Source organism: Prenolepis imparis, unplaced genomic scaffold, assembly GCF_030444845.1.
Source record: "Prenolepis imparis isolate NDT839.2.m4 unplaced genomic scaffold, iyPreImpa1.0 SCAF_18, whole genome shotgun sequence".
NCBI classification, from domain to species: Eukaryota; Metazoa; Arthropoda; class Insecta; order Hymenoptera; family Formicidae; genus Prenolepis; species Prenolepis imparis.
The window spans coordinates 186,263-258,351 of NW_028141176.1; the positions used below are offsets into that span (position 1 = coordinate 186,263).

Genomic DNA, 72,089 nt, shown 5'->3' on the forward strand with positions numbered 1-72,089 from the left:
GACGGAGTCCCTGGATCCTCAGGTCCTCGAGGAAATAGTATCAACGCTGTTCCCGAGGGCTCCCGAAGAATTCCAGTATTCAAGGGGGCCCATCGGGTGGAGCGAGGACCTCGAGGTGACAGGGGACGAGATTGCCGGGATCACCAAAAGGCTGAGGGCAAGAGGAAACAAAGCACCCGGCCCAGACGGCGTTCCCGGCAGGGTCTGGGTGATTGCTCTGGACATCCTATCCGGGTTCATGCGGCACCTGTACACAAGGTGCCTCAGAGAGGGTTATTTCCCCCCAGTCTGGGAGAGGGCCAATCTGGTCTTCATCCCAAAAGGGGGGAGGCCTGCGGGAACTCCCTCGGCATACAGGCCCATATGTTTGCTGGACGAGGCGGGAAAACTATTGGAGAGTATAGTGACCAACCGCCTCGTCCGACATCTTAGGGAAGTGGGGCCCGACCTCCACGAGGACCAGTTCGGATTCCGCGAAGGACGATCGACGACGGATGCTATCCTGAAAGTTCGGTCCTTCGTGGAATCCGTAACTGAAGAGGGGAGGGTGTTGGTGGCTGTGTCGCTGGACATAGTCAACGCTTTCAACAGCCTCCCCTGGGGAATGAACATGGACGCTATGGAATATCATCGCGTCCCTGAATATCTCGTGGGGGTCATAGGGTCCTACTTCCAAAGTAGGGGCCTGGGGTACCGTAACAAAGACGGTACCATTGCCAGAGGGAGGTGTACTGCGGGGTCCCGCAGGGGTCAGTATTGGGCCCCCTACTATGGGACCTCGCGTACGACCGCGTGCTAAGGTCTGCCCTCCCCCCCGGCAGTAAGGTCGTCTGCTATGCAGACGACACATTAATACTGGCCGGGGGAGGAGACTGGGGGAAGCAAAAGCATTAGCTGAGATGGCAGTGGCATGTGCCGTGCGTGCCATAAAGGGCATGGGTCTCGGAGTGGCCCCTCGGAAAACCGAGGCGGCCTTCTTCCACGACGGAACCCGTGGAAGACCTCCGACGGCCCATGTCCAAGTGGATGGTGTCCCCGTCCAGCTGGGTCCTAACATTAAATACCTGGGACTCCTGCTGGACGGAACCTGGAGCTTCAGAGATCACTTCGATCATCTGGCGGTGAAGATAGACAAGGTGGCGACGGCGTTGAGACGTCTGCTACCAAATCTGGGAGGGCCAGATGATCGGGTGCGCCGCCTCTACGCGAACACGGTTAACTCCGTGGCGCTGTACGCAGCGCCAGTCTGGGCGGACGCCGCGATGGCCACCAGGCACATCAAGGACACGCTAAGGCGTGTCCAGCGAAGGGTGGCCATTCGCGTCGTCCGCGGGTATAGAACCGTCTCGCACGCGGCGGCCATAGCCCTGGCCGGCATGCCACCCATGGAGCTCGTCGCTGACATGTACGCCGGAGTTTACCGGCGGCAGCGCGAGCTCCGTGGGTGGGGAGTGCATATGACGGCTGGGGTTGAGGGCACTTTAAGGCTCCGGGCCCGACGACTGATGACAGGGAAATTCAACGAGTACCTGTCAACTGTGCCCCACACAAACTCGGGGCACAGGGTCGTCGGGGCCGTGAGACCGAAATTGGAAGAGTGGATGAATAGGTCTCACGGGACATCGTTCCCCATGACACAGGTTTTCACCGGGCACGGATGCTTCGGTGAATACCTGTGTAAAATAGGAAGGGAACGCACGACACAATGCCACCATTGCGATGAGGACCAGGACTCCGCGCAACACACTTTGGAATTCTGCCCAGGCTTGGGCAGAAGAGCGCGGAATCCTGGTCCAATGTATAGGGAATGACCTGCATCTGCCCAACCACGTTGGGCAGATGCTAGAAAATGAAGGGAAGTGGAAGGCGGTCTCCTCCTTCTGCTTCAAGGTTATGACGCAGAAGGAGGAGGCAGAGAGGAAGCGGGAGAGACGGGGGTGACGGGGTAGGCAGACGCTTACCCCCGAATCCCGCGGAGAAAGGGACGACCCCACCTGGGTGCCCCGGCGAGGAAGGGCCGAGAGGGCGCGAGAGAGAGACGGTGCCCGAGGTAGAGGGGGCGGCGGCGGGGGCGCCCTGCCGAGGCGGGGCCGCGGAGGCGGACCCCCTCGTCGCCGGACAAGAAGACGCCCACTCGATGGGGCGGATTAGGAGGGAGGTCGGGCGGGGGGCGCTGCACCCCCCTCGCTCGAAAGAGGAGGAGGAGGCCCGTAAGGGCGGAGTAGTTGAGCGAGGGGCGCTGTAACCCCCCTCGCCCAACGAGTGAGGGAGGCCCGTGAAGGCGGAACAGTTCTGGGGGGTGGGCGGGGGCGGGTGTCGCCCGGCTGGCGGCCGCACGGCGAAAGCCCTGCGGCCGGGAGTCGGGGGGCATCCGTCCCCGCCCCTGCCGAGTTCCTCTCCTAGAGGAGGGCCTCGGCGATGCCCCCGGGCCGATTGTCGAATCCCGTAAAGGGAGTGAACCGCGGCCCGGGGGCACGGGGGGATCACAGAGACTCAGATACACCTAGTCCCATTGCACGTGATCCCCCCGGGAAGGGACGCGGCAGTGGCGGCCCTCTCACCGGTGCTCTAGAGCGCCGGTGGGAGAGCAACACTGCCTGCGGCGAGGGTTCCCCCCCTTCTGATGGGAGCTCTCGGGAGAAGAGCCCGGAGCGTCGGCCGAATCTCTCGTCCCTTTGGGAGGGAGAGGGAGCCCCGTTCCGGGAGCGGGTGGTGACGGCTCGTGCGAGAAGACTCGAGCCGTGACCCCACCCCACAAACTTTCTGGGAGGGCGTGACGTGAAGGCGGTGCCCCTCTGCGTTACAACCGGAAGGGACCGCACGAACAATACGCGGGGGAGAGCATCCTCTTCTCGGGGAGGATGCTCTCCTTTGAAGGTAGGGCCAGGGGATGGCAAGAAGTAATGCTTCGGCAGTTCCTTGCCATCCCCGTAAGCGCCAGCGAAGGCACCCGCTGTGGTTTTAGTGAGGTAGGTCTTGGACCCCATCTCCGATCCATACGTGGATCGGTGATGGGGGACAAGGAGTCCCACATAATCCTCATCCCCTACCCGGGGGGTTAGTGATACCATGAGGTTTCCACAGCGTAAAAAAAAAAAAAAAAAGGCATTCAAGTAATTAGGTATTCAGAATTCTAATGACACGAATAATTCATTTATACTAAAGTGACGATCATTAACCAATTATCGACCATTAAAATAATAAAAGCATATTTCAGATTTATATATATTATCGTGTAATGATAACATACAATGAAAAACAAGATGTAATGAAGGAGAATAATAAATTGTTCAAATTATAGTGATAAACTTCATATATTGTTTGTTGTATTTTGTTTTTTCTGCTGAATAGAAAGAAGCAAATGTCGCGATAAAGAATAATAAAACTAATAATAATAATAAAAGGATAATAAAATAAAAGTAGTAATAAGTATATATATATATATATACAGGGTGTCCGGTAATAGTCGCATCAACCGTCGTGTGCAGGTAGAGCTAGTTAAACCGAGTAGAAAAGTCCTCTACCATTTTGCGATATTCTCAATAATAAGAGAGATATTAATTAATAAAGATCGGCCAATTCGCTTGACGACGGCGAGAAGAGACAGCCCAGTTTTATGTCGTTACTAAGCATGCGGCGAAAAGAAACAGTATAATGTTACACGGTTGCTAAGCGCGCGATGAAGCGGGGAGGAGCGCTTTACAAAAGATAGTAACTCCATACGAGTAGCGCTAACTCTGGACCCCCGAGTGGGCTGTCTCTTCTCGCCGCACGCTTATCGTCGCGCGAATTGGCTGATTTTCTTTAATTTATTTCTCTCTTATTATTGAGAATATCGCAAAATGGTAGAGGACTTTTCCACTCGGTTTAACTAGCTCTACCTGCACACGACGGTTGATGCGACTATTACCGGACACCCTGTATATATAATTTTTTTGTTTATATATATATATATATATAAATTGTTCGTATAATTTTCTTTAAAATATAGTGACTCTTTTCCAGAATAAATGTTACAAAATTGAAATTAAAATAATTACATTTTATTTTATTTTTGAAAGTTTTATAAAGAATAAATGTTCCTAATTGATTAATTATAAGAGTGTTGATCTTAAATCTTATTAAAATTACGCGTATACGTTGTAATAATATACATGACACAAACGTAATATTGAACAATTATCACACAATTAGTACAGTTTCATTTAACTAAAAAAAAAAAAAAAAAAAAAACCCATAATTATGAAAAAATAGAATTGACTTTAAATGTTCGATTAAATATGATCTCAGGCAATTTGTTACCGATGACTAGTGATGATTCGTCATATTCCACATTCTAGAAAATATACAGCTTTCTAGTATGGCTCGTAGTAATTCAAATATGTATGACAATTCCTGGGTACATTTATTCACTGAAAGAAAAGATTTTAAAAGACGGTTTGATTGGTATTGCTATTACAATGAAAGCGATCTTCCTGGTCTTACAAATTTACGCGCGTAAGTAATTAGTGCGCAAATTGATTCAGAAATTGAATAATATCTTGTGCGTGGATGATGAAATTATGAGAAACATAGTAATGGACATGATAAAACCAATAGAGATTCTCCTTAAATTTTACTGGACAGCTGACATGATGTCTATAATTATATGGATTTGTACACCATTTACGTTAATTTTTCAAAGAAATACCTTTTTCTACGTGGATTATAGAAAAACGTGTTGTCCAAAGAACCATTTTCGACCAGTATTTTCGTGTTGGGAACTTTTATCGTTGTGAACCACCGCATATATATTTATAGAAAAAAAAGTCAGTGTGGATAGCTATATGATAAATCTGATATTGTTAATAACGGCACAATATAAATACATGGCTTTAAAACTCTCTATGATATTTCATGATGAAATTCCGCAAATTAATTATAATAATTCTACTCAAAAGCTGTTTTGAAACAAATTTTATTGCGGAAGTCCAGATAAAATCTTTATGTCGACATCATAACGCTGTTATTCGGTAAATTTATTAGTTAAAATATTAATAAAAACAAATACAATTTTGTTGAAACTTTATTATTTAATACAATTTTTTATGAGATTTCTTAATTAATGAAAAATGCTTATGTAATTAAACAGCATAAACAAACTAATTTTGAAATGTTTTATATACTGCAAAATTGCATATAGGCTTATTATTGTATTATAATTAACTTTTAATATAATATTTTAATTTAATTTTGATATAATATATACATAAATTAATAATATTTTTTGAATTTGTTTTACAAGGAGATGACGCCAATTGGAAAATCGCTTTTCCAACGAGTCATGGTGCGTTCGATAGCTTGTAGCTAGCTAACGAAAACCCTAAAGGCGTTTGCGCCAATGGGCCTTTGTTTAGTAGAAATTACGAGACAAAGTTAGAGTCACGCAGCTACGTTTCTCATAAGCAAGGACACTATGATCCTTTTCGAGTGAGCGGCGTGGCTGCGAAGACTAAGGCTCTCGTTCATTGTTTTTTGCGCCGGCGGCGAAGGTTCGAATCCCGCTGACGACTGCTTCGCTTCCTTTTTTTTTTTTTTCAATATTGGACATTAAAAAAATACTATATTATTATTTATTTATTATTTTTTATTTATTTATTTTTTTTACATAAAAATAAGTACATTTTTAAATGTTTGAACGCAATAAAAAACACAAATCATGTGAGTTGATTATTTTTTTCATGCAACTTATATCAAAATAAAATATGTAAACTTTAATCGTCTATATTATAAAAAATTTCCATTGCTTCGCAATGTCGTGGATGAAAATCAATATAAAAACATTTGAAACATAAAATTTTGTCACACCACGAACATTTTATAAAGGAATTATATTGTCCACATTCGCATTTTTTATTAACAATAATAGGGGGAAAGCATATTTGATTTACATTTAAAAAGATGTTTCTATTGTCAGCTAACTTTGCAGCATACCATGCGTATTGAAGCATATTTTTAAATTTTGGTGCTGATAATAAATAATGAATTATTGATTGTATGCGAATTGCATCAGCACGAGTATTTAATTGTTTGCTTTCGTCGCTTGCAATGACATCTGGACAATTTTGTATTTTTTTAATTATAATTTTTACTTGTCTGTAAAAATATACATCACATGGCTGACAAATCGGAGTACATTTTGGTGGTATAATTTGCAAATTACATGTTGGTTTATTATTTTTGTTGCGGAATATTTCGTTATATGTTTGGATGTTTTTTTGTCCTCCCCAGGAATCAACAATAAATAAAAACAAATTATCCCGGACATACGGTTTAACAACATTTTTCAAATACTGTTCGTATAATGACGTTGTTAATTTGCCCGATTTGGAACATACAACGACAACATTTTTACATAATTTTAATAACTCATCTACATCTTTTTTTACACGTACTCCAAAATAATCAGAATATTCTTGCAAACAAACAAATACTTTATTTAATAACTTCCCGGATTTTGTCAGCGAATATTGGGCGGTGTACGAATGCGAAACTTTATTTAAATCGCCGATATACAATTGGACTAATTTTTCTCCAGTATGCGTGTAAGTTCGCGACACATTAACTCTATACTCACATCCTGTTTGATCTGTATTAATTACAAAATCGGGGTCGTAATCCGGTGAAATTGCTTGAATTAATTTTTGAAACTGTTCCGCTGATTTTATCACAGCTTCTGGTTCAATTGCCTCTTTTTTAGAAATATACCGGACAACGCGACGATTCGATATCTTGTGATCGTGTAAAAAGTTGGTCAACCATGTGCTGGATGCTACGAAATGGAAAGCACTTATAGGTTCTTCGTTTTCCTTTTGTGCATTGTTATATTGTGCGGCTACAGCTATCGCCCATTGTTGCAGCAAACGTCGTGTAACTAATTGATTATTATTTCTTGCTTCTACAAAGCGATCGTACACATTAACTTTTATTGTATTTAATTTGTCTCTAAAAGTGCCACCTGACAAAACAGCTTTTTTATATTTTGCAACATCAGAGGCATGGTTTAAATACTTTTTAAAATGATGCTTTAATGTTTTAAAAGACCACTGTGGATGTTCTTCAGCTGTCATTACAATCTTCAATTTGACATTATATGGTACTATTTTATGCGCAGCAATTTTTTCCGGAGGTTCATAGTCTTCCAATTCATCGAGTATATTCTCACTCGTACTTGGCATATCTTCGCAGGTAACTACCTCTTGTCCTTCTTCTGTATAATATTCAATTTCGTCCAAAATTTCATGCTCTCCCAACAGTTTAATAAATTTTTCAAAAAGTTTGCCGCCAACTAATTTGGCATTGTTCGAAAATTTGCGTGGGGCGTCAGCAAATATTAAATTAAAGCGTACAACAGTATCTACAAACAATTATTTAACATTATAATTTGAAATATACTGTGATGTTATAAAAGCAGATGTTTTTTTCAATTCTTCATTAATAATATATTTACCTCGAAAATATTCGATTGCATCCGTCAAATCTTCCTTTGAAATATCGCACTTTGCAAGTAGTTGCACATATTTAATAGTATTATCAGTAATATATGTTGTCTCCATTTTTACCGATGTTTCGTGCCACGCTCTCTTTCGAAATGCTGTTACGAAACTGGTGAGACACGTTATAACGTGTGAGAATGCCTTCGTGAAAACCGTTAAAAAGATCGAATAGAGGGGACAACAGTCCCTTCTACCTAACAAAGACTTTTCAAACGCTGGCAGGTATACTTGCCCGTCCTTTTCTCTCATCTCTACATATTTCACACACAATTTTAATACATATATAAAATATTCCACAATAAAGATAATAAACAAACATGTAATTTGCAAATTATACTGCCAAGATGTATATGTTAACCACGCAATGTTTATTTTTACATGGATTTTCATCCACGACATTGCGAAGCAATGGAAATTTTTTATAATATAGACGATTAAAGTTTACATATTTTATTTTGATATAAGTTGCATGAAAAAAATAATCAACTCACATGATTTGTGTTTTTTATTGCGTTTTCAAACATTTAAAAATGTACTTATTTTTATGTAAAAAAAATAAATAAATAAAAAATAATAAATAAATAATAATATAGTATTTTTTTAATGTCCAATATTGAAAAAAAAAAAAAAGGAAGCGAAGCAGTCGTCAGCGGGATTCGAACCTTCGCCGCCGGCGCAAAAAACAATGAACGAGAGCCTTAGTCTTCGCAGCCACGCCGCTCACTCGAAAAGGATCATAGTGTCCTTGCTTATGAGAAACGTAGCTGCGTGACTCTAACTTTGTCTCGTAATTTCTACTAAACAAAGGCCCATTGGCGCAAACGCCTTTAGGGTTTTCGTTAGCTAGCTACAAGCTATCGAACGCACCATGACTCGTTGGAAAAGCGATTTTCCAATTGGCGTCATCTCCTTGTTAGTGTAACATTAATGTTAAAAAACTGCTGTCTTTGAATTTTAGTCTAATATATATTAACTAAATGTGATTCTTAAATTCGGCCAATAGAGCCAAGCACGAAAATCAAATCTAATTTCTCGGAACTGTATCTCTTGGTTTGAGATTACTAAGTTCGATCAATTAATAATCCTCGAACTTACAACGGGAAAATAGGCGAGAAAAATATTGGTTCGAAAAGTCGCTGAAGCGGGAATTGAACCCGCGTCTTTCGCTTTCCGGGCGACTGCTCTTATCACTAAGCTATTCAGACCCTTTCGATCCTATATTTTTCATTTGCCTTATAGTGGATGTTAGTAAATAGCGCCATGAATTAGGCCTAGACGCGAAATATATAAATTAAGAAATATTTTTATCGGCTCTCGGTATTTAATAACTAAATGTGATTCTTAAATTCGGCCAATAGAGCCAAGCACGAAAATCAAATCTAATTTCTCGGAACTGTATCTCTTGGTTTGAGATTATTAAGTTCGATCAATTAATAATCCTCGAACTTACAACGGGAAAATAGGCGAGAAAAATATTGGTTCGAAAAGTCGCTGAAGCGGCAAATGAAAAATATAGGATCAAAAGGGTCTGAATAGCTTAGTGGTAAGAGCAGTCACCCGGAAAGCGAAAGACGCGGGTTCAATTCCCGCTTCAGCGACTTTTCGGACCAATATTTTTCTGGCCTATTTTCCCGTTGTAAGTTCGAGGATTATTAATTGATCGAACTTAGTAATCTCAAACCAAGAGATACAGTTCCGAGAAATTAGATTTGATTTTTGTGCTTGGCTCTATTGGCCGAATTTAAGAATCACATTTAGTTATTAAATACCGAGAGCCGATAAAAATATTTCTTAACTAATATATATTATCAGCGTTTTTCGGTTTTGCGCTATCGCTATCATGTTAATTTCAGTAAGTGTAAAAAACAATTGTTAACATAATAGTTAATAGGTATTAAAAATTTTCGGCATAATAAATATAATATATAGCTGTATATATATATATATATATATATATATATATATTATAGTGTATCTTATTGCAAAATGTATACACACAATTATAGTATATTACTAATAATTATATCATAATTTTTGTGTTTTCTTGAAACTTTAGATACCAGTAAGACTTTTATGGAAGGATTCGTGGTTGTTATGTACGCGTCTGGAGGAATAATGCAACTCTATATAATATGTTCTTCTGTACAACAGCTATTAGATGCGGTAAATTTAATTGTAATACATATTTTAATATGCATATATTAAATACAAAGCAGTATACATCGAAAAATGTAGCAAATCAACAACAATATATTATTTTGGAATAAATTAGATAGAGAAATACACACATAGATTAAAGAGAGAAATACATTATTATACATTACGTAAGATCTAGTTCAGTGATACTGTAAGAACAGTTGCCCGGAAAGCGAAAGATTCAGTTCTCGATTCATCCACTCGCGCTTTACATACATATTTCTCTAGTTTGCAAATATTATTTTTAGCCATTATTTATTAGGATGAAAAATATATAAATGTTTTTGTTGGAGTGTTACGACGATATGGACGATTTAAACGTCGCGCCAAACGGCACAGCATACTAAAGCGAGGTAGCGACACAGTCAAAAGGGGGCGCAATGATTTCTTTTGAGCACATGTCGTGCGATGCATACTGTTCCTTTTGTTATTCTCGATCTGCGCCCTCTATAAACTATCCTTTTCTTTCTATTCTTCTCTCTCTCTTTACTTTTACTTTGGACTGATCGTGTCGCTACAGATAATTAGTTACTTTTGTTCAACTGTAATCCAGCACTATACAAGTACTGAATAAATATTATCTTTTCTGAACAACTTACATATGGTAACGATACTTACTGATATCACGGTCCTTGGTCGCATCACCGTCGTGTGTATTTAACGTGCATAAGTTCAACAGGTTATGGGCCCAGAGAGAACACGTGGCACACCAGAATCATAGCAGAAGCGACGCGTGTGTCTATTACAAAACTGAACAACGACAACTGTCAAATATGGAAATTGAAGATGGAATTGCTTTTAATAAAGGAGGACCTATGGGATATAGTAATCGATGACCCACCAAACGACCCAAATGTCACATGGTTTAAGGACGATAATAAAGCTCGTGCAACGATCGGGCTTTTAGTCGACGACAACCAACTGATCCACGTACGACATGCAACAACCGCAAAGGAGGCATGGGATTCATTAAAGGCCTACCACGAAAAATCAAGCCTCTCAAATAAGGTATTTTTGCTAAAGAGCGTAGTAAACCTGAAATTTCAGGACGGAGGTAACATGGAAGACCACTTGAGCGCTATATTAGAGCTAGTAGACCGACTGACAGCGCTGTGCGAAAAGATAGTCGACAGTTTACTGATTGCTATTATTCTAGGCAGTCTTCCGGAATCGTACAGTCCCCCTCGTAACAGCTCTAGAAAGCAGATCTGAAGATGAGTTAACCCTGCAACTCGTCAAAGGCAAACTTATAGACGAATACAAGCGAAGAAAAAATGCAAAGGACGAGGGAGGAGTTGATATAGCGATGAGAGCTGGTAAAAGTAACGCACCAAAGGAATGCTTTTTCTGTAAGAAGGCTGGTCACTTCAAGAAGGATTGTCTGAAATATAAAAAATGGAAAAATAACAAAGAAAAAGCAAGCGCAACAGGATACAGACAGCGACAGCGATGAGGGCAGCACTGCGTTGCAGTATGTGTGTTTTGGAGCATACAAGTCAACCCTCGGGCACGCATAGTACATTGTTTCGGGTGCTACAAGCCATATGACCAATGACAGGACATTCTTCACTGAATTAAGACAAGAAAGAGTTGGTGAAATGATAAAGGTTGCAGACGACGGCCTAACACGCATTGAAGGTATAGGAACTGGAGAATTAAAATGTATTGACCGCAATGACAACTTGACGCACATTAAGGTAAATGATGTACTCTACGTACCATCACTCAAAGAAGGCTTATTATCTGTATTTAAGCTAACCGAGAAAAGATTAAACGTGAATTTCGATGATGAAGGCTGCGTCATTATTCAGGATAACAAGCAAGTCGGATGCGGAATACCCTCAGGAAATTTATATCGGCTGAAGTTACACGAAATAGCACATGCTGTAATCTCAGGACACACTACGAAGTGCCAACATACTTGGCATCGTCGATTCGGTCATAGACATCCAGATGCACTAAAATTACTTAGCCGAGGACTAGCAACGGGTATGGAGATGAAGGATTGTGGCATACAGACAACCTGTGAGTGCTGTATACAAGAAAAATTGTCAAGGAAGCCTTTTCCGAAGAAATCTAATACGAAAACAAAGGCACCGCTGGAATTACTACATACTGACTTATGCGGTCCACTACAAGTACAACACCAGGAGGAAAAAGGTACGCATTAACCGTAATTGACGATTATAGTCCCTATACGCACATTTACTTGCTCGATAAAAAATCAAGCACTGCAGAAGCACTGAAAAGTTATATTAAAATGGTATCAAACAAATTCAACAGAAAACCCAAGACTATTCGGTCGGACAGAGGGCGTGAATATATAGATAGGAGGCTCGTCGAACAATTCAAGAATGATGGAATCAGCGTTCAACTCACAGCGCCATATTCCCCTCAGCAGAACGGAGTAGCCGAAAGAAAAAATCGGAGTCTGCTCGAGATGGTGAGATGCTTACTTTCCGACGTAAATCTACCATTCAAGTATTGGGGAGAAGCACTGAGTACAGCTAACTACTTCCAAAATCGATTACCGACAAAAGCAACTACCAAAACACCATTCGAGCTTTGGGAAGACAAAAGGCCCAACGTCAACCACATACGCGTGTTCGGATCCGCAGCATACGCACTCATACCAGAGATAAAGCGGAGAAAACTCGACGCCAAGGCCAAAAAATTGATCTTTATCGGATATGAACCCGGGTCGAAGGCATACCGCTTATTGGATCGAAATACCGGAAAGGTCATCGTAAGCCGAAACGTGAAATTTGTTGATGAAGATAAGCGATACGAGCACTGCAATGAAGGGGAAATCATACTGGACTCACCAAGAACTTTCTCAGATAATTCGCCAAGAGTCGTCAAGGATCTAAATAGTCACTATAAAGATGAAAGCGACACAGTGCCCGCCGCCGCTGACGCCAGTGTTAAGCAAGAATACCATGATGAAACTAAGTCTCCGGAAAACAAAATAGAACTACGAAGATCAAATAGAAATCATCTAGGAAAGCAACCTGAGAGATATGGTGATCGCACCGCAGCGGCAAAAGAAACAAGCGAACCAAGGACAATACAAGAGGCACTCACAGGACCCGACAAAGAAAATTGGAAACTTGCCATAAAGGAGGAGCTTAACTCTCTTGAAGCTAACGCAACGTGGGAACTTGTTGATGCACCGAAGGGTAGCAACATAATCGGAAACAAATGGGTATTTAAGCTCAAGCGCAATAAGTCAGGTGAAGTCACGAGGTACAAGGCTAGACTCGTGGCGCAAGGTTTTTCACAAAAATTTGGAGTTGATTACGATGAGGTTTTTGCTCCAGTTTTCAGACAAACTACGGTGAGAGCATTGTTGACCAAAGCAGGACATGAGAAATGGAAAGTAAAGCACTTCGACGCAAAAACGGCGTTCCTCAATAGCGATTTGCAAGAAATTATATATATGAGACAGCCGCAAGGATATCAAGAACGAAAATGATAAAGTTTGCAAGCTCAAAAAGGGTATATACGGGCTCAAATAGTCTGCAAAGTTATGGAACGAAAGGTTGACCGAGATACTCAAGCAACACGGATTTAAACAAGCCACAGCCGACCCGTGCCTTTACGGAAAGCAAGAAAACGGAACACGTCGATTCCTCACGGTATATGTGGACGATATTCTTATCGTTAGCACCTCAGACAAATTGATACATCAAATCGAACAAGCACTCGCCAAATCATTTAAAATCATAGGACTAGGACAGAGCTGTCCACGTTTTGCACTTTTCGGCCAATTTCCGAGGCTCACCGCCTAGCGGCCCCCACTTACGCTCGAGACCTTAGCAACGCGTTACCCGGTTGGCCCGATAACCGTAGTTGCTAAGGTCTCGAGCGTAAGTGGGGGCCGCTAGGCGGTGAGCCTCGGAAATCGGCCGAAAAGTGCAAAACGTGGACAGCTCTGGACTAGGAGAAATAAAACAATATGTCGGATTAACAGTAAGAAAAGACGAAGAAGGGTTCTTCTATATCAATCAAGCAAGATATATACAAAAATTGATAAAAGATGCAAACTTAGAAGACGCAAAGGAATCAACTATGCCTTTGGATCCAGGATATTTTAGACTAGCTAAAGGAGAGTCGCTTGATAACAATGTATTATATCAAAAATTAATTGGAGAGTTATTATATGTAGCAATCAACTCGAGACCCGACATAACGGCGGCAGTATGTATACTGTCACAACGCACAGCATCACCAACTCGCGTAGATTGGACCGAGGCGAAACGAATTGTGAGATATCTCAAAGGCACCGCAAGTATTGAATTAAAACTTGGACCCAACAAGGAAGGAACGCAACGAAATCTCATTGGATACGCGGACGCAGACTGGGCTCAAGAAAAGGAGCAAAGAAAATCTAACAGCGGTTACATATTTTGTTTCAATGGAGCAACCCATTTCATGGAGCAGTATGAGGCAATCGTGCGTGGCCTTATCAATAACGGAGGCCGAAATTATTGCGCTATCGGAAGCATGCCAGGAAGCACTGTGGCTAAAAACTTTGCTCGCAGATATTCAGGAAATACAACATGGACCAATGAAGATATTCGAAGATAATCAAAGCTGCATAAAATACATTGTCAATGGTAAACACAGTAATCGTCTAAAGCATATTGACATTAAATACTGCTTTGCTAGAGACACGTATAAAAAGGAACAAATAGAATTATGCTATTGTCCTACAGAAGATATGATAGCAGATATGCTAAACCGCTAGGAGGAGTAAGACTCAGAAAACTTAGAGAACTGATCGGACTACGAGACTGGAGGAAGACATAAAGTACGTCTATCACCGTCGAGGAGGAGTGTTGGAGTGTTACGACGATATGGACGATTTAAACGTCGCGCCAAACGGCACAGCATACTAAAGCGAGGTAGCGACACAGTCAAAAGGGGGCGCAATGATTTCTTTTGAGCACATGTCGTGCGATGCATACTGTTCCTTTTGTTACTCTCGGCCTGCGCCCTCTATAAAATATCCTTTTCTTTCTATTCTTCTCTCTCTCTTTACTTTTACTTTGGACTGATCGTTTCGCTACAGATAATTAGTTACTTTTGTTCAACTGTAATTCAGCACTATACAAGTACTGAATAAATATTATCTTTTCTGAACAACTTACATTTGGTAACGATACTTACTGATATCACGGTCCTTGGTCGCATCACCGTCGTGTGTATTTAACGTGCATAAGTTCAACAGTTTAATACATCACAAATATGTCAATGTCTGCCACAGATAAATGATTACTTATAAGTGTGTCTGCGCTTGTGTTATCTTCATACTGCTATATACACTTTTGTACAGTAAATATATACGTTCGTTTGATTATTATTCTATATTGCGCTTGTTAAGTGGCCGCTAAGCTTTGCTATAAAGCGGTCCACAAAGATATGCTAAGAAAGCTAATATCATCTTAGGTCTTATCAAAGAGATTCGATGTAGATAAAACGAAAATGTGTGATTGCGTGTATACGAGTATGTGTGTAATTTTAACATTTTTTTTTAGAGAGAAAAATGCATTGTTTATGCGTAGATATTTTACGTACACTTTGAGCGAATAAATATATCGTATCGTACGATACGTGTATGATACAAAAAACGATAACATAATTAAATGCATTGTAGAGCTCGTGAAATGTAATAATTAAAGAAATAGGAAAGTGACGTAGAAAACTGACCTCACAATTATTCAGGAGCACGCAATAGTGGAAAAAAAGGAAAAGCTGGTAAATAATCGAACAGCTAACACAGTGAGTTTTAACAGAGTACATTTATGGGGATTTTGCAATTAACAGATTTATTTAATATATAATCTATATACTTGGGACTATTTAATCTTCCATAAAATCTCAATTCTCTTCTCTCTCTCTCTCTATTAATGTGTAAAATTTTATTTCTTAAATTGTAAAGTCGCGTTCTCTCTCGACTTTACCGTCCACTCTTCAAATACGATATTTATAATTTTTTAATTATTATTATTTTCAGTAAAAGTAATTTTCTCTTATTTTTATAGTGAGCATGTTGCAGTTATACATATATATACAAATTTATATGCAATCTTTTTCAATTTTCTATACACATATATTTTCCTATGTTTCCTTTATAGGACACTATGTGATAAATGAGCATGATATGTATATATACATATATATATATATATATATATATACATACAGCCATATATTATATTTATTATGCCGAAAATTTGTAATACCTAGTCGCTGAAGTGGCTAATGAAAAATATAGGATCGAAAGGGTCTGAATAGCTTAGTGGTAAGAGCAGTCGCCTGGAAAGCGAAAGACGCGGGTTCAATTCCCGCTTCAGCGACTTTTCGGACCAATATTTTTCACGCCTATTTTCCCGTTGTAAGTTCGAGGATTATTAATTGATCGAACTTAGTAATCTCAAACCAAGAGATACAGTTCCGAGAAATTAGATTTGATTTTCGTGCTTGGCTCTATTGGCCGAATTTAAGAATCACATTTAGTTAATATATATTAGACTAAAATTCAAAGACAGCAGTTTTTTAACATTAATGTTACACTAAAACAAATTCAAAAAATATTATTAATTTATGTATATATTATATCAAAATTAAATTAAAATATTATATTAAAAGTTAATTATAATACAATAATAAGCCTATATGCAATTTTGCAGTATATAAAACATTTCAAAATTAGTTTGTTTATGCTGTTTAATTACATAAGCATTTTTCATTAATTAAGAAATCTTATAAAAAATTGTATTAAATAATAAAGTTTCAACAAAATTGTATTTGTTTTTATTAATATTTTAACTAATAAATTTACCGAATAACAGCGTTATGATGTCGACATAAAGATTTTATCTGCACTTCCGCAATAAAATTTGTTTCAAAACAGCTTTTGAGAAGAATTATTATAATTAATTTGCGGAATTTCATCATGAAATATCATAGAGAGTTTTAAAGCCATGTATTTATATTGTGCAGTTATTAACAATATCAGATTTATCATATAGCTATCCACACTGACTTTTTTTTTCTATAAATATATATGCGGTGGTTCACAACGATAAAAGTTCCCAACACGAAAATACTGGTCGAAAATGGTTCTTTGGACAACACGACCGGTTTTCTATAATCCACGTAGAAAAAGGTATTTCTTTGAAAAATTAACGTAAATGGTGTACAAATCCATATAATTATAGACATCATGTCAGCTGTCCAGTAAAATTTAAGGAGAATCTCTATTGGTTTTATCATGTCCATTACTATGTTTCTCATAATTTCATCATCCACGCACAAGATATTATTCAATTTCTGAATCAATTTGCGCACTAATTACTTACGCGCGTGAATTTGTAAGACCAGGAAGATCGCTTTCATTGTAATAGCAATACCAATCAAACCGTCTTTTAAAATCTTTTCTTTCGGTGAATAAATGTACCCAGGAATTGTCATACATATTTGAATTACTACGAGCCATACTAGAAAGCTGTATATTTTCTAGAATGTGGAATATGACGAATCATCACCAGTCATCGGTAACAAATTGCCTGAGATCATATTTAATCGAACATTTAAAGTCAATTCTATTTTTTCATAATTATGGGTTTTTTTTTTTTTTTTTTTTAGTTAAATGAAACTGTACTAATTGTGTGGTAATTGTTCAACATTACGTTTGTGTCATGTATATTATTACAACGTATACGCGTAATTTTAATAAGATTTAAGATCAACACTCTTATAATTAATCAATTAGGAACATTTATTCTTTATAAAACTTTCAAAAATAAAATAAAAAGTAATTATTTTAATTTCAATTTTGTAACATTTATTCTGGAAAAGTCACTATATTTTAAAGAAAATTATACGAACAATTTATATATATATATATATATATATATATAAACAAAAAAATTATATATATATATATATATATACTTATTACTACATTTATTTTATTATCCTTTTATTATTATTATTAGTTTTATTATTCTTTATCGCGACATTTGCTTCTTTCTATTCAGCAGAAAAAACAAAATACAACAAACAATATATGAAGTTTATCACTATAATTTGAACAATTTATTATTCTCCTTCATTACATCTTGTTTTTCATTGTATGTTATCATTACACGATAAAATATATAAATCTGAAATATGCTTTTATTATTTTAATGGTCGATAATTGGTTAATGATCGTCACTTGAGTGTGAATGAATTATTCGTGTCAATATTAGAATTCTGAATACCTAATTACTTGAATACCTAAGTTAATTTTTGTGCATTAAATGTATGGATATAGAAAAATTTGTGATAAATAATAATTCGCGAACATAGATGTTTATTTATTGCAAAAAAAGTGTACTATATCCATATAAATAAATGCAACTAACCATGATTGTGCAATTATTACTGCTCGATAAAGTAATAATTATTTTTATGGCTCTGCGATGTTCAAAGAATAGCACAATCGAAGAAACGCTGAAAACTTATTATTATCTATCGTGAGTTGTATCGACTTTGCATTAATCTGAATTATACGAAGACAAAATATTTCAGTAGATTAATTCGTTTTTTTCTGTGAGTTAATAATATTAAGATGTCTAATGTCAGGTATAAATTATTTTGATATAAATTATTGACGATTCTTTTTTTATATGTAGCAAGGTTAACTTAATTTTTAATGCAAATTAATACATTTAGTTAATTATTATTCACTTTATAATACACACACACTCTCTCTCTCTCTCTCTCTCTCTCTCTCTCTCTCTCTCTCTCTCTCTCTCTCTCTCTCTCTCTCGAAATGGGAAGATAGAAACGTTCCTTATAGCATGGTTCAGCGTTTGATTACAACAGTTATCGCTGGTGCGATACAAGAAGAAGAAGAGTCATTCTCTTTCGTGTACGTAAAAGAACATGAAAAGCTAGAATGGTTGGCCGATATATTGGTTGATGCAAGAAACGGTTTCATTATTGAGACCTTGGATGCAAACTATGAAGATATTCCTGCCTTAAGCAAATTAGATACCTATAACATACGTTGTGAAAAACATACTAAAAATTGTGCTTTACAAATGTATTTAAAATATTTAATTGGTAGTCGAATTATCGCGATGATTCGCCACACCCTTTTTTGAATAAATTATTACAATAATATTCTCTTTGTTCTCTCTCCTTTTCCTCTACCATGTATGCGAGCGAGTATTATATTTCTGCACGTGCACGTATTAATTTCAGTACGTGACAGCATTTTTATAATTTTTTAAATGTAGTGGATCGAACATAATTTGAACGCGGATCGAACGTGGTTGATCGAGGTTCGAACGTGGCTCGATTATGGTTTGATCATGGATGATCGAGATTTAAATATGATTTGTGAATTATAATTCGTTATATCGGAACATGACAATTTTAATTTTCTCATGGACCATTGCCCGAGAACATGCTAACTTTTGTCTTTTTATCATGGATATGTGCTAGCTAACTTTTGTCTTCTTATCAAATGCTATATTATATGTCATCCCCTACTGTTTCTACGGAGAGCGGGTCTGTCTCCGCGATGTTCATCATAAAGTCTATGATATTTGATGTGTAAAGATTAGAAGTGACAAAAAATGGAGAGAGAAGTTATTATGATTGATAGTGATGATGAAGATGTAATTATAATCGAAATCATTGACAATGAGGTGGAGATGATGCATATTGCGGAAGAATCTGATAATAGTGATATAGAAGGATTAGATGAAGGGTCAAATGTAGAACCCTTCATAGATTCAGACTATAATAGTGAATGTAGTGAAGACTTCGTTGAAACATCCCAGCGAATATTAAGCACATCAGAAATTTTAACAATGAAACTATAAAGATGTGTGCTATATATTATTATTATACCCCTGGACATGATCTCAAACTGTGTACACATTGTTTCGTAAGAATAGCGGAATTGTTTACATCTATTCACGCAGTACGTAAACATTTAACAAATATGTACGGTGTAATGTTAAAAAAATGGTGTTGCGATTGTGGTGGTCTATTGCACCAAATAATGGCATGCAACATGTGTCCGGTGTGTATGCATTGTAAGTATCAGTTTTTATTTATGTTAATTTATTCTAAATTTAAATATTATTAATGTTTTTTCTGTTATGTAGGAATCCCACCCGCCTCGGAGCGAGCCACGCACAGCCGCCTCCGCCACCGACAACTTCTTTAATATAATATTCATTTATATTCATATATTCTTTAATATTTTATATTCTTATATTTTAAATTTTATTATTTATATATTCTTATATTTATATTCTTATATTTTTAATTTTTATATTTATATATTCTCATATTTTATATTCTTATATTTTTAATTTTATATTTTTATATTTTTAATTTCATATACAGGGTGACCCATTTTAACTTAGGCAGCCAAATAACTCGAAAAATAAGCACACTACGAAAAAATGTTTAGAATCAAAATTTTGTCATTTCGAGGGGGACGTACAATGACGTTAAAATGAGCCCCCCCACCCCTCCCCCTGGGCGGTGAGGGGGGGCAAGTTTGAAATCTTAAATGGGAACCCCTATTTTTTATTGCATATTCGGAATCTTTGGCTAAAAACACATACAATTTGTCTGAAACATTTTTCTCGATTCATGATAGATGGCGCTGTAATCGACGAAATTCAATTTCTTCGATTTCTCTTACTGAGAACCCATGCTTACGATTCTGCAATAAATTAACAATAAAAATACCACGTTTTCATTGTTAATACTCGAAATTAGTCTTAAAACAAACTTCTCATTATTTTTTATTACTCATTAATTACTTCTCAAGAAACTGCTTTTAGCGTAACCTGCCCTTTAGGCAACTTGAATGGTCCAAAGTACCGAGACATTTTGGACTTTCCATCTGATGGAGTTCCTCTAAGTATCCCTCCAAAATTTTGTCCATTTAGTGCCAAAGTCACAAGTGTTTATGTATTTTTTTAACATTTGTACTCTGATAAAATTCTGGTAAAATGGCAAATTATACGCCTACAGAAGTAGTCGATATTCTTATAACCTTTGGCGAATGTGGTAGAAATTACAGACTTACTGCCCGTACTTATGCGGAGCGATTCCCAAATCGCCGCCATCCTACTGATCAACAAATTATAAACATTGAAAGGAGATCTCGTAATAATCCACTTCATCGCGAAAGGCGAAGGAATAGACTTCATAATAATAATGACCCTAGATTGCTCGCAGTTTTGGCTATGGTTCATCAAAATCCCCATATTAGTACCCGTCAAATAGAACGAGAACTGGGAATCCCTCAAACTGCGGCACATAGATTGTTACGATCAGTCAATTACCATCCGTATCATATTACTCTGGTACAGGAATTAAGTGAGGCCGACTACGTACTCAGAGTACAATTTTGTAGATGGGCTCTTGAGATGTTAGATCAGAATCCAGATTTTTTTAGTAATGTTTGTTTCAGTGATGAAGCAACATTCATCAGCAATGGTAGTCTCAATAGGCATAATTGCCACTATTGGTCACCAGAAAATCCACATTGGTATCGTGAGGTGCTTAATCAACATCGTTGGAGTTTATATGTATGGGTAGGCATTTGCAATGGCCAAGTCATTGGACCTCATTTTTTTGAACGTCCAATTAATAGTCCAATGTATTTAGAATTCCTCGAAAATGATTTGCCAGCATACCTAGAGAATGTTCCCCTTGCAGTTAGACTAAATTTATGGTATCAACAAGATGGTGCTCCTGCTCATTATGCTCGTATTGTACGGATGTTTTTGAATCAAAGGTTCCCAAATCGGTGGATAGGGCGGGGTGGACCAGTTCTGTGGCCTCCGAGATCACCGGATTTGAACCCCCTTGATTTCTTTTTATGGGGATACGTTAAAGATGCAGTGTATAGTAAAGCTCCAACGACAAGATTGAATATGATGGAAAGAATAAGAAGAGCTTGTGAAGCTATAACTCCTTTAATGCTAGAAAATGTACAACGTAACTTTCGCTGTCGATTACTGTTATCCTTAGAAAATAATGGTGCACACTTTGAGCATCTCCTCCATGCGGAGAGAGCTGATAACAATGCAATCTTGCCTTAACTGATTGGGTCACCACACGACCTTGCCTTCACTGGCTGGGTCACTACTTGACCTTGCCTTAACTGGTTGGGTCACCACACGACCTTGCCTTCACTGGCTGGGTCACTACTTGACCTTGCCTTAACTGGTTGGGTCACCACACGACCTTGCCTTCACTGGCTGGGTCACTACTTGACCTTGCCTTAACTGGTTGGGTCACCACACGACCTTGCCTTCACTGGCTGGATCACCACACGACCTTGCCTTCACTGGCTGGGTTACCACACGTTCAAGCACCCCGAATTGTGAGAGGCGAGGGGACTCACGTTAATCAAGCACCCCGAAGGGAACAGAAAACTGCTACGTCCACGACGTTGTTCCTGGGTTACGCTAAAAGCAGTTTCTTGAGAAGTAATTAATGAGTAATAAAAAATAATGAGAAGTTTGTTTTAAGACTAATTTCGAGTATTAACAATGAAAACGTGGTATTTTTATTGTTAATTTATTGCAGAATCGTAAGCATGGGTTCTCAGTAAGAGAAATCGAAGAAATTGAATTTCGTCGATTACAGCGCCATCTATCATGAATCGAGAAAAATGTTTCAGACAAATTGTATGTGTTTTTAGCCAAAGATTCCGAATATGCAATAAAAAATAGGGGTTCCCATTTAAGATTTCAAACTTGCCCCCCCTCACCGCCCAGGGGGAGGGGTGGGGGGGCTCATTTTAACGTCATTGTACGTCCCCCTCGAAATGACAAAATTTTGATTCTAAACATTTTTTCGTAGTGTGCTTATTTTTCGAGTTATTTGGCTGCCTAAGTTAAAATGGGTCACCCTGTATATTTTTTATATCTTTATATCTTTATATCTTTATATATCTTTATATTTTATATATTCATTTATATATTTTTAGATATTAAATTTTTTAATTCACACACACACACACGTATTACACATCTATTATGATTAAAATTATTAATGGTAAAAAAGTATTTATTTAAAAATACTTCTCTCTCCTTTCCTTGTGCATATTAAAAAATATTATTAAAAAATATTGAAAGAAAAAATGTCTCTCGCGCTCTCCTAAGCGCTATCTCTCCTTCGCATACTTTGCCGCGACATCTCTCTTCTTCACCGCGATATCTCTTTTTCGCGTGCTCCTCGCGCTATCTCTTTCCTTCGCATACTTGGCCGCGACATCTCTCTCTCACGAACGTCTTGCGCTATCTCTCTCCACATCATCTCTCGCGTTCCCCTCCCTGCGGACCATTCTTTCACGGATTCCCCACCCCGCCGTGGTTGATCGAGGTTCGAACGTGGTTGGTCGAGGTTCAAACGTGGTTCAAGACGCGTGGGACGCGTATAAAGAAAAATGCGATGTCCTACGCGTCCTGATCAGAAAGGCCAAGGCGGGAGCCTGGGAGGAATTGCTCTCCTCCCTGGACGAGGATCCGTGGGGGCGCCCTTACCGCATAGTTTTGAACAAACTCAGAGGCAGGAGGCCCCCTATCACGGAAACTCTAGACCCCCAGTTTGTTGGTCAAGTCGTTGACACCCTGTTCCCGCTGGAGGAGGGACACACAGATCCGATTCCGGCGCGGGACTGGGTGTGGGACGAGGCGGCCATGGGGGTCACGGGAGGAGAGCTCCGAAAAGCCATCGGAAGGATTAAGAGCGGAAAAGCTCCAGGTCCCGATGGCATACACGGGAAGGCCTGGGCTCTCGCCTATCGGGGTCTTGCGGAGCCCATGCGGAGGATGTACAACGAGTGCTTCCGCATGGGCTCTTTCCCGCGAGATTGGAAGGAGGCGCGAATAGTCCTCCTTCCAAAAGAGGGCAAACCGAAGGACACGCCCTCGGCGTATAGGCCATTCTGCCTGATAGACGAGGCGGGTAAGATTCTCGAGAGAATCATAGTGGACCGCCTCGGCTATCACTTGTCCCAAAACGGTCCCAATCTGAGTGACGGACAATACGGCTTCCGCGTCGGGCGATCTACAGTGGACGCAATACTGCGGGTTCGCTCGATCGCTGGGGCCGTAACGGAGGAGGGCGGGGTGTTATTAGCAGTCTCGTTGGATATCTCCAACGCTTTTAACACCCTGCCCTGGCACCGGATCGGGGAAGCCCTAGAATATCATAGGGTGCCCCCGTATCTGGTGTCAATCTTGAGGGACTATTTTGGGGATAGGCAGTTGGCCTACACAGATAGAAACGCCGAGGAACAAAGACGTCGTATGTCGTGTGGGGTTCCACAGGGGTCAGTGCTAGGACCCCTAATGTGGAACCTGGCATACGACGTCGTCCTTCGGACCGCCCTTCCCCCTGGCTGTCACGCGGTGTGTTATGCTGACGACACACTAGTGATGGCTGGGGGAACTCGTGGGAGGAGGCAACCGCTCGAGCCAACCTGGCTGTAAACCGCGTCGTGCGACTCATACGACAGATGGGGCTTAAGGTGGCGCCCCAAAAAACAGAGGCCGTCTTCTTACATGACGGGTCTCATGGGGCGCCACCGAAAGCCCGCATCATTGTGGAGGACACCACTACAGAGGTGGGGACCCATATGAAATACTTGGGCCTCCACCTGGATGGCAAATGGACTTTTCGCGAGCATTTCCGCCAAATATCCCCCAAAGTGGAAAGGGCAGCAATGGCGTTGCAACGCCTGCTGCCCAATCTTAGGGGGCCGGGCGGGAGTGTTCGTAGACCGTATGCCGGAACGATACACGCAATGCTCCTGTACGGAGCCCCGGTATGGGAAAAAAGCCTGGAGACCGCCCGCGGGGCAAAGAACGCCCTAAGACAGTTACAAAAGCGGGTGGTCAACAGAATATGCCGGGGCTACCGTATGGTGAGCTGGACGGCCGTGGGGGTGCTCGCAGGTGTACCCCCTGTGGAGATGCTCGCCCGCATGTACGCTGATGTGTACAAACGTACACGGGAATATCAGCGGGCGGGCATCCCGATAACAGACGGCCTCCGGCGTACAGTCCGAGTCCATGCCCGACGGGTGCTGATCCAAAAATGGAAGGAGAGCATCGGGGATCCGAGACTACCGGGACAGCGCACTGTCGGGGCCATCCAGCCCTGTCTAGAAGACTGGCTAGACAGGGCTAAAGGAGGGGTGTCCTTTCACATGACCCAGGTACTCACAGGCCATGGATGTTTTGGCGAGTACCTGGGTCGAATCGGAAGAGAGCGCACGACGCGGTGTTGGCGCTGCGGCCACGAACGTGACACCGCCCAACACTGGCCGAGTGTGTGGCCTGGGCGGGGGAGAGAGTGGAGCTCGTGGCCGCAGTGGGAGGAGACCTGTCATTGCCCTCTGTAGTGAGGGCAATAACAGGAAGCGACGAAGCATGGAGGGGATTCTCCTCCTTCTGCAGCACAGTTATGCTGCAGAAGGAGGAGGCAGAAAGACAGAGGGAGCAGGAGGGAAGACGAGGGAGAGAAGAGGAAGAGGAGTCAACCACGGAGGACGGGGACGGGCCCCCTTTTTTCCCGCCGTCGGTGGGCTTGCCCACTTGTGGCGGCGGGAATCGGGGGGGGGCACGCCCCCAATGAAAGGAGAAGGAGGGATGAAGAGAAGACAGATGAAGAGGACGGGGACGGGCCCCCTCTTTCCCCGCCGTCGGTGGGCTTGCCCACTCGTAGCGGCGGGGTTGGGGGGGCGCCCTCAGGAAAAGGTGTAGGAGGGACAGAGAGAAGACAGATGAGGAGGATGGGGGCGTGCCCCCTCTTTCCCCGTCGTCGGTGGGCTTGCCCATTTGTGATGGCGGGGATCGGGGCGGGGGCGCGCCCCCAACATACCTGCGTCAAAATTAGACGCGGGATGAGGTCTTCGGGGGGGGGGCCGGGGACGATTAAGTCCCAGGGCTCCCCCCCCCAAGACCTCACGAGAATTGGGGGCGCGGGTGCGTCGGTCTCGCTTAGGCGGGGCCGGCGCGGTCGCGCCCCCAAACGGGCAACCTCCCTGGTTGTGGCCGAATCCTAACTCCCAAGGGAGCGGAGGGAGCCGCAATCGGGGAGGCCGGGGGGAGGGGTCGCTCGACTGCGGGACTGCGTTGCCCGGCCTTGTGGGGTGCGACCTCTCCCCCCTTAGACGTAGATGCGGCGGGAAGGCCCTCTCACCGGGAGCTGAAAGGCACCGGTGGGAGGGCATCAACGCCGTAGAGGGGGCCCCTCTCCTCCTGAAAGGGCCCCCCTGGTGAGGGCCACCGGGGCTGGATGCCGAATCCCCTATCCCTTTGGGAGGGGGAGGGAGCACCACTCCGGTGGCGGAGGGTGGCGGCTCGAGCGGGCTACTCGAGCCGTGATCCCGCCCCCCAAACTTTTTGGCGTGGGGTCGGTGTTGCCCTGCGCCGCAACCGCGAACGGTCCGCACGATGGCGGAGGGAGAGTATCGTCCCCTTCAGGGGCGGTGCTCTCCCCGAGAAGGATAAAGGCGGGGGGGCGGCGAGTCGGCATGGGATACCAACATCCTCGCCGTCCCCCACCTAACGCCCGAGTAGGACACCCGCTGTGTTTTTAGTGCGGTAGGTCTTGGGCCCCCTGACCGATTCATCCGTGGATCGGCCAAGGGGAACAAGGAGTCCCACATAACCCTCATCCCCTACCCGGGGGGGAGGGCACCATGAGGTTTCCACAGCGTAATTAAAAAAAAGGTTCGAATGTGGTTGATTGGGGTTCGAACATGGTTGATCGAGGTTCGATTATGGTTTGAACATGGTCGATTGGCGTTCGAACGTGGTTGATCGCGGTTCGAACGTGGTTCGATTGCGGTTCGATTGTGGTTGATCGAGGTACGAACGCGGTTCGAAGGTGGTTGATCGAGGTACGAACGTGGTTCGAAAGTGGTTCGAAGGTGGTTGATCGAAGTACAAACGTTGTTCGAATGTGGTTGATTGATGTTCGATCGAGGTTCCAAGGTGGTTGATTGATGTTCGATCGAGATTCGAAGGTGGTTGATTGATGTAATAAAAGGGTGTGGTGATTCATTGCGAAGAATTATTATATATTAATATTAATATTATTATTATAAAAGAATTATATATATATTAATATTATTAAAATATTATTAAAAATTCTCTCTCTCGCGAACACCTCGTGCTCTCCTTCGCTGCATCATTTCTCTCTCTCTCTCTCTCTCTCTCTCTCGCATATACGCCTCTCTTGCGCTATCTCTCTCTTTACTCGCTACCTCTCGCTACCTCTCCATCTCGCGACCGCTATCTCTCTCCTTCGCGTGCGTCATCTCTCTCGCGTTCGCCTCGTGCTCTCCTTCGCGTCATCTCTCCCCGCGGACCCCTCACCATCAAGCTCCACGCGGTTTTTCGCGTTCCTCTCTCCCCGCGGGCCCCTCACCAATAAAGCTTCAGGCGGTCTTTCGCGGTTTCTCTCTCCCTGCGGACCCCTCACCCATCAAGCTCCACGCAGTCTTCCGCGGTTTCCCTCTCCCCGCGGACCCCTCAACAATCAAGCTCCACGCGGTTTCTTGCGGATTCCTCTCTCCTCGCGGAACTTAACATCGCGGACGCCTCCCCACTCCCCGCGGACCCCTCGCGGACCACAACTTCGCAGACGCCTCTCCCCTCCCCGCGGACCCCTCGCGGACCACCACCTCGCGGTCGCCTCCCTCCTCCCCGCGGACCCCTCGTGGACCAGGCACCTAAATCGCGGACGCTTCCCCCTCCCTGCGGCCCCCTCGCAGACGCCTCCCCCTCCCCTCGGACCCCTCGCGGACGTTTCCCCCTCCCCGCGTGACGTCATTCCACCGCGCCTAAGGTCCCCCCCTCACCCCCCCTCAGAGGACCTGGGTTAGAACTCTTATACTATCACTACTTATATATATATATAATATATATATATACATATATATTTATATACATATACCAGGTGTCCCATTTTAAAGGACCCACTCAAATATCTCATTGTCAGAAACACTGCGTTAAATCGAAAAATGTTTCCTACAAAAGTTGTAGGGTTTCGAGGGGGACATTGCAGCCGCAGGTCCGGGTGGAGAGGTTGACGACAGCCGGAGTTAACACAGATCCAGCCAAGCAGCCGCCAAGTACATCCGTGGTGAAGGAGACGGCTGAAGAGGTCCCGAAAGGCCAGATTCGGGACCAAGAGAAGAGGTCAGCCGCAGCTGATTTTTTCTGAGGTAACTAGTTGACTGAAGACAATAAGTTACCGACAGCCGACGGTCGGTAATTAACCGACCCGAGGAAAAAACATTCTACAAGTCGAGCCTGACCGATTACCGACAGACGATAAGTGACCGACCGTAAGGTCGCCACAAATCACTTACCGACCGAGCACAGTCGGTAAGGTTACCGATACTTAGGGTTACCATCAATGGTACTTACCATTGACTAGGATAAGAATAATAGATTTAGTTTATTATTTAATCTTTATTTTATTATTAATATTAATTGCGATAGAATAAGCGTTTGTTAAACTGTTAGCGGTAAGCGCGAACAATATAATATAATATTTAGGTTTAAGACGCTTATGCGTAATTATAGGAGGCGCTGGCGTAAGGAGCTCGCCATCTTGCAGAGTGGGGGCTCGCGCCTATAAAAGGAGAGCCGAGAGAGGGACCGAGGCTCATGGCTCTCGCGACCACCGCCGTGTACGCATGAGTCAGTCGTGCAATTTTGACAAGGAATAATTTTATTTTTATTTGTACGCAAGTTTTATTTTGTTTTTGGAAGTGACGGGAGTGTTATATATTTTATATTCTTGTAAATAAATATTTTATATTTATAATATAAAAAACGAGTGCCCGTTCATTTATCCATCAACGAAATCCTGTGCGTGGAGACGTCTTTGTTGAATCCTGGACAGATCCTGATGCATAGACGGGAAGCTGCCATATCCTGGTGATTCCTGAAATAATAATTAATCCGATTAATTATTAATAACGCGTGTGACGCGAGTGTTGCGTCATTTCATATGACGAACAAAGGTGACGGTTGGATGACGTCATCTTGTGCCTTTGTCTCTGACAAAGGAAACTACGCAGTACAGCGAGCAGTGAAGCAGTAAAGGTGCTCATCTGCAGAAGGGGTTCTCATCCTGGGGATCCATAAATCTTGTCGGGAGACAAGGTAAACCAAGAAGCAGTGGTGACCATCTGGAACAGGGGTTCTCATCCTGGGGATCCAGTGGTCCTGTCTGTGGACCAGATAGACGACGCAGCAGCGGTACTCATCTGGCGAAGGGGTTCTCATTCCGGGGATCAAAGGATCTTGTCCGTAGTCTAGAGAAACGGATTGGCGACCGTGTTAAAGATAGGAAAACTACCTAAACCACATAACTCCCGAACTCTCAAGACCCATCGTCCGGTCACAACATAACATAGTAATATTCATATGATCTTGGGCGGCGTCTCCAAGGTCAAATGAAGATGAGAGTGAATTTTGAAAAGAAAAAAAGAATATTAGGAAAATAAAAAAATGCTTCAGATAAAAGTTGTTCAAATTAATTAGTAGAAAAAGATGTTATAATAAAAAATATGGGTTTCCATTAAGAAAATTCATTCTCACCTTCACTTGACCTTGGAGGCGCCGCCCAAGGTCATATGAATATTACTATGTTATGTCCCCCTCGAAACCCTACAACTTTTGTAGGAAACATTTTTCGATTTAACGCAGTGTTTCTGAGATATTTGGGTGGGTCCTTTAAAATGGGACACCCGTTATATATAAAGAGAAAAGATCGCGCATATTATATGGAATCAATACTCGATATGCCGTGTTTCTCAACACGAAAATTATGGGCGTAGCACGGACATGCACCAAGTACAGATTTTACCGACCGTGCCAGAAAATGGGTGTGCAAATAGTTCCAACTTTGAAAATGGGTGCGAGGGGCGTTTCAAGCAGTCCCGTAAAACGGTAACAGGCAAAACGCCGGCGTGGCCCCTCTCATCTTTCTCTCTGGTTTAAAATAGAAAACTTAAAATGTGCGTCTATAAAGAAAAATATGATCTGCTATATTATTATATATATTATTAATATATAAAAATATTATTTAATTTAAATAAAAAGTACTGTTTTTCGATAATGTAAAAGTATGTTAAGTTACTTAATAATTACTGATTTTTATTTTTTATTATATAAATTGCAGCATGCGGTTCTATATCTTGAGATGAACATGATTGAACGCTTTTCGAAAGATCATTATATACTTCCCAACGATTTGTTGTTCTCCAACAATAAGCTAAATAATGATTTAGTAAGTATGCTGCAACTCCTGTTAAACTATATTCATTCTCTCCCAGAGTAATGACGTAGGTATTTCAAATAGTTTACACCTTTTTGTTTTTGATAAGTCATCTGAAAGTCTGACATCTAATTCAATGAAAATATGTTCATTTAATTTTGTTGTTTCAATTGTAGAGCCACCACAAGAACATTTTTTGTTGTAAATTTTAGGACTAAACTGTAATGCATGCTGTAATGACTTGAAACCATTTTCTGTAATAATTGTATGATTTGGTGATAGCGTTGGTATATTAATGGTAGTGTTCGCGTTTGTGTCTTTAATAGGCACGTGCGAATGAGAATCGCCGATATCGCTCAGAGAGAGCGAGAGAGACGACAGTATCATATAGAGCGAGAGAGAGAGAGAGAGAAGGAAAGCGAGTGTTATGTTGTGGAGCGTCAGCTGATCGCAAGAGAGGAAGATAGATAGATGGATTAAATGAGAGAGCGTGAGATATCGGAATAGAGGAAATAATGTATTGATTTCGAGTCTGTTGCACTTGACATAAACACGTTTATTGTATCGAATCTAGCAATTATGCCGTACGGTTCGATTTATATTCGCTATATAGCGGTGCGCGAACGCTATATGTCGATGCACAAGTTTGCGTATGACAACCGGTTGATATTCTTTCGCTTAACAGATTTGAGATATACTCGTTATTCGCTGAATTCTTGTGACAAGAGAGATCGTGCTGTCGAGTCTGACCTCTTATGTTATTTTTCCCGAAGATCTCGAAAGTTCTTAGAATTGGGAAGGGGATTATTCGAATTGGCGCGAGCCTCCTGTTTTCGAGCGAATCGGTTTAACGGTAACGCTTTATCTCGCGATAACAAACAGGAGAAGAATAGATATTCATGTCGACCTTGATTGTGGACATCGAATGTTTAGGTTTATTTTATACTAACCGAAGAGAATACGAGATGAATACATAATACTTAAACATAATACATGAGGCAGCTATTTTGCGTTTAACAAACTTTGACAGGTAAATATAGCACAATTATTGCAATCCTTTGTTAGAATTGCACTAAACTGGCCTTCACATAATTTATAGTCCACAATTGTTTAATATTATCGGTAGCATCTATTGTTAACAAATTTTCTCTATTCATAAATATTTTGTCAAAATAAATGTCACTTAAGATTGCAGCACGTTCTTTTAATATGTTTGTTAGAGATGTATTTGTCATTAGTTTTTTAACGAAATTAAAAAATTTATTGTTTTCTTGTTCAATTTTGCCAAAATAATGTGGATTATCTACAACGCCAGTGAGTATAATTTGTGTAATTGTATCAAATCCAAATGTATTTTTTATGTGTATTATATTACCACCAATTTTAACAGGTTTACACAAATTTCCATTTGGAAGAAAAACTAGTTTTATTTTTTTCAAATTCTGAAAATTATTTTGGAGAAATATTTCAGGAAATAGTCTGAAAAATTTGGATTTTGTTTTAATGCACATGTTCTGTAGTGGACCTTCAATATTATTGAGAGTAGTTGTAACATAAGAATGTTCTTTCATTGTTTCACATATCTTTTGAATTGTTAAATCAGCTGTATTTCTTGTTGTTGTAATATCTGCAGTACTTTTATCGATTATTTCACAAATAACAAGATCTTCCGCTGAGTTCTTAGTACTTTCATCGGTAATAAACTGTTCAACATCAGAATTATTGCCAGTAAAGCAAAGATCTGTGTCAACATTCGATTGAAATACAGGAATATCTGCCTTTCCACGCCAATTTTCTTAACTTACTGGAGAGATGTTACAAAAGTTGTTCGATGTATAATTATATTCACTTTTTTTTGTAGATTAAAGCGGATGTTTGTTAATAAGATCAGACTCAGGACTTCTCTTCATTTTAAAATTAAGTAATTTTGACGTAAAAATACATGTTCCTCCGATTAGATCTAATAAGTGAATTTTAACTTTATCGACACGTAAATTTTTATATTTTGATAATACTCACTCTTTTATATCTCCAAAATTTGTTTTACAGGAACTGGAAGTTGCATGGTCAGAAAAATATGGTGTTCCAATAGCTGACCATAATGGAAATTCTTTTTCAATTCGTTGAAGCTGATCTACAAAATTTGGTAAATAGAATACGTTTAAATTAACACCAATACTTTTTGTTTCTCGTGCTTCTTCAATTATATCTTTAATAAAGTTTTCAATTGGAGAATTAGTATCGTTTAAATCTTCATTATTTATGTGAATATTTGTGTCATCTAAATCGCTAATTTGTAAATAATTATCTATATTTGTTGGTCTAATAACTATATAACTCTCTAATTTTTTTCGTGGATCTTTGGCAGAATCTGCACACGTGGATTAAATTAAAGCATCCTCATAAGATTGCAAAGCTACAGCACAGGTTAATTTAAAAATTTCTATAAAATCTTTCAAGGTTTGACAATTAACCATCAGAGCAATGCAACGCACATAAAAATCTTTAATAGCGGAATGACGCAGATGTTTAAAACAATTCCATCTACAAATTAAGTGTATGAAATGAGATATATCAATTCTAATGTAAGTTTGAACAATGTCAGTTGTCATACAGCCATTTTTCATGATGTGCTTGAAACAATTATTAATATAATTTTTCAGAGATAGTTCATTAAACGCTTTTATACATGCTAAAAGAAGAGCCCTTGAATAATCTATCACAATTTCTGTTGGTTTCCGTGTAACTCGTCGCAGCCATTTACGCAACCAAAAATGTATTATATCTGCATTTTGTGCTTCTGTCAACATCTGATATACGGATAAAATAGTATTATCAAAATTAATTACTATGCAGTATAAAAAAATATGAGCTGATTTTAATTCTTTTGGCCGTTTTAATTTTTGCACACAATACTGCCAGTAGCATCAATACTTATTTTCGATTTCTTCACAGTACTGCAATATTGCTGAAATACTCAAATTTGTTCTGGTGTCCCATAAAATAAGAAAAATGGATTATATGCAACATCTTGAATGCAGCCAACAAATGGTGGCTCAAATTGCATTTTATATAAAGCTTTGATTGGATTTAATCTATCTTCCTTTTTTATATAAAGATCTATATCTATACATTCACTTTTTGCATGTAGTAAAACATCAAGTTTTGGTATTATTGGTCCTTCAGTGTCTCCTTTTTTAAAATTCTCTCTAGCTAGTTTTTTTAAGACATTAGCACAGCCTTCATTTACACACTCCTTAGCAATTTCTTTCCTCCAAAATCCTCTCAAAGATCGTCGAATATCTTCATGTTCAGTAAAATTTGTATTTCGAGTTTTTACACGAATTAACAAATTACAACCTTTCTTAGGTTCTTTATCAGCAACAGCATAAAATACATTTTTACATTTACTACCACTCGATCGAATATCAATCAAACATGTTTGAACCTCGATCGACTAAATTTAAAATTATAACATAAGAATGCTGTCGCATATTGAAATTAATACGAGCACGTGCGGACATATAATACTTGTATGCGTATGAGGAAAATGAGAGAACAAAGAGAATATTATTTCAATAGTAATTTATTCAAAAAAAGGGTCTGGTGATTCATTGCGATAATTCAACCACCAATTAAATGTTTTAAATTAATTTTGCAAAGCACAATTTTTTACATGTTTATCGCAACGTAGGCTATAGGTAGTATCTAAGTTGTTTAATGCAGGAATATCTTCATAGTTTGCATCCAAGGTCTCAATAATGAAACCGTTTCTCGCATCGTCCATTATATCGGTCAACCATTCTCGCTTTTCATGGCCTTTTACGTACACATGAGAGGATGTCTCTTCTTCTTCTTGTATCATACCAGCGATAGCTGTTGTAATCAAACGCTGAGCCATGCAGTATGGAACGTTTCCATCTTCCCATTGCAATCCATGATGATTTCGAGTCAACCATGAGGCTTGACGTCTCTCCGATTTTATGAGCACACCCCATGGTACGGGGCATGCGAAAAAATAATGTGAAACAATGAATCCTCTTCTCAGAATCGCCGCTTCCTTCACGATAAATCGTTTATTGAGAATAAATTCTTGCAGATCCACAAACGTCGGTACAACCATTTTGTTGCAAGAATGTTGGACGACTGATGTCGATTGTTAAAAATCTCAATCATTTATATTACATCGGAGGAGGGGATAATTGCTGATTATGTAATTTTACGAACTACGTTGGACAACGGACAATATTCGACAACACGATCATGCAAGATGAGACAATAGGCTGTAGTATTTGCCGGTACATCTTCCTTACATTCAAACTCTATTCTCACGTCCACGGTAGAATTTTTGACAGAATCATTTTGTCGCGAACAATCAATAACTGCGAGAGGACCGCAATGTAGAAATTTCGCGATAGTTAGTACATTCTCAATATCACACCCGTAATAAGATTTGCGAAAACGAGAGTACATATCAAACAAGAGGGCGAATCTATTTTTTTCAAAATCTAAATTTAAATCATCATAGGGATAAGATTCCGAGTTTAGATACAGCTTTACGTTGGCTAATTTACAATGATCGAATACAGTAACATCTTTTGTCATAATATTTTTTCTACCAGTCTGCAGTGCAAAGATCACATATCGCGGCTTTTCCAGCTGAGAAGCAGTTTTCACAGTCCATGAATGCTTGGTTGTACTATGTAGCAGAGGAAATTCGTATAGATCCCAAGCGCGAAAACTCATGTTTAAGAATTGCCCGCTTTCCAATTCTCGTAGCAAGGACAGTTTATTGACCTCATTCAATAGTACATGAGGCATACGCCATTGTATCTTGAGTAATTCAATAGCAGCTTCAGCAGGTCCATACAGACAATTGTTGTCGTTGCGCGAACGTATCAAAATTAATTCGTGGCGAGCATTAATCACAACACGCTTGTAATCTTCGCAAAATCTCAATAGCATGTTGAGCGGCATGCAAAAGTTGAACATACAAATTTCATTACATGACCCATTATGTGTCATATCCCATCCAGCATTCTTCAAGATTTTACTTCTCTCGGTTGTTAAAGAAACATAATTTTTCATCGCTGAAGTTATTCCAACGTTTCTGTTGCGATCAATCTCCACACCATTGAGTTCATATCGAATTTCATCAAACATGAACGCAACACAATTATTTGTTAATATCATCGTTTCATTTGCATCTATTTTAGATGTTATCAACTTTCCCTCGACATACAAAAAGCTTTCGCACGGCAACGTGTACAAATCCTGGTGGTGTATAGGTATCCGTATCTCGTCGCTATGTCCAAGCGATGTGTTAGCATATGGATTGTATGTATGTGTCTCAACCTTGACGATACGATCATCAAAGACTGGTTCACCACCAATATTCAAAATATCAATCATCTTTTCGTACGATGAATCCCAATGATTTTAAAAATTCGCGATTCAATGCGCTGAGTTTCTTTTTAGTGTAACGAGATCTCTGATTATTGTCGCTCACTGCCGCAGCTGCTCTCGCAAAAGTATTGTCCCTCGTAATGTCCCTCGTAAAATTATTATCTCTCACGTGCTCCGTATCATTTAGCACGAGCATCACACGCTAATTTTGTCGACGCCGTACGTGCAATCTTACAGTAACTTCCTCTCCTCGAAAATCCAACAATCGTCCTTCTTGATCAACAATGCGTATCGTTAGATCAGTAATGCTCCGTACGATGATCGGGAGATAAATGATCTGTGCAGGCGTTTCCGATATCTTATATCCTGGCGGCACGCTCGGTGAAAATTCATGTATCGTGTGTACGCGCTTGTCATTACTGTACGCACCAGTGGTGACGCTACATTCTATACGGATAATATTCACGCTAATAATATTTATAGGTAAATCCGAATCATACCATTTGTGAGGTTGCAATATACGATTCGACGAGAATCCCAACAACGATCCTATATTGTATGGTTTATTAAAGTTTATTCTATAGATGCATTTGATTTCGCTCTTTAGAGTATTATGATTGGCGCGAAGCGCTATTGCATCTTCATTCTGCTCTTTATTGGAAGGATATTGTGAAATTGCACGTCTCAGATACTCATCTATAGCTTGTATTTCGTATGATCCTTCGGGTATTATAATTTCCTTGTCATCGTTATCAAAGTAAAATTTATTATTCTTAGAATTTACATTCGGAATCGTATGATAAGTTTCAAAATCTGTTAAACCGAGCTCATAATCACCATTCGATAAATCTATAGCTGGAAAGTAGCTTACAGCGAGAACGCTACTTTTGCCAGTCAACGTTAGTGTTAGCGACATGTTGTCAAACTGAATCGTGATGATGGATTGACAGGCTTTATATCAACCGTTTGAAGAAATCGTAAACACAATTGTCCACAATTATTCTGATTATAATTTTGATAGGATGTGATTGTATTCTATTTTCGTAACATTTAAATATTGCACCAATTCTTTGGGTGGTCGTAGATTACCAAAACTATAGAAATATATTGATCGATTTCCCCTCTTTACATATGCTACCCAATGAGTACCGGGACCATCAACGTCGTCCAAATTGACGATACCGCTCTCATTTTGTCGCACACCGTTTATCGGTAAATTATTGCGCATGAAAACACCTCTAAAGAATGGTATATGCATACGTCTTGCCAGTTGTTCTAATTGTACATTAGTTGTTACATCCACAGGCATTTTTAGCGTTTTTTTTTTTTTGACGTTTTTTTTTTTCTTAGTTGAGAATCCCTGTCCACGCTTGTATGGAGCGAGATAAACTCCACGACCTTCCATAGCGCGATTATGACGTTGCATTTCTTCAAGCTGACGTTGCGCAGCCTTGCTATCATTCACAGCCTTTGCGACTCCCGCTGCTCCACCGGCCAACGAACCGAGAACTCCCAACAATGGTAAAATTGGCAAGATACCACCACGCTTCGCCACAGGCAGTATTCGTTTCTTCTTCTTTTTCGAAGATTTTTTCGTCTTCATCCCCATACCGAATTTTGTCTTTGCTTTCATAGCTGCCCAAACAGTCGTAGCGGCTGCTCTTTCACCAAGAGTCGAATCTCTCGCAGTAATACGTTTTCACGCTTTCGCAGCGAGTATATTATCAGCAACGTGTCGTTCTCTGAGGGCGTTGCTTTGAGAATATGCAATGTCGTGCTCGCGACACGCGGCATCCAATGGATTAATACCTCGATTACCTCTAGCCAATCGCTTTTCCAAATGAGTCCCCGGACCGCAAAACTGATAGCCGGAAATATGTAATTCGATCGGAAGCGCGTTTATCGCGCGATTAAAGAGACCACTACCTATTTTCGTTGACGTTCGCAGCAATCCTTTATCATCGGCGCTGGACCGTCGATGTGCGTTTGCTGCCACGGTCGATTGTAATGTTTGAAACATCGACGACAGGTCTGACTCTCTGGATCCGCCTTTATGTGTTCCGGAAGCTTGTCCCATACGTAGTGGATGTGATTTTCATATCGCAATAATAATGCTTTTGGTACAAATTGCAACTGTTCGGCGCTTAAACCGTGAATATCGGAAGCACTTGTTAGCAGAACAAACATTTTTTCGATACTGAGTGATTCATGGTTCCGCGCAGCTATAAATAGGCTCTCCATAACTCATTCATTCATTCGAGAGAAAACATGCGGTTCGTTCAGCAATCGACGATAATCACAGTTACAAATTTCGACGATAAAACACGGTTGATGTCGGATAAAGAAATACGCAGACATGGAAACATACTGCCGAATACTATACGCGGAATCATTTGCGGTCCTTCGAATTGTGGTAAAACTAACGCGTTGATTAGTTTGATAGAAAGCTCGCACGGCGTTTGCTTCGAGAACGTGTACGTATACTCGAAATCGCTTCAACAACCGAAATATCGATATTTGGAAAATTTGCTATCACCGATAGAAGAAATTGGTTATTTTACATTCTCTAATAATAGCGATGTCATTCCACCGAGTGAGGCGCTTCCGAATTCCATTTTTATCTTTGATGACGTGGCATGTGACAAGCAAGATACGATAAGAGAGTACTTTGCAATGGGGCGACACTCGAGCGTCGACTGTTTCTATCTTTGTCAAACGTATGCCAAGATACCCAAGCATCTTATACGTGACAATGCAAATTTATTAATTTTATTTAAACAAGATGGGACAATGAACATGTGTACAACGATCACGTAAATACAGATATGTCTTACGATAATTTTCGCGCTTTTTGCCAGAAATGTTGGCAACATAAATATGGATTCGCGGCGATTGACAAGGACAGTCCGCTGACTAATGGACGATATAGAAAAGGATTTAATGAATTTGCAATACCGCAAAGCAATTAGTCGCTTTCGAGGCATTGATCGAGCAACGTCTAAATTGCAACATGATGAATAACGATCGTGAAAAGATTGTGAGAGAGATTGCGAAAACGAGCGATTCAATCCGTAAAAAATATCGTTCCTTGAAAACTGGTAAAATGGAGGAGGACGATGCATTGGAGAGGCATTTTAAACCAATCTCTGAACCTCTGAAACAGCTTGTTGAAAATACAGTCGGTGTTGAGTCTGGTGAAGAAAAGATTGAATCATCGAGTATGCTCGGAGAGAAAAAAGAGTTTAAAACAAAGCGATCAAATATATCATTGAGCGGTATAACTTCTACTCCAAAACGAATCAAAAGCAGGCGAATGCAACAATTATTGGATGCAACTACTTCTACTCCGATACAAGATGTACAACCAAGGCAATTAATGCATGATAAGACATCTACCGAGGAAATTTACGAGACTTCACCTGAATCGCTTGTGACATCAATTCAACATTCATTACAAACATCTGAGGGTCAAAATTCATTGCGAAATCACCTGGGTCCACTTGCTCAAAAATATGTGGCCGCTATATTGAGTCAAGATAAAAATTCCAAGATGGATTACGTATACGGTGTTAAATTTATCGACAAAGGAATGACGCTCGGTAATAAAAATTTCGATGTGGATAAAAATGATAATATAATTATCGATGGATCAAAATACGTTGGAATAGCAGGTCTTTACGAGTTGGTTTTCAAGAGAATTCCCGACGATGAAATATATACTGCGAATGACTTGCAAAACTACAAAAGTATATTAATAAGAACAAATGCTCACAGACGAAATGGTAATGTGAATCAGCCTGTATTAGGTAACAAGGGATACAAATATAAATATATAATCGCACCATTATTTTCTGATAAAAAATCTGGAAAAGGTATACCGCGTGCTATGATCTTAAACAATAATAAGATTGATTACGTGCATTGGAATGATCCCAACGAGTTGGTAGATCGTCTGCGATTGCTCGAAGTTTCACGTCAAGCCGGCAACAACGCCCACAGCAATGAAATATTATCGATTATCGAGGAACTTTACGAAGCTGGTATTATTATAAAATAAGTTATACATCCACGATACGAGTCAGTCTGTCAATATTAGTGGTATCGAAATGTCGATTAATAAATTTGGATTATCACTTGGAACGTCGAATAATAATTCATATTATCAATGGGATGGATTACTAAGAAATTACATGCGCGATAATACTCTGTGTCTAACAGCCTCCGGCTATGAGGCAAGGTCGCGCAAGATACGACGTGTAGCGCAACCGGAAGATGATAATGATGCAGCCAACAAACGATATGTCGAAGCGAGTGTCAAGCTTTTGAGAGATCAACAGAAAGAAATTGAGAAAAAAATAATCAGGCTTGAAAGGAATATGCAGGCGCTATTATTAACGCTGGATAAAATGGCTGTAACGCAGACTACATCAAAAGATACATAAAGAACTGTACGTGAAAATTATATCACATTATTACAAATATGCCTCGATCAAACACCTCTGAAAAGCAGCTACTCGTGGAGGAATTGCACGCTCCAGCGAGAAGAAATTTTCCGCGTAGACGTGTCATAGTACATGGATACGACGACCTGTGGCAAGCTGACGTGGTCGAGATGCGTCCTTATGCAAGAGTCAACAAAGGATACAATTACATACTCACCGTCATCGATGTGTTGAGCAAGTATGCATGAGCTCTGCCGCTCAAGAATAAGAGCGGACGCGAAACAGCTGACGCTATCGCTGAGATAATTCGAGATAGCAAGAGATGTCCGAGAAACGTACAAACCGATAGAGGGAAAGAATTTTACAATGCAAATGTGCAGAAACTCGTAAAAAAACACAACATCAATCATTACTCGACGTATTCTGTTATGAAAGCCTCAGTAGTGGAACGATTTAATCGTACTTTAAAGAACAATATGTGGAAAATGTTTACACTTAATGGTAATTACAAGTGGATCGACGCGCTGTCCCGACTCGTTGCAGAGTACAATGCGCGAAAACATCGCACTATCGGTATGAAACCTATCGATGTTACTCCGAAGATTGCCGAAAAACTTTTAAATACGGTATACAGTAACATAAAAATTGCTGCTCCGGCAAGATTCAAAGTAGGCTGTCAGGTACGCGTGAGTAAATTCAAGACCGTCTTCGAAAAAGGTTATACACCAAATTGGACTACTGAAATATTTAAAATTATCAAAGTGCAGAAAACTAATCCTGCGACATATATACTTGAAGATTTGCGCGGAAATTCCATCGCCGGAGGATTCTACGAGTACGAGTTACATCATGTTGCAAATCCCGATGTATATCTCGTGGAAAAGGTTTTGCGGAAAAAAGGCGATGATGTTTATGTGAAATGGTTGGGACTGGATAAATCTCACAACTCATGGATTCATAAAAATAATTTATTATAAACATTTATTTAAAATATTTGTACACTATTTTACAATATATTTATCTAATAATTTATATAAATACAAATATACATATAATATACATATTTATACAAAATATACAAAATATACATATTTTACAACAAATATTATTTACAAAGGTATTTTATAATGTCCCCATGGTAATGTATCAGTGGTTTCAGGTATGATATACCGCTTGTCATCGTGAGGACTTAGAGCAATTTTCGTTTCGCGAATGGTGTATACTTCATGCAATTTCGATCTTATACATGACTGACTACGTGTCATTTCAATCTCTTCATTCAAACACCGCGTGTAATCATCAAACGTTATCGTTCTCGCGACAACGTTACTCTTGACACCTTTTACTTTTTTGGTATCTTTCTTACCATTCACTCGTAATGCATACATTTTTGCTCTAAGCCCTACAAATTCGGTCATAATCACACCGTTATTTTTGGTATCTTTCATTAGACCTGGCACCTTTTTATTCACAAGCGGTATACCGTACGCATTGTCCGCAGTGTAATCGCTCGTATCAAATTTGCTTACGTCGCGCTTTATATTCTCATATACGTCTTCGCATTCGATGTGGTATATTAGGCTGTCTGTGTCGGTGTACATTACCCGGCATTTATTTCGATACAGTGGTGACATGTATTCATGATGAAATTCGTATAAACATGTCTTCGAAATGTCGAGTATGCACATACCGACATAGATTGGTTTATAAAATTTTACTTCGAGTTTACGTAATTCTATGGCAATTAAATTTTCCGAAAAGATGCTTCTGCTGTGAAAATTTGGTTTCGCAATCATTGCCTCTGCACCGTATCTTCCTTCCCATTGTGTGATGAGTTTTACATCAACACGATTACGCACATTTTCCATCGTTTTGCCGAATACTGCATTATTCATCAATTTGTATAAATTTTTTTCGAAATCATTTTTTGCATGCATTCTAAATTGTGTATTAAGTTCGATATAATTTCGAAGCCATGGAGATTGTGCGAATTGTAATATGCGATGTATTTTTGTAACTTGAAGACCGTGACGCATACATTGCTGCAGGTTGTGGTAGTGTATCACGTAACGCTTTTTATCATATAATGTCGCGAGCAGCTTATCTTCCCGCTTGCCTGGTGGCTTGTCGCGTGTCGGGCAAAACGGTAGGTCAGTGTGCGCATCGTGAAGACATTGTGGATATTCTAAATCTACTTCAAGGATGTAGCCTGTAGGCGAATCGAGCGCGATAGATGATAAATTGAAACTAGACATGTCATCGACCCATCGAAAATCTGCATATGGCAACGGTTGACACATTGCCCATCCATACAAATTATTTACATCAAAATACATTAGATACGAAGATGGTTTCGATGAATCGTACGACTGCATGTACATGTTATTAGCGTGTGCATATCTGTTTGAACATTGACTTAGACCGCCGCGTATACCCCGTTCTATAAACATAACCATGTCGATATCGGTAAGCAATTCGAACGTAATATTTGTATGTTTTAACATGGCATCCCACGTATACCCGAGGAGAGTATAGTAATACGCGGGGTCGAGCCCATAACTCTCAATACATTTATCCCGGAAATTTTCAAAAATGTCGGCTAATAACAAGACGTCAGTTTTTAAATATAAGTCGCTATATTCGCCCAGCGTTCGAATGGAGAACCGCTCCCATACGGTTTCGGCGTGCGCCGAATCGTTCTCGGATACTGTGTCACCGGTCAAGGAACTGTAGAATGATTCGCGCGGTGGTAGACACGTATCATGCAACCTTTCAAAACAGTTGATGTATTCGTATGGAAAGACATCTTTCCGTGTTAATAAATTGAAATTTTCGGTGGATAAATTTTTAAATTTTGATTTTAAATTTTTGAGTTTATCGTTACTTAGAAATGATGCCAATTTGTCGAGACTAGTATTGAGAAATTTATATGAATCGATGAAACGTAATTTAATATTTCTGGATTTGTCTTCTGCAATTTGAACATTTTTTGTAAATGATATATATTTTTCTTTAGTTATTGGAAGTAATTCGATTCCCCCTTCGAACGCTGTAGCTATTTCCTTAATTATGAAATGTGAGTCGTAACCGGATAAATTATGAAATACTATTGGAATACAAAAAGAGTTTTTATAATTTAAGTTGCAATTTGAGTGCGCGGGACCTCTGTACCGCCCGGTCAGATGGCAATGATCGCGTACGCGTGTATCGTTATCTTGCATGAATGGTTTCTCACATATATGACAATGCGTCGCGCTATGAAATTTTTCCCACTCGTCTGATGTTAAATTTACCATGGGGACGTTAGTTGCTAAAATATTCTTTACGCGTTGCGCCAAATTTTGTAGTTGTTTGGAAAACCACGAAACGCAATCTACACTACGACGAGAATAATATTCGGATAATGAATCGTCATATGAGCAATGTACATAATATGCTATACTAAATACTTGGTGATGTTGATATAAATTCTTTTCTTCTTCCTTCTTATTCGTCTTTGTCAGCACACATTCGAGGTCTGCGTATACGACAAAAGGAATTCGTTCTTTCCTAGTGTAGTTGGTGAAGCTGAGCCACTTGTCCTTATCGCTCGGTAACCGGATAGCGCAGTCATTTATCTCTCCGCAGTCTACCATATGTGACTGCAACTTGTCCTCAGACCCGAAATAATGCATACATCTGTAAAATTACAATTATAAACAATTTTATTTTATATACATATATAATTTACAATAAATATAATTTGCAATAAATATACATACCGATCGCAGATATATTTTTGACCATTATGTTTGCTCAATTGCGAGCTCACGAGCCGGGAGAGATTCTTGATGCATGTGAAATGTCCAATGTTGTTGCTGTCTTCCACGTACAGCAAGTTGACGTGTCTGACTGCTCACTGAGACGCATTGGGACAATGTTCTTTTCTTCGATACAGTAAACGTTGATGGTGATGTTATTTGCAAGTTCAAACTTTTTAATTTGATTCAACGTCATCGGAAACTCAATGTCCTGGAGATTCAGCACTGTTGTGTAATGCGGATATGATGATTCCCGTTCCACATTTCTTTCTGCGGGGTACAGAGCAGCGACCACCGCCCACGCGAAACATGCATTGTCTTTAGATTGCACGTTCACTACAGCTCTTTTGTTCATTATTTCTCGCGGCAATTTAACATGGCATCCCGCGCGCATTAAATTATACTTGTTTATATTTACAGTTAAATTGTTTATTCGCGATAATGCCCAACCACTATCACGTTCTTGAAATTCTTCTAGCGATGCTAGTGTGGGCTCGATAACGCGGCGTTTGTACCAATCATGTAAATCGGAGGTGCGAAAGATTTCAAAGTTTTTAGTGTTGACACTTTTATTAGCGCGCTTATCGCCTGACACAAACTCACCATTAAATATAGTGTTCACTTTTACACTAGTGTGTTTTTGCAACACTTTTTGCACGTGTTCGATCACAATGTCTTTGGCATCCTCTAGAAATTGACGAGGTTCGATGTGGTTGCTGTTTATCACCGCACCAGTCAAGATGCGGCTCTCGAACGCCGTATCAATCTCTCGCCATATGAGTCCGATGTCTCGCGAACTGCTTCCGGCACCTGCGTGTACAAAACGTCTGCGTACCGAATTCTTCAACCCTTCGAGACGTGCGATTTGGGAGACAAGCGATTGTCGAACTCCGATCGGTAATCGTGGACGTTTTATTCGACTTTGTTCTTCCAGTGATTCGATGTATTCGTCACATTGCTGCTCCCACACAATATATTCTTCCACCGAATTCACCCTTGCGGCTTGCTCCAACAAACTTGCTTCCAATTGTGCCATTTTTGAGATGCTCTTGCTGAACCTCTGACAATGATACTAACATGGTATGCCTCTTTACCATCCTTTTTATTTAATTGTAGAGATCATTGGCACTCGAGTATGTTGCACTTTGTGATTTTGTTACGTACGAATGATGTATCGACCTTGAAATTGATACATTTTTTGCACATTTCGTGAGATTCATCTCAAGATGAGAGCGGCCGTACATTGGCGCTCGAAAATTTTAATTATGTTGCATTTTCTTGTGATTTGTTACATACGTTTTGAACACCTGGGGATGATATCATAGCAGCCGTACATTGGCGCTTGAAATTGATACATTTTTGTACATTTCGCGAGATTCATCTCAAGATGAGAGCTGCCGTACATTGGCGCTCGAAAATTTTAATTATGTTGCATTTTCTTGTGATTTTGTTACGTACGGTTTGAACACCTGTGGATGATGTCATAGCAGTCGTACATTGACGCTTGAAATTTTGGATATGTTGCATTATTTCACATTTAACATTTCATTGAGGATGATGTCATAGCAGCCGTGCATCGGCGCTTGAAATTTTGAATATGTTGCATTATTTTACATTTAATATTTCATTGAGGATGATGTCATAGCAGTCGTACATTGACGCTTGAAATTTTGAATATGTTGCATTATTTTACATTTAATATTTCATTGAGGATGATGTCATAGCAGTCGTACATTGACGCTTGAAATTTTGGATATGTTGCATTATTTTACATTTAATATTTCATTGAGGATGATGTCATAGCAGTCGTACATTGACGCTTGAAATTTTGGATATGTTGCATTATTTTACATTTAATATTTCATTGAGGATGATGTCATAGCAGTCGTACATTGACGCTTGAAATTTTGAATATGTTGCATTATTTTACATTTAATATTTCATTGATGATGATGTCATAGCAGTCGTACATTGACGCTTGAAATTTTGGATATGTTGCATTATTTTACATTTAATATTTCATTGAGGATGATGTCATAGCAGCCGTGCATCGGCGCTTTGATTGGTTGAAAATAATTTTGCGTCAGCAATAATCCCCACCCCATTGCTTTGTATCAATAAAAACTTGTAATAATGATTTAGTATTGTATCAATCACTTATGTGAAAGGTTCTTTTAAAAATGTACTCCGCCAGCATGAATTATTACGTTCCAATACAAGAAATGTCTAAGAATACAAGTGACAAGTAAGTTTCAATATTATCTGTTAAATGAATTTTTCAATAAACAACTTTTTTTTGTTGTTAAATAATTATTTTCAATAAAATTTTTGTAGCGTTTCATCTCATCGTGCGGCTCGTATACTTGGAATAAGATACGTCTTAACCCCAACATCATACAAATATTTGGAAATAGGAATCAGCGTCGGAATAATATCCTATGTGGAATTGGCTCTCGGTGATAATCGAGGCAATCAAATAATATTACCCATTGAAACATGGAAATCTCTAATGCGGAAACGAGCAGACATTGAGCAGCTAACTGAAACTCCGCTATGGATTAGTGATCTAACACTCGAAGCGGTTAACATGTATACTTCAAAAATTATAAAAATTACTTCATCTGATAATTCTTTGTACATGAAACCATCAACGTTACTACATTTATTCGATTTCGACAAATGTATTGATCATATGTATTCCTGGCTGTGTGAGAATACTCATAGTGTTAATGAAAAATTTAAGCAATTTGTAAATATTTTACAATGTGATAATATCCACGATGTGAGCAATGCCGCAAAGGCGATACGTGATAGTAATATGTTTAATAGCGAATCACTTATAGATTGTGAATTGATAACTTGTGCTATAAATGAAATTATTTATAATGCTTGCAACAAATAAATTATTTTACTGTTAAACTGTGTTTAATTATTTCTTTCCCGCCCCTGTTCTATATGTATATGAATAGTATGATGTGCACATGCATTATCAGCAAAACTCTTCAAAAAAAAAAAAATGATGAGCTAGATGATACTCCAGTTAGAACAAGAGAGATGTAGAATTAAAATCAAGAGGGGAGCAACATTATAATATATGTGTCGTGTCATAGAGTAGCAGACTTATACTCACATGCTCGTGCTGTGCGGTTGCATGAAACTGTAAGATATACTCTAATTGAAGGGAAAACGTGTTGTAAAGATGTTAACTCTGGAGGAATACATTGCATCGCTGGAAAAAGATGTGTTAAAATTTGCTGTTCGGTTTGAAGAAGAAAATTTTGCAGTGCGTCCGACTGAAAGTGATAAAGTGAGTTATAGTAAATGGGAGTTGGAGTGCGATGGATGTATCGACTTGTTAGAAGGAAAATGCCCACAAGAACTAATGAGAATTTTCGTAATGAAAATCAACCCAAAGAAATTATTAATTGGAAATTTGCAGTCACGGACCGCTCGAATCGCGCGACTTGAAGAAATAAGAAGATCGCTACGCAGACGTTACTTAAGCGTAGATACCAATGTTCCAGCACTATCGACAAACACTCCAGTAAATTCAATCGTGCAGGCAATACACGGGCGTGAAATAGGTTTTAAAAAAAAAACGTCACACGAAAAACCTGTATGATTGCATCTTTACGCATAATTTGTATCATTCTCCACTCGACTATTTTGATTGGCGAGTTCAAAATTTCTGTGTAACAGAACTCAATCCTGGTTGTATGGCAAACAAGTTTTGCTTTTGGTAAGTCTCATTAATTTTATAATAACTAAATTAAAATATTTAAAAATTATTAAATTAATTAAAAAAAACTTTTTTTTTTTTTTTTTTTTGTTATGCAGAAACCGCATCCACCTCGCCCTGCCGCCTCACAGTCACCGCCGACACCACCTCGCAGCCACCATCGCGCTTTATATATTTTATATTTTTATATATTATAATTATTGTATTATATTTTACATTTTATATTGTTTATCTTATTATTTGTATTTTTTCTTATATATTCATATTATATTATTATTATATTTTTATATTATATTCATATTATATTATATATTTTAAATTTTAAATTCACACATACACACACACAAACATTTTGTAAAATACACACACACAGTTATAAATAAAAATTATTTTAAATATTAAAAATATAGTTTATTTTAGAATCCTCTTATTTTAGGTCCTCTCTCCTTTCCTCCTATTAAAATCTTATTAATTAAAATTACTATAAATATTATAAAAAAGTCTCTCTCGCGTCCGCCTCTCGCGCTCTCCTTCGCTGCATCAGCTCTCGCGCTCTCCATCGCCGCATCATCTCGCAACATCTCTCTCTCGCTCTTGCATATACGCCTCGCTTGCGTCATCTCTCTCGCGTGCGCCTCGCGCTCTCCTTCGCTGCATCAGCTCTCGCGCTCTCCTTCGCGTCATCTCGCTACCTCTCGTCATCTCGCGCTCTCCTTCGCGTCATCTCGCTACCTCTCGTCATCTCGCGCTATCTCTCTCGCTCTTGCGATATCTCTCTCGCGTGCGCCTCGCGCTCTCCATCGCCGCATCATCTCGCTACCGCTATCTCTCTTTCGCGAACGTCTCTCTCGCGACATCTCTCTCTCACGTTCCTCTCTCCCCGCGGACCCCTTACCCAAAAAGTTTCATGCGGTCTTTCGCGGATTCCCCTCTCCCCGCAGATCCCTCACCAACAAAGCTTCATGCGGTCTTTCGCGGACGCCTCCCCCTCCCCGCGGACCCCTCGCGGACCCTAAAATCGCGGACGCTCCCCCTCCCCGCGGACCCTTCGCGGACCCTAACCTCGCGGACGCCTCCCCCTCCCCGCGGATCCCTCGCGGACCAGGCACCAAAATCGCGGACGCTTCCCCCTCCCCGCGGCCCCCAACCTCGCGGACGCCTCCCCCTCCCCGCGTGACGTCATTCCCCCTCCCCGCGTGACGTCATTCTCCCCTCCCGCGTGACGTCATTCCCCTCCCCGCGTGACTTCATTCCCCCGCGCCATGGGTTCCCCTCGCCTCTCACCCCCCTCATTGCCCCTGAGTTAGAACTCTCCTAGTATTATTATTGGAGTCCTTATCCAAACCGCGCCAATCTCTGCAGAGAATGCTTCTAACGTCTCGACGTCGCACCTTGAGGTCATATTTTATATAAATCAAATCATGAGCTGACAAAAATGTCACCTCATATTGTCCATAGCCCTTGAGTTTTTCCAGATCATCGATAATACATAGGTCTAAAAGTGTACTCGAGTCTCTCAGGTGATGAGTCGACTTGTAAGGTACAAAATGTAAGTTCAACGACGACGCAAGAGTTCCGAGTTGTTGACTATCAAACGTTGTCTGATTCATGTCCGCATTGAAATCCCCGAGAATGACCGAATGCCTGTAGTTTACTTGAAGGTCTGAGAATACCTGAAAAAATTCATTTAGGTAACCTGAGTTTGGAGGCCTGTAAACTACCGCTAGTAATAGCTTAGCCGAGTTGTTGAATAAAATTTCCGAGATAATGTATTCAGGCCTTGCAGTAAGAGTCCCCGCTGCACAGCAGATATTGGAGCCTCGAAGACGATCCGTCAGATAGACACCTACTCCACCTCCGTTTCTTCCCTCCCTATCACATCTGAAGAGAGAGTAACCAGGTAATCTCACCATAGCATCCGTAATAGAAGGTCGAAGCCACGTCTCCGACATACAGATTATATGCAAATCAGAGTCATTGAAATGATGCAAGAACTCATCATAATGTGCATAGAGAAACAAAGAGAAACAATTAATGTGACAATTAATGTGACATATCTTAATGTCCTCAAGATCTTTGCATTAGTCATAATTAATATATGCAATCCTGTCCTCTATTCTCTTACGTAGAAATGGACACCGCACTGCATCCCTCGCAGAATGTTGCCCCTCCATCCGGTCTTTATGATAGCGCTCACAGTTCCGACATTTAGGTGGCTGGTCTTTGTTTTTGCAGTCCTTCATCTCGTGGTTGCCCGCACAGTGTCCACATACATGCAGCTTCCGATTTACAGTCCGCAGCAAAGTGGCCAACTGCAAGGCATCTGTAGCATTGTGTAATCCTGACGTGGTCCGCAAACGAGCATGCTGCATAACGCAGCAGGTAGATCCTACCGCTCTTAAAAAGCGCCTTACGTATAGCTGGCGTGACCTCCAGTATACAGCTCGTAGTATATTTGTCCTTTCTGGGTTTAAAAGTATAAATGACCTTGACATCCTTTATGTGAACACCATCCAAGTTCTGAGCCACCAATTCATCCTTTACTTCAACAGCAGTCATTTCAGCAGGTACACCATAAACAATTATTCTAGGATTTAATTTAGTACTCTCACACACCTTGAGACCAGCCTCAATTAAACCCGGATGAGCCTTGATCCTCTCGATGTCAGGCAAAAGCGCCTCAATTCTCACACCCTTGTCTCGAGCATATGTTATTTTATTTATTTTTAAGCCGCATACAGCTGGTTTAAGCACCTTACACAAAGTCTCCTTAGTAACCTGAGACGAGGCGTATTTTTCTCTCTTTTTTTCATCGGGTATCACCAGAAAGCTGGTAGTATTCGTTAATTCTACAGTTAGTCCTCGCGACACTCGTATCTCACCTCTCGATGATCCGACAGCAGAAGCATAGAAACGTGAAGATTTTCTTTTGCTCCCGCCTCCTACATCGCAAGATTCATTCTTCGCTTTCGGTGATTTTTTAAGTCCAAGGTCATCAATCGTTTCTACAATCACTCTCTTAATGTCCGTCGCTGAAAAATTCGTAGATGCAGATTTCTCCTCTTGCATGTTTATCAACACCGTGGACACCTCCATAAATGCATCCCTACAAGAACGGAATGCAGCCTCGATTGTCGTTCTTCTTTCCAACGTCTCCTTTCCACCTAATAAAAGCTTTGATATTGCCTCGCTGTGCCTATCAACTATTGCCCTAAGCGCATTCACCCTAGACAAATTTAACACTTCGAAACCCGATCAGTCAGAGAGAGAGAGAGGGGGGAGGGAGGGAGGGAGAGGGAGAGAGGGAGAATTCAATATATGTAATATGTACGAAAGACAGCGCCATCCGCGGTGTCCGTATAGCCGTCTCACTCGCACTCCCTCCGTTCGACCGTCGAGTGAGTGAGACAGCTATTGGACACCACTAGCGGTTATCACGTCTTGCATTGCTTTCTCTCTCGATCGTGCGATGTATGAAAGAGATGCAAAATTGGAGTACCCCCTACTATTTTCTCCTTTGCTCCTTGGTCTCCGCCGCGCTTCAAGCGACACGTATGTCGCGTTATATATGTGTGCGTATAACTTTCGGTTGGCATACAGGTATTCACACATCTAACGCCGGACACCATTCCTGCCGGTGCGTGTACATGTATATATATATACATGTATACGTGTGTATATATGTATATCTAAATATATATATATATAAACATATATTTAAATTATTATATATTTTAAAAAATATATACATGATTACATAAAAATAACATTGTTAAACTATTAGGTCTGTGCATAAATCCTTAGGATTAAATTTAAACGCCATCAAAATCTAAATGAGTAAATTTTTCAATTCATTATTTTCTTATGTTAATATTTTTAATTAATTTGCATTCGTTTCTACAAATGATAAATCGTAGATGTTAATTTAATCATATTTTTAATTTAATTGAAAATGGAAATTAAAAAAGTGTGTATCTAACATTGTATGTTACACTAATTTCATCGCGGAAAAAGTATTACTGAAACAAATAAAATTATTTGTGAGATGTATGGTAATAAGCAGATTGTAACACAGGCTAATCTTGTTGTTAGTTCCAAAGCTTTCGGACTGGAAATTTCAATATTAATGATAAACAAATACATTTGATAAAATCAGAGAAGCGTGTTTTATTATGAGCTATTCAAACCGAACGAAATGATTATTATAGAGTGTAGTCGTCAATTATAGTGTTTAAGCAAAAATATTCATAAAAGAGGCCGTGAACTAAAAAGAAATTCGAAAACTTATTTTAATCATTTTAATTTTTGTTTTATCTTTGTTAATTATCTTTGTTTTGCAGCTAAAACATCTTACTGGAGCTTTTGGAAGTTTTACCACACCCGGTACATAGTCCCGATCTTGCCTTTTTCGATTTTCACTTATTGATTAATGCAGAACTATCTCTCCGTTGATTTAGAAATAAAATCGAGATATTGTCGGCATCACATTGAAAGATTTGTTTTCTTCTTCTATTTCTTCAATCAAAAAATCTATTTGTTGTTTGAAATATGATCCAATGTTATATTAAGAGAGAAAATAGTTTGATTAATATAATATGTATTGGTTTTTTTAAATATACTAGAACACTACAAAGCGCGCGCTTCGCGCGCGCCATTTATTTCCTTCAACTATACAATATAAGCTGAGTTTTCATATTCACTGCCAGTACAAAAAATCTATAGTTTACGTCACGCTCACTACTATTATAGCCCGAACTATAACCAGTAGTTATTAGAAATTAGAATTTACTGAATATCTTTATAGAATACTGTAAAACATTTTTATAAAAGAGCGCTCTCGACAAACGCTCGTCGCATGAAAACGCTAACGCAGCGAGACACGCGCGAAGCACCGGAAACCGCGAGAGGCAAGCGAAGACCTGCGACTTCAACCTGCTTCGCTTGCAGTTAGAACAAAAACGCGTGAATATTACTAACCAATCAGAGACCTGTTTCCAAGGGCCTCTCCCGAAAGAAATCCAAGAAACAAAGAATATAAAAGACCGAGAGTCAGCCCGCGAGGCAGTCGTAAATTAAGATCTAAATCAGAAGTAACGAAATAGCTAATAAAAGATCGAATCATTAAACAGAGTTAATACGAAACGGTTAATAACTAACAACCGACTACTGTAAGAATACCTCTAAATCGAGAGAAGGGCGAGAATAAAGTGAAAACTCTATTTAATTGAAATAAAAAGTGTATATTTCTAATTATACACATCCCTGACTCCTACGACATCCTGTGCTACCCGAGGATTCTCATCCTTTTCATTCGGCGTAACCCCAGTGCCGTACGGCGGCACAACATTTTGGTGGCAGCGGTGGGATCGCGCCGACGGACCGCCAGGACCAGCAGGAACCTGAAGACCTGAAAACAATACAAAAGTATTAGAAAAATCAGGCACGTCGAAATAATCGACGGACAACATAGAAAGCAGTATATTAAAAATTAAGACCGGCAATATACACACATACATAACGTGTGGAAGCAGGCACGCCAGTTAGAAAAGCAGCTGACGGAAATAAGTAGAAGCCACAGTACAGTGAGAGAGAAGGACGGACAACGCACGCAGTACGAAGAGCGATAAGCAAGCAGCTGAGAATCGAGTAGGATCGCCAAGGACAACGCCGACCTGCGACAATCTCACGGACAACGTGTCATCACCGAGTGACGACCTGCCGTATCAAGCACAAGCACCAACCCGCCAGCTGTTATCAGCCCACGAACGATCGAGTTGCATCAACCCCGAAACCGATAGCGAACAAATCTTGGCTACATAGCGACTCAGCCAAACGAGCGATTCAAGCGTTATCATTAACTGTAGAAAGACTCGAGCGAGTTCGTAGAAAATTAGAGAACGAATATTCAAGCGAAAGCGAAGTCGAATTACCCGCGAACGTCATTGTTAAACGCGAGTTCCCCTTCGATAGCTTTGACGAAAGCATAATAAAGGCACGAACAGACGGTAATAACGAAAATAAAGAGGAAATTAAAATACGCGCAAGCCAAACCCCTAGCAACGCGTCACAGAAAAGCGGATGGTCAACTACGTACGATAGTAGCGATTTTGACTCTAACGAAGACAACATGTCGGTAATGCACACTCCACCAAATGCAGCGGACGTATCCGTGGATGCTGTAGACCGCGAAATTGGTCGCCTACGCGAAACTATAGAGCGCGGAAAGCGCGTAGAAGTCGACGTACACAGGACACCCGCCGAACATAGGACACCCGTCGAAAACAACGCGAAAGAGGAAAACCCTTTAATGCGCAACGTATTACAAGGCCTACGAGACCTACGAATTGAAATGCGGACGGAAATAAACAAAATGCACGATTCGAGGTCACGCGGAGAGAGATCAGACGACAGTCGTCAAAGCTCCCGCGAACGCGCACGCAAACGGGATGCAAATAGGCACCGCGATAATCGACGACATCTCCGTGAACACACCCGTAATCAAGATGCGGAAGAGAGATACGATAGTCGGCAAGATTGGGAGGGACCCGTTAGCGCACGGTGCGATAGCCCACAGCCCGATAGCACACATGAAACTTAATATAATTCCCGATAACCCACATCCCTTTAGCACACAGCCCGATAGCACACAATGCAAAAGGCGCATCATCCCGATAGCGCACAATGAAAAAGGCGCATTATCCCGATAGCGCACAATGCAAAAGGCGCATTGTTCCGATAACACATCCCGATAGCACACATCCCGATAGCACATATCCCGATAGCGCACGGTGCGATAGCCCACAGCCCGATAGCGCACGATGCGATAGCCCACAGCCCGATAGCACACATCCCGATAGCGCACGGTGCGATAGCCCACAGCCCGATAGCGCACGGTGCGATAGCCCACATCCCGATAGCGCACGGTGCGATAGCCCACAGCCCGATAGCACACAGGGGGTGGGGTGGGTGGGGTGGGGGGGTGCTTCGGACCCGTGTGCTATCGGGCTGTGGGCTATCGCACCGTGCGCTATCGGGCTGTGGGCTATCGCACAGTGCGCTATCGAGATGTGTGTTATCGGAACAATACGCCTTTTGCATTGTGCGCTATCGGGATAATGCGCCTTTTTCATTGTGCGCTATCGGGATGATGCGCCTTTTGCATTGTGTGCTATCGGGATGTGTGCTAAAGGGATGTGGGTTATCGGGAATTGTGTTCAATTTTTCGTGTGCTATCGGGTTGTGCGCCATCGCACCGTGCGCTAACGGATCCCGCTCGGCAAGATTTACGCGAACTCACTCCCGAGCGAGACCGAAATAATCAACGTGATCACCGCGACTACCCTCGCAATCGAGACGCAGAAGATCGACGGAATCTACGCGAACACACACGCGAACAAGGAGCGGATAGGCGCTACAATAGGCAGATTAGATCCCGCGAACGCGCTTATGATCGAGATTCGGACGAAGAGCACGAGCCTCGTATGGCTTACGGACGAACCGAGCGTGACATACGAAATCGGCGGAATGCCTCACAACGCTACATGTCACTAAAGGAAGCGCGAATAATGATACCGGAGTTCGACGGCACAACGCGAACACAACTACAAGAATTTGTAAACTCCTGTACGTACGCAATTAAAAATATTCACCCAGATGACGAGGAAGATTTAATCCAAGGAATATTATTTACCAAATTACGGGGAAAAGCCATGCAAGATTTCGAGACACGAGATATTCAAACGTTCGAAGAATTAAAGGATCAACTCGAAAATTCTTACCAAAGTAAGCGAAGTACAGCGCATTTACAAATCGAGTTCAATTCACTCAACCAAAACTTTAACGAACCGGCACAGAGTTTCGGACAACGTGTCGACAAACTTGCCAGAAAACTATATAGCTCAATGATTGAGGGAGAAAAGCGTTCGAGCACATATAAGCGTGCTATTTTAGAAACCATACAAAGCCAAGCATTACTCAATTTCCAATTCGGGTTACGTAACAAATTGAAAATACTCGTGCGATCACAACGATACACAACACTCCAAGAAGCAATAACGGGCGCAACCGCAGAAGAAAAGCTAATAGGATCTAACACATCGCGAACGACAAATGCATCGCAAGGTAAAACCGGGCAACAACCGCGACAAAGTAACATAAAATCACGCAATGTTATAAATGCGGAAAAACGGGACATTACGGACGCGATTGCCGCAGCAGTAAATACGCGTTCCCAAGACCGGACAAGCCCCCTCGCGCAAATACCGTAGAGAAATTCTGCAATTATTGCAAAAAACGCGGATATAATCGCGACGAGTGTTGGACTCTAAATGGAAGGCCGAAGACAAATACACCGGACCGCGATAAGGGAACTGATAATAAAAAATCGCGAAGCATTAATAGAATTGAAAACCGTAAGAAACCGCAATCGCGAAAAAGATACCGAATCCGAGTATAGCAGTGACGAGGAAGAACGGCAAGAAGAAAAGACTAAAAAGACACGCGCGATAGAATATCAGGTGATTCACGTGCGACAGACGCCTCGTGGAGCAGCGAGCCTGAATTTAATAACTCTACCTATACGCGAAGTAAAGAACGGCAAGATTAACATGCTCTACGATTCTGGAGCTACTGTCTCTCTAATAAAAGTTAAACATCTGAAAGGTGAAACCGAGACATACAACGACAAAATTACTTTGATCGGCATAACCGGGCATAAAGCGCGAACGATAGGAAAATTCTACGCGACTATCGATCTAGGCAGCCGAAAAATCAAACACGCGATTCATGTCGTAAAGAACGACTTCCCAATGGAATACGAAGGGATCATAGGAATCGATTTTCTACAAAAGCAACAAGTCACGTGCGATTACAAAAAACAGGAGATTCAAATAGGAAACGCCGTATTAAAATTACGACCGTACAATAAAATTCAATTAAAACCGCGTAGCGAAACGATAATACAAGCGGCAACGAATCGTAATAAGATAGGCGTGATAAAGGCCGAAGAAACAGCACCGGGAATATATATCGGACGATGCCTGGTAGAACCAAAAAATTTTGTGTGCCCCGTCAGTATAATTAATACAACCGACGAGACCGTAGAGATTAGTACGCCGCTCGTAACCGTAGAAGACATATGTGAAGATAACGCACACAAAGTATACACGATACATACGGGCGACACTCATAACTCGTCAACGCGCGACGAACGAATCTGACAATTATTACGCACGGATCATCTAAACGTCGAAGAAAAACGCTCAGTACAACGGATATGTGAAGAGTATAGCGATATATTTCATTTAAATGAAGAACCACTGACATGCACCGCGACGATAAAGCACGAGATAAACACGCGCGCCGATACCTCGCCCGTCAACGTAAGACCATACCGCCTTCCCGAGGAGCATAAAACAGAAGTAAATAAGCAAGTGCAAGGAATGCTAAAAGACCAAATTATTAGAACAAGCATGAGTCAATGGAATGCTCCATTATTAGTAGTGCCGAAAAAAGCCGATGCGTCAGGAAAACAAAGACTCAGGGTAGTAGTAGACTTCCGGAAAGTTAACGATTTAACTATAGGCGACTCATTTTCTCTGCCTAATATTACCGATATATTGGACCAGTTAGGGAACGCCAAATATTTTACGACGCTTGATCTAGCATCAGAATATCACCAGATACCGATGGCCGAGCGCGATAAAAATAAAACCGCCTTTTCAACCTCCTATGGACACTACGAGTTCAACCGAATGCCGTTTGGATTAAAAAACGCGCCTGCGACCTTCCAACGATTAATGAATTCGGTACTAACAGGGATACAAGGACTCAGATGTCTCGTTTATCTCGACGACATCGTAATATATCCAGCTTAGAGGATCATAACAAAAGACTCGTGGAAGTACTACAGAGATTACGAAAACATAATTTAAAATTGCAACCGGAAAAGTGCGAATTTTTACGTAAAGAAGTAATATACTTAGGGCATATTATTTCCGAGAACGGCATATTACCCGATCCGTCGAAACTAGACGCGGTAAAAAATTTTCCGACGCCACAAAAAGTAAAAGACATACAATCGTTTATCGGACTAGCGGGCTACTATCGCAAATTCATTGAAGATTTCTCGCGAATCGCGAAACCGTTAACAAAATTAACAAAAAAGACGGAAGTTTTTGTATGGGGAAACGAACAACAAATCGCGTTCGACACCCTAAAAGAAAAATTAATGACCGCGCCAGTGTTAAAATATCCGGACTTCATCGAAGAATTCAACGTGACCACCGATCCCTCCGACTACGCAATCGGAGCCGTGCTGTCACAGGGACCGGTAGGCAATGACCGACCTATCGCTTACGCCAGCCGAGTGTTATCTCGGGCAGAGCAAAATTATAATACGACCGAAAAAGAATTGTTAGCAATCGTATGGGCAGTTAAACATTTTCGACCATATGTCTATGGAACAAAATTTAAAATAATAACCGACCATAAACCTCTAATTTGGCTATTTAACGTCACGGACCCCGGATCAAGACTCATCCGCTGGAGATTAAAATTAGAAGAATACGATTACGAGATAATTCACAAGGCCGGACGAGCAAACGCGAACGCCGACGCGCTAAGCCGACACGTAACTCGAGATGCAAGCGAGAGAAGAAAGAGAGAAATCTTCAAAGTAGAAGAAGAGGAAGAAGAGGGAGAAGAAAAACTCGCCGATAACACAAGAGTATATACCGAAGAGGAGAAACAACAAATACTCTACGAATATCACGATGCGCCCACAGGAGGACATCAGGGAATCGAACGTACAATAAAAAGAATTCGATTAAAACTTAACTGGCCAGGATTGACAAGAGTTGTCGAAAAATATATCTCGAAATGCGAATCCTGCCAGAAAAATAAATTATCGCGACGAGTAAAAGCACCCCTCATTATTACGGACACGCCGAATAAAACATTCGAAAAATGCGCGCTAGATATAGTCGGACCATTAACAATTACTAATAACGGAAATAAATATTTACTAACTTTCCAAGATAATTTAACCAAATTTAGCAAAGCGATACCGATCGCAAACCAAGAAGCTAACACGATCGCGAAAGAATTCGCCACGAAAATAATTTTTGAATACGGGATTCCCGAAAAAATTCTAACCGATCAAGGAACAAATTTTGTAAGTGAAATATTTAAGAATACGTGCAAATTACTTAAAATCGATAAAATTCAGACAACAGCTTATCATCCCGAAAGCAACGGAGCATTAGAGCGTTCACACCGTACGTTAGCCGAATATTTAAGACACTATATAAACGCCGACCAAACAGACTGGGACGAGTGGATTCCCTACGCAATGTTTACATATAACACGACCCCACACCAGTGTTGTGAGACGGGCCGGGTTTTCTCGCGCATGCGCGGCCATAATGGCTGTTAGCAGTGATGTATCTATCTGTAGTGAAGAGGTGGTAGGAGATAGGGCGCTGACGGTCGACACTCTTGGCGGGAAGACTGAACGGACAACACAGGTTAGGTATTAGTTGATAAGTTAATATTAATATAATTAATATAATATGGATAATGAAATTGGAAAAGGAGTTATTAAAAAACGCAGAATTAGAGACTTCCAAAATTCTTGGTTAGATGAGAATATTTTTAAAGGATGGTTAACTCCTCATCCTACAGATAATAAAGCGCTTTGTATTGCATGCAATAAAACTATCAGATGTTGTAAAACAGATTTAGTTCAGCACTCACAGACGATCAAACATATAAAAAATTTTAATTCTTCTAATTATAAAGCCACCGATAATAATAATAATAGTACTTTAACGCATAAAAATAAAGTAAAACGCGCGGAAATTAAATTATCAGTTTTTTTTGCAGAGCATAATGTAGCTTTTTATACCGCGGATCACCTTATTCCATTGATAAAAAATATTTGTATAGAACCCAAAGTTGTGCAAGATCTTACACTTGGTCGAAATAAGTGTGCAAATATTGTTAAACACGTAATTGCGAAACGCGAAATTGAGAAAATTGTTGAACATTTAAAAACATGTAAATTTTCCATTTTAATTGACGAAAGTACAGACATAACTGATAATAAAGTAATGTGTTTGCTTGTTAAATATGTATCGCCCGTAAATAAAAAAATTATAACACAATTATTAGAATTGTTACCCTTAGATGCTACTGATTGTTCCGCGAGTAAAATTTTCCAAATATTTAAAAATTTTTTAGAAGATAAAGAAATTACGATTAAAAATATTGTTGGAATGGCGTGCGATAATGCATCCGTTATGATTGGATGTAATAATTCTTTTATGTTTCATCTTAAAGTAGAAGTTCCACACTTAATAACGTTAAATTGTATTTGCCATTCCTCCGCGCTTATTGCTAGCAAAGCTTGTTCTAAATTACCTTCTTCTTGCGAAAGTTTGATTAGAGGAGTTGCCACTTATATTTCGGGCAGTGCAAAAAGATGTGCAATTTTGGGTGAATTTCAAGATTTTTTTGAAGTCCAAAGATGTAAAATATTAAAATTATGAGAAACGAGGTGGCTTTGTTTGCATAAATGTGTTGTCAGACTTCTCGATAACTGGGAAGTTTTGAAAAATTATTTCGTTTTAACATCAATAGAAGATAAAGTCAAATCTGCCGGACTTCTTTTAGAGTACTTCAATGATAATTCTGTTAAAGCCTATATGCTATTTTAAAAATATTCATAAAATTTTTTCAATAATTTTAATGCCTTATTTCAGTCGCGTAATATATTAATACATAAATTATTTGAAAATAGTCTGCAATTAATTAAACAGATAGCTCAAAATTTTTTAAAAGTTGATCTTTTGAAAGATATTATTAATTTAGATATAAACGATAAAAATAATTATCAAAGTTTAGAAAATGTTTATGTAGGACCCGAATGTGAGAGCTTTTTGGAAACGTTATCTTTGGAATGCGCGGAACAAATTAGAGTCAAATGTTTGGATTTTTACATTACTGCAGTTCGAGAAATACTTAAACGTTTGCCTTTTAGAGATACACTCTTCCAGCAATTAATTTTTTTGGATCCTAAAGTTGCTTTATATGACGAAAGTAGATTAAAAATTAAAGATTGAACTTTTATCGCGAAACGCATAAATCATGTTGATATTATAAATTTAGCTTTCGAATGGCGAATTTTACCATCAGTTTTTAGTGAAGAACAAAAAAAAGAATTAGTTTGTTTAGATGAAATGTGGAAAAATATTGTAGAATTTAGAAATTTTGATGGAAAAAAGATGTTTCCAAATTTAGAATCATTAGTTGAAATAGTTCTTTCTTTTCCTCACTCAAATGCCGAGGCGGAACGAATATTTTCTATCGTAACGGACGCAAAAAATAAAAAAAGAAATCGATTAGCGAATGAAACAGTTTCATCAATTTGTATAGTTCGGTCTAGTTTTCAAGCTCAGAATATCAATTCTATTAATTTTGAAATAGATTCTAGACATCTCGAATTGCATAATGCACTAAATTTATATGGAGAAAAACACAAATCTGATAATGTTTAATATTTGCTTCATTATTTTTATTTTTGCTTTTTATTAATTTTATTTTGCACTATAAGTTTTAATTTCAAGGAAGTCAAGTAGATATTTCATAATGCATGCTACATGTATATATATTTTATTATTAATAATTATTTTTTGTTTCAGATATATCTTATTTGTTGTATAAGATTATAAAAAATGTGCAATATTTTTATTTTTAAGTTTTTTAAATTTTATTATTTAATATTTAAGTTGTTTTATTTTAATAATTAAAAATTATTTAATTATATAATATTTAAATATAATATAATATAATTGTTAAATATAATATAATATAATTGTTGTGTATAGTGATTATTAATTTTATAATACAATACTTTTATTTTTTTTAATAATTATAAATATTTTTTGTTTTATTGTAATATGCGTCTAATTAATGTGTAATTATTTTATTGTAACATGTGATATTATTTTTTTTTATTTTAATATTAATTAATATGAATTATATTTTAATATTTAATATAAAATTATTATTATTTTTTTTATCTAAAGAAATTTATTTTTAATTTTATAAATATATTTTTGTTTCACGAATACTGATAAGGTTTTTGGCAGTTTTCCTTATCCTTGCAACAAATGTTGGTATTCGTTAATTTTTTCTGCCAAATAAAATATTTTATTTTGTTTATTATTAATTTGGCCTAAAGTTATTTTAGTAACCTTCCCGCATTTACTACACACATACGTAAATACATATAAACATACGTGATTTTATTTGTAATTTGAAGAAAAATATGTAATAATACGTAATATGTAAAAATATATATTTAATAATACAATATATATGTATATATACATAATTGTGCATATGTATGCTGTATTATTAATTATATATTACAAATTTTTCCTTATATTACAAAAAATTTTGCAGAATTATGTGATCATGGTACATCTTTTTATCTGTACATATACCTCACTGATGCTATGTCCGCCGCGCATGCGCGAGAAAACCCGGCCCGTCTCACAATACTGGTGACTCACCAGTAATCCTGTGCCCATTCCACGATCCCCTCCGCGTCGTCCCATAGCTCGGCCAATTCCCACCGATCGCACCACCGATAATTTCGTACTTGTTCCATATGCCGAAGATTAAGGTATCCACCGATTTGGACGGATTCCTCGGTTATCTTCTGAAAATCGACAAATTTAGTAGATAATATTAATAAACAAATTTATTATATAATAATAAAAACTTACCGGCATTGTGAATATAAGAAACAGAGTCCTCAATAAATTTTCTAGCAGGTGGGTCTTCCAACATATTATATCTATTATTTCATGAAGTCCTAAAGGACATTCTTGTTAAAAAAAAATTTGGGTCCAAAATGTCTCCCGATCCAAAAGGCATTTTGGACTGCACTTAATAACTTAGCTCGACGACACTTAGCGATACTTAGCTCGGCGACTGCTTTAAACTTTGTGATGAACATCGCAGAGACAGACCCTCTCTCCATAAGCTTCAGCCCCAGATAAACCCCTCAGATAAACCCCTCAGATAAATCGTAGTAATAAATATCTGTTTATAAATTCGAGCGGTTGGACATCAGCGCTCACCGTAATGCTATACGCCATACACTGTTTTGTTTATACCTGCGGAAAGGACCATGAGAACGCTTAGAAGAGAGAGAGCGTGAGGCGTTTACGAGAGATAGCGCGAGGCGTTCATGAGAGAGCGTGAGGTATACGAAAGAGAGAGATAGCGCGAGGCTAGGGACCGTGAGAGAGATAGCGCGAGAGAGATGTCGCACAGTGGTGCCATATACGTGAATCACGGAAAAAATTATATAATTTATTAACTTTTAGAGATCGGGCTTTTTTGATGATTTTAATAGTTTTCAATTGCACACATATCAATATTGTTATATTAGAAGAAATAAAACATCAATATAGATCTGATAAAAATTAGTTATATAATATATTTTTATTTAATTAGAGTGATAACCAATCTAAAACGCGTGTTCAAAACAAAAAAATATATATTTTATAACAAAAGAGGTATTTTATAATATCTTTGAACTGAGCCTACTAGCCCCGGTCTCCTCTAGTCTTCTCGTTATGCATTTATATTCAAATAAAACAAATATAAACATTTTTCCATTTTTTATTATAAATATATATAATCGCACTAAATCGCAGTTGTAATTAATTGCATACGATAATATAGTATGATTTTAAATTTATATAAATTTCTGATTGAAGGGAAATGTAGATAAATGGTGAGATTTATTTATATTTTTAAAAATGAAACTACTCAAAATGTTTTATGTAAATAAATTTCTTGTAATATTCTGCATAAAAAGTTATAAGTTATAAGGATAAAATAGCCATATAAATAAATAAATTATTATCTAATTATTATCTAGTAAAACCATATCGTCAGCATACGCAAGCGACCAAATCCTATCATTACCTAAAGCTACCCCTCCTATTCCCTACAAGACTTTTGATTTTTTTTATTTTGTAATTTTTTATATACCAAAATGTCAGATTGAGAGGTAAAATATCTTGTAAACTACGTTCAATTTTTGGTTATTTTATCTTTATAATTTTTTATGCAGAATACAAAGAATCAATTTATATAAAATTATTATATATATTAGGGTAATTTTATTTTTAAAAAGTTAACTTTAAAATGACCTTGAAAGACGCCATACGAGGCCAATTGAGGATCAATAGATAGTTCTCCTTGCAATCTTACAACTTTTGTTAAAAAGTTTCTTGTAAAAAGCATAGGAAAAAGATATTTGAGTGGATAAATTAAAATAAGTCACCTCCCTCGTATATATTTTTTGCAAAGAATATTAATATCATATAGACCAAGCATATATCTTTGTACAGCACCATGTAAAGCTATATGTTGACAGTTTACTGTGAAAGCTATATTTTTGAAAGCTTTTTAAAAAATGTTTTAGTTGTATCTTATATATTTCATCAATATGTCAATTCTAAGATAGCATTTAATTATATAGTATTGGCTGCGTTCAGCAGAGAAAGTTGCTTTACAATTATTGTATAGCAACTTTCTCTGCTGAACGCAACCAATTATCTAATAGGACAATTGATTGCTAATAGAGTGGCATCTTTCTGCTCTAAGATAAATGACTAGTCTTAAAGAACAACTATCTTTCTTAATTTTATAAACTATTAATTTCAGCTTTATTTATTTGAATGCTTGATCCATTATGATATTTATTATAATATATGTCGTTCGATTAAAAGCATATTATAAATACCAATTCTTGCAGACGATCTGTATCAGTTTCTAGTTCCTTAAATTCTTCTACCGTTTTCAATGGAAAGCCATCTGGTCTTTTATATAAATTGTTTTGCATCGATGATATATGCTGCCCTTTTAAAGTTTTTATGTCAGATAACATTTTAGAATTTTGTTCCATCAGTTGCCTGTAACGTAGAAAATATATAATTGTACGTACATGTAATAAAATAAAAATAATACATAATACATGATTACTATAAACTTTTCACAGACATAAGATTTTCTATTGGTATAATACCATAAATAAATTTCAATAACATTTTATTTAAAAGCATGTTTGACATAAGAATTTTGAATAAACTTATAGTCAACATTTTCAAATTATAATAAATATTTATAAATTGAAAGAAATATAAGAAACTAATATTATTAGCATACCTCAAAAGTTTAAGAATTTCGCGTAGGTTCGTGACATCTTTTTCCAATCCATTGATACTTTCAGATGACTCAACTGTTTTATTATTTTGACTTGATAATTTAGAGTTGTTAGTATTACAAGACATACTCGAATCTCCTCCACTATATTTTTTTGATAATGAATGACTTGTATCATGTTCGATTGATCGCTTTAAGTTCTTATCATTAAATGACATATTTGAACCTGGTCTACTACAATTTTTTTATGATGAATCAGTTTTATCATATTCGACTGATTGCTTTAAATTCTGATCATTACATGACATATTTGAATCTGATCCACTATAATTTTTTGATGATGAATCAGTTTTATCATACTCGATTAATCGCTGTGAATTCTGATCGTTAAATGATGTATTTGAATCTACTTCAGTTAGATTTCTTGTCAATGCATGAGTGGCATCATATTTAATCGATTGTTTTGAATAATGATTATTGTGTAACAGATTAGTATCATCCATGCTAATACTACGAGGTAAAACGTTACTTGCGTGGGGTGTTTTTGATGTAATACGTTTTGATACACTTTATTTGATGAAGTGATATCTCTTAAGATATTTGGTTGTGATGCACATGACTGAAGATCGTTCAACTCATCATGCATATTTATAGATTTGCGTTTTAAAATCCTTTTTTTCGTTTTCAATTTTTCATCAGATTAAGTTGTAAGCAATTTCTTGGGTTTTATTATACCTATGTCTTTCTTTTGAAGTCACTTTCAATTCTTTTATATCACGCGTGCGCGTAAATGCCTACTTTGCGCACTGTTTTCCGTGCGCAAAGTAGCCATTTTCACACGCAACACACTACAGACGCTTCAAAACCCATTATTTCACGCTTCAAACTCATTATTTCACGCTTCAAACCCATTATTTCACGCTACAAGCTCATTATTTCACGCTGCAAATGCTACAAACACTTTCTTCCTAATGTCATCTCGCAGTGCACAACCGCTACTAACTTCAACTAGCTTAACCTCACAATCACAATCAGTCACTTCCAGTGTTTTACATCGCATTGAAACGAGTCAATATAAAAAACTAAAAATGACATCGAACATCACATTAGACAACAGTGAAAATGAATCACCTCCAGAAATTACAGAAATGGCAAGAAACACCATCGAAAATCTCTTGCCTGAAAAATCGAAAGAAAAATATACAGCTGCATATAATAAATTTATAAACTGGACAACTGCCAAAAATATAAGATCATTCTCTCAAAACACATTGTTAGCATATTTTACAGAATTATCACAAATCCACAAACCATCCAGTTTGTGGGCAATTTATTCTATGCTAAAAAGTACTCTCAATATCAACAATAATATAAATATAAATACATACAATATACTCACTTCATTTATGAAGAAACAATCTAAAGGATATCAACCTAAAAAATCAAAAGTTTTGACAGCGGAACAAATCAAAACATTTTTAAATGAAGCTGATGATAATAAATATTTAGCTATAAAGGTATCAATCAATTTTTATATTTAATAAAAAATTCTATACATTATCTACACATATACTTAATTATTTACAGGTAGCTATGATTCTTGGTATTTGCGGTGCATGTAGAAGGGAGGAATTGACTAAAATAACAATTAATGATATCGAAGACAAGGATTCTATCTTCCTTGTTTCAATTACAATGACAAAAAATTACAAACCAAGATCCTTTGTAATTAGTAATGAGTTTTACACCATTGTTAAAAATTACATAAATTTAAGACCAAAAAACACTGAAACTTCAAGGTTTTTTTTAAAATATCAAAACGGACGATGCACTAAACAGCCAATAGGAATAAACACATTTGGCAAAATGCCACAAATCATTGCATCATATCTAAAGCTACCACATCCTGATTGTTACACTGGCCACACCTTCCGTAGAACTTCTGCTACACTACTAGCAGACGCAGGAGCTGATATTATGACGTTAAAAAGACATGGCGGCTGGAAATCCAGCACTGTTGCTGAAGGATACGTGGAAGACTCCCTCAGTAATAAAAAAAAAATCTATAATCAAATTACACACGAAATAATAAATAAGCCCAGCTCTTCAACTTCAGAAACATCAAAAACATATTTAAATATCAGTAATGAAAATCCATCAACATCCAAAAACAACATGCAAAATACAAAAAACTTAGACACTATAAATATTATAACAAGTACAAATAAAGAGAATATAGAGAATATAGAGATTTCGAAAGAAATATTAACAGCACGCCAAACAAATTATATTTCATTAACATTAAATAACTGCACAATACACAACATGTCTATTGAAGGAAAAAAAGACTAATTTATTTTCATTTTTATTTTTTTTTGTTATTACTTATTAAAGAAACCAAAGATTAATTTACTTTATTTTTTTGTTATTACTTATCAAAGAAACCAAAGATTCCTTATTTTATTTATTTTTTTTTGTTATTTTCTATTAGAAAATAATAAAATTAAGACTTACTTTATTTTGCTTGCCTATTATATTTCATTGTAAAAACAAGATATAAATAAAATCTCTTTATATTTCATAAGACTTTCTCTTTTGCGGGGGGCTCCGCCCCCCGCAGACCCCCCGCCAGGGGGCTTCGCCCCCTGGACCCCCACTAGTCCATTGCGTTTTACTCCCTCGCATACTTCCACCCTCTCATTCCACATAGTTCGCACTCGTGATATAAAATAGTATGTGATACAAGTGCGAGTTGGCAATTGCCAACTTCTCGCACTTGTATCACAATATACTATTATTTTACTGTTATGCTTCTTTATACGACTGTTTTCATTACCTTTAACGTTGGACATTATACTAAACAGGAAAAAGAGAAATACAATTATTTTTCATATTACACTTTATCTAACATTAATATTTTTATAAATAAAATTTTATAAAAATGTTAATGTTAGATAAATAATAATGAACAATATTAATCTAGTAATTTTTATATTTAATTATAGATAATTATGAATACATTATATATATTATATATACATTTGTTCAAATCTCAACAAAACAGTATTATATCTACTCGTATATCTTTGATATGTCTGGAAACATTGTAGTTACTATCCATGTATTTTGAATAATATTTTCTTCTTCACCAATAATTCTAGACCATTTTGGAATTCTAAAACATTTAGTATAAACATCCGATAAAGCAATAATAAATCGTTCAGATAAATTATAACATTCAAACACTCCCATTAATTTTGATTCAATTACATAATTATAGAAATTGTTAATTTCCTTAAATTTGTTCACAATAAAATAATAATTTGTTGAGATTTGAACAATATTTTCTATAATACATATAATACCATTTTTTTAAATACAACAGTTGTCACGTTTATTACAACCATATGTAATATAACCAACTTTTAATAATTTGAATTGAGTACATGTGCAAGGAATACTACGTAAAAGAGGACCATTTTTATGAGTACAGGATGCATGTATTATATCATGAGAATTATTCCATTTTAAGGACACATCACATAAGTTTAACTCGTGCAATCTTCGTATAAATTGTTGCAATGGAAGATGAGGTTTACGTACAAAATTCCGAAATTCTGGCATATAATTTTCAAAATCAAATGCGGAAAATGAATCTAATTTTCCTAAAAGTTCAACATCGTTAGCAAGATGAAGTAAACCGTGCAAATTATATGACAAAAATTCAATTCCGTATAAATTTTCGCTAAGAATTACAAATTTTCGCAATGCTTGTTCTGCAAATAAGATATCTTCATCAGATGAAATATCAGACATAAGAATGCGAATAGCACAGGATAACAATAAAAAATGTATATAAACATTTTGTGTCACCACGCCACGTAATACAGAAGGTCCTATGTATATTAAAAATGTACGAAATTCAGTAGCTTTAAAAGTTTTATATTCTACAATATCTCTACATCGACGAGAAAATTCACGTGGACAATAAACGCTGCAAGAAAGCAATCTTGCTGAAAGTATATTTATTTGTCTACCAGATAATTTTTATACAGCATACTTCCCTTCAAGCCATGCGATAATCAATTTTTTAGTCACCCCAAGCAAAACCAAATGCATATATTCGAAAGGAACATTTGAGACTAATCCCATTGGAAGTACAGATAATGGACTTTCACCATTATGATGTTCTGTATCTATACACATTTTATATTCAAAATCAATTCGTAATGGTGAATCAAATACGTTAAATACCATTCTATTAGATGCTCTAAACCCTTCAACTTTGCATTTAGAACACGGATTTGAAGACATGTGACCTTTATGATTTAAAATAAATGCTCTTGCTGGTGCATCTGCAATAAAAGATCTAATACGTAAAGGAATTTTTTTATCATTAATAGATACTCCACCATTTTGTATCACTTGTACAATGTCACTAACAAATCGTTCCATAAATTTATGAGAATCGCATGGTTTTGATTTCCCTAAATAAACTCCAGCTATAATAGGTTTATTATTTATTATATTTGTTATTCTATATTGTATTGGCCAAAATTGAAACGATCCATTCAATGTTGCACCATCTGTGCTTATATCTATAACTATTTCAGTAGGTAATTGATTTATAGGTATGCATACTAATTTCTGTTGAATAGTTTTTTCGAAACCGATATGAACGTATTTACCTGAACCTAATGAAACAATATTGTAATTTGATTTTTGTGGTGTTTGCAAAAAAGTTCTAGTTGAACGTGGTAAATACGAAAAACAATGATGTGATCTTAAAACACGTAAAATAGCAACACTTTGCACATGTTTTATATTATGTATGAGAAAAACATTACGTAAACCTGAAGTAAATAAATGTTGATGATAGTTAAACTGTCATTACAGTTGACAGCTAATTCTAGATCTGAGTCAACATTCAATTTTGATTCTTCCTCTATATTTGGAAGTGTTACTTTAATACAATTAAAATTATTGTCTTCATCTGCAAAATTATTGTTTTTATTTGCAAAATTATTGTCTTTATTTGTAAAATTATTGTTTTCATTTACAAAATTATTATCTTCATCTGCAAAATTGTCTTCAGATTCAAAATCGCATTGTTTATTAAATGTTTTGTATTTCTCTTTTAATCTTAAAAATAATATTTGTTTTTTCTTTTGCGATATACTTTTATGCATGAAATTTTTACTATATTTTAATTTATTACTTTTATTTGAATATGCCATATTATACTTATAAACACACTTATTGTATTCAGACTGTATTCAGACTCTTCAGTATTAATCTACGCAATAGAAGTTATTCATTTCTATAATTGTTTTTTTAATAACTATGAAATCTTACTATATGACCATCTTATTAACAGTACAAGTCATTCAATTCATAAATATAACTGTCGACATTTAGATTCAATATGATCTCAGAGGTCTAGTTAGCACAAATCATTTTATAGCTGTAGTAAAAGCATTCTATGTTGCAGCAATCACGTATCATAGACATATCAGACATATAATCGTAAGAAATATATTGAATTACAAGATATATGTCAAACGACAAAAAATTATCAATACAAGTCATTCGTTTTTTTCTTGTTATAACGTAACAAAAATCTGCAATGATTATAAACAAATTTAAAACTAATAATTATATATAAGTATTGATATCTAATCATTTTACATTAACCATACGTTTAATAATATTAAATATAAAAAAGAAAAGAAAGATTACCTGTGATTAAAATGTCATAAGCAAACAATTACGCAGAGGCGGTAGATAATAATAAGAGGCCAACGCCGACAATTACAGAGGCGATAGAAGAGAGGCCAGCTCCAAAAATTTACGTATTGAAACTGATTTTCTTACATGGGAAAAATACTATCATCTGTATGGCTATAAAATATAATAAAAATGAAAAAAGAATAACAGTTCATATTAAATAGAAAAATCAAATATTATATATAAGCTCACGATAAAATACCACAAATTTGCAATTAACAATTTTGAGGTTAATTTGCATTTCTAAATGATTCATCAAAAACTATCAAATATATGTAACAAATATTATAAAAAATGTCTTTCATGCAAAAATATCTTTAATATTTTTATGTTTTATAATATAATTTAAAAGAAAAAAAAAGATTACCTGCGATTACAATCACGTAAACATATGGTGAACACACGCGCGATTACAGCCGGTAGAAAAGAGGCTAGTGCCGCCAAAAATTCCGGATATTAACGTATGGCAAACGCCATATTAGATACGTAATTTCCGGCGCTATTCATATGTATCTGCTAATATATATTAGCTATACATACGCATTCTATGTATATGTTACGGGCAAAGTCCGCAAGTTGTGCAGAGCCGACATTGCCCGGGCGATGTCAGCATTGCATAACCACCCTCTTAGGCAAAGCCTGCTGAAATGGTTTATTTACTGACATGGTTCGATTTGATGTGGGCAAAGTCGACACTGCCTACTCAACGATAGCAATGTCAGTAACTACTATTATATTACGAACTTCGCCCGGTTCCAAATGGGCAAAATCGACATTGCTAATTCTTCATGGGCAGAGTCGATTTCGCGGAACAGTCGGCAGAGAGCGGCAAGGTAATTATTCAGTTTAGCGGCCTCACTTCAAATATCAATAAATTTGCACTCATTCGACGCGTTTTTGCTTAAAATGAAAGAATCTGGCAGAAAAAAGCGTCGCTCTGCCCCGCAAAGCGAAATATTAACAGTTAAAATTGACTACTTTTGGGTTAGGAAATCAATCATACCGATGACACAAGTACTCTCTGCGGTCAGATGCGCATGCTCTGTGGCCACATGCGCATGCGTTTTGATACGAGTAATCATCCGGTGCTTAAAGTGCGAAACGAGATCTATATTTACAGAATTCCAAATAGGTTTGCATAGTAGAACAGTCTTACACACACACACACACACACACACACACACGGGGGGGGGGGGTGCAAGGGGGGCCTACGGCCCCCCTCCCGCACCCTCCCCGCCGGTAGGGGACGCATTTAAGTTGTAAAGCGAGGTCCACCCTGCCTACCGGCGGGGAGGGTGCGGGAGGGGGGCCCCCGTGTGTGTGTGTGTGTGTGTGTGTGTGTGTGTGTGTGTGTGTGTGTGTGTGTGTGTGTGTGTGTGTGTGTGTGTGTGTGTGTGTGTGTGTGTGTGTGTGTGTGTGTGTGTGTGTGTGTGTGTGTGTGTGTGTAAGACTGTTCTACTATGACCACAGAGTATGCGCATGTGACCGCAGAGAGTACTTGTGTCATCGGTATGACAGATTTCCTAATAAAGATTTCCGCGGAATCGACTCTGCCCATGAAGAATTAGCAATGTCGACTTTGCCCATTTGG

General features: G+C 38.6%; 2 protein-coding genes, 1 non-coding gene and 2 pseudogenes across 3 annotated transcripts; 3 read left to right on the top strand and 2 right to left on the bottom strand.

Annotated features, from left to right (window-relative positions):
- Positions 1 to 2,890: 2,890 nt before the first annotated feature.
- Positions 2,891 to 10,078, top strand: LOC145946675 (uncharacterized; annotated as a pseudogene).
- On the bottom strand, positions 5,422 to 7,762 carry LOC145946662 (uncharacterized). Its single transcript, XM_083056423.1, has 3 exons — positions 7,490 to 7,762; positions 6,474 to 7,396; positions 5,422 to 5,562 (listed from the first exon to the last, which is right to left on the bottom strand). Exons 1-3 carry the CDS (start codon positions 7,593 to 7,595, stop codon positions 5,422 to 5,424), a joined length of 1,170 nt encoding a protein of 389 aa, XP_082912549.1. The 5' UTR covers positions 7,596 to 7,762.
- A 5,943-nt stretch (positions 10,079 to 16,021) lies between the features above and the next one.
- Positions 16,022 to 16,095, top strand: Trnas-gga (transfer RNA serine (anticodon GGA)). The gene has a single exon. It is a non-coding gene; the product is annotated as a tRNA-Ser (tRNA).
- A 154-nt stretch (positions 16,096 to 16,249) lies between these two features.
- Positions 16,250 to 20,700, bottom strand: LOC145946677 (uncharacterized; annotated as a pseudogene).
- A 38,334-nt stretch (positions 20,701 to 59,034) lies between these two features.
- Positions 59,035 to 60,012, top strand: LOC145946661 (zinc finger protein 862-like). Its single transcript, XM_083056422.1, has one exon. It carries the CDS (start codon positions 59,035 to 59,037, stop codon positions 60,010 to 60,012), a length of 978 nt encoding a protein of 325 aa, XP_082912548.1.
- Positions 60,013 to 72,089: the final 12,077 nt, after the last annotated feature.

Excerpts from the sequence above, each read along its gene's own strand:
- LOC145946662 (XM_083056423.1), bottom strand. The coding sequence starts at position 7,595 with ATGGAGACAACATATATTACTGATAATACTATTAAATATGTGCAACTA. Across the intron at positions 7,397-7,489 it reads TGCAATCGAATATTTTCGAG|ATACTGTTGTACGCTTTAAT; the intron begins GTAAATATATTA and ends AATTGTTTGTAG. Across the intron at positions 5,563-6,473 it reads CCGGGAAGTTATTAAATAAA|GAAGCGAAGCAGTCGTCAGC; the intron begins GTATTTGTTTGT and ends AAAAAAAAAAAG.
- LOC145946661 (XM_083056422.1), top strand. The coding sequence starts at position 59,035 with ATGGATAATGAAATTGGAAAAGGAGTTATTAAAAAACGCAGAATTAGA.